This window comes from Solanum stenotomum, chromosome 10, assembly GCF_019186545.1.
Source record: "Solanum stenotomum isolate F172 chromosome 10, ASM1918654v1, whole genome shotgun sequence".
NCBI lineage: Eukaryota > Viridiplantae > Streptophyta > Magnoliopsida > Solanales > Solanaceae > Solanum > Solanum stenotomum.
Genome location: NC_064291.1, coordinates 20,909,894 through 20,981,982, shown reverse-complemented (window position 1 = coordinate 20,981,982; position 72,089 = coordinate 20,909,894). Strand labels below are relative to the sequence as shown.

Below are 72,089 nucleotides of genomic sequence, written 5' to 3'. Positions count from 1 at the left end.
ACCACTAAACGAAATCACAATTAAACTACGATTAAACTATCAGCAAGCAAGACCCAACAATTATCTTAACCCATATTCGCTAAATCACACCCCAAGAATTGGGGTTTTTAGCCACACATGTATAAGAGATAAAAATTTATACCAAATTGAGATTGTATTCAACTGGGTATGAAGATTTAAGTCTTGATACAGGCCAAAATCAAAGAATCCAAGAGACCCAAATCCAAATATTGAACTTGAAACGTTTTGGATCTTCAAGTTTTCAATACCCTCTCATGCTTAGAGCAAAAATATCAAAAACTACTATTCTATATGAAAATTATAATAATTATTCGACACTTAAAAACTACAACTCTAACTAGCATTTATAGTTTTCACGGATTTTTGTTGCAGCGGATCATTCGGCGTCGTTAGTCGGAATCGCCGATCAACTTGGCGATTCGCTCTTTGGTGTAGTTCATCGCCGTCTTGCACCAACCTTCAGCACCGTCATACTCTGGTTCATTGGGTGACATGGTACTGCTTCGCAGAACTTCTTGGCGATTCGTCGACTGCTCCCTTTTTCTGCCGACTTGATCGTTTCCTTCAGGGCTCAGCACAATGGAACAAAAGGCGAAGTAGGACCCTTCGGCGACTCGCCAAGGTATGGGGAGGCACATACCTATCCTTCTCCCCATCCTTCCAATTTGGATTACGGTCCGTCCATTCTCGATCACGATCCTTCCCACCTTCATCCTTATTCCAACCTTGGTTACCACCCTGCCTCGGGTAGTTTGAACGATAACCACCACATTGGTTGGCTAGGAAATTGACCTCTTCATTATACAAGGCCTCAAACTTGGACTCATCTGGATTAGCACACCCAACACCCATGGCATTGACACTGCAAGCACCAGCTCCTATGACATTTTTAGACAAAATGTCAAGTTGTGTCATGATCTTGGTCATGTTCTGGTCCCTTTCTTGGTCCTTCTCCATCTGTTCCTTAGTCAATTTGAACGTCAGAGGGGAGACCTGGTCTTCATGGGTATACCATGTCCTGTTTATTGTAGTCATGCCATCCAAGAGCTGAGTCGCTATCACATAAGGTTGCTGCATCAAACCTCTTGGAGAAAGTTGGCCAGCAACACCCTTGTTAACAAGTCAAGGCTCTGATAAAAATACTACAACAATACTTTATCAGGCAAGCCATGAGATGGGCATTGAAGCACTAACTTTTTGAATTGCAGCCAAGTTACATGGATTGGCTCGCCTTCTAGACACTTGAAGCTCTGAATGCTTTCCAAAAGAATCATCATCTTTGAGGGAGGGAAAAATTGCGCTTGAAATGCAGTGACCAACTCCTTCCATGAAGTGATTGATTGGTAATTTAGCCAACCACTTACATGCCTCTCCCATCAAAGAGAATGGGAACAACCTCAATCGGACTGACTCTTGGGAGAAGTTCTTGAAGGAGAACGGTCCGCATGTCCATAAAGTTTCTAATATGCTCATGGGGATCCTCATGAGCCAAACTACTGAACAACCTCTTCAATTGAAAGAGTTGCAACATAGTACTTGTGATGTGGAACACCACATTCCCTTTGGCCAAAGGCAAGCGAATGGCACCAATACCACTAATACCACCCATAAGATGGGGTCATTAGCATTAGGTTCGCTGAGGTTTCCGATGTCATCTTGATGGCCTACTTGCCTGCCATTACTGCCGTTCACACTAATACTTTCTACTTCAACACACCAACAAGCAAAACAAAACTAAAATTAAGTAAGTACAATTATGACTAACAAGAACAAAATTCAACTTAACAAAAAATTCTCAAGTAACACCACTCCCTGGCAGCGGCGCCATTTTGATAGATAACGTTTCAAAGACACTTCATCCAATACTAAGCGTCAACGATCGTTAGTTAGTAATATAACCCAACTAAGTGAGTTGGGGTCGAGTCCCAAGGGAGTGGTATGTATTTAGGAATCAATAGGCAAGCAAGAATATGCTCTAGTCAATCATAGGTAAAAACATTTACGAATGAAAGTATGGTTCAAGTTTGGGGTGACACAAGTGTCAAATAAAATGGGGATTTTGATTGTAATTATCAAGTACAACAACAAATAACACGAAAATAACAAATATAGAGACGAGTTCTTGGAATGTGATTAGATTATGGGATAAGGTAGACAAATGGGTGATTGTAATCAATAGTGAATAGTTGTAAATCGGTGAATAAGCTAGACTTTAGTGGAGATAAATTTTATCTCGAACAATTTACCCCGAATCAAATTGGTTTCTCTCGAACACCAATAAGTAGAAATTAATTAAGAACAAGCTTCACTTTAGTCCATTTACTCTCTCGAACTGAATGTGTAGAAAAGGGTTTAGGATTCACTCTCTCGAGCTGAACTCATAACAACCCAACACCTACAGACCATCTAATCAATAATCTTGGTTTTAAAACCTCTCTCTCGAGCAAGCCAAAAACACGAAGGTAGAGTTGCATTTGCAACTATAACCCTTTAGATTAAGCCATAATTACTGAATGAAATCACATTTAAACAACATTTACACTATCAATTAAGAATACCCAACAACTAAATCAACCCATAATCACATAATCATAGCCCAAGAATTGGGGTTTTAGTTAGACATCATAAAAAGGTAGAAATCGTTACCAAATTATGTTTCCATCAGCTGGGTAAGATTAATATTGTCCTTACAAAGGTCTAAGATGAATAATCTTCAGCACCCACTTTCAATTTCTCAGAAATGGAAATCTTCAAATCTTCAAAGCTAAGGGAATATTGTCTCAAAACTCATTTTTAAGCTTTCTAACTTGAAAAATGGACAATAATTAAATTTAGACAATAATTTGATACTACACTAAAAATTCAAACATGTATTTATAGTCGCTAAAAATGTGTTGCGAAGGACCATTCGACGCAATAAGTCGGGATCACCGATTCACTCGATGGTCCACCCTTTGGTCAACTCCATCGCTTTTATGCTTTGTCTTTTAGGATCTTCAAGTTCTGTAACTTTGGGCGATATAGCACTGCATCTTGAGACTCTTCGGGGACTCGCCGACTGCTCATTTCTATCGTCGACTGCTCCTTTCTATCGTCGACTTGATTTTCTCCTTTAGGGCTTGGCACATGGGAACACTAGGCGAGACCCTGGTCATTCGACGACTCGCCCAATGGTTTAGGCGATCCTTAAACCTTATTTTCTTTGTTCTTTCAGCTGCCTTGTTCCTTTTTGCCCATTAGTGTCCCTGCTTTTTTCCTCAATCCAAATACCTGAAAATCAAGGATTTACATCGGTTATTGGCACCAAATATGCATTTGAGGACACTAAATCTATTAAAATAAAGCCCTAAATGAGTCCAAATCATGGAGTCATCAATATGCCNCCGGGAGTTCTATTCAGCCTACAGAGAGTTAATGCCAAAGGGGAAGAAGAATACAAGTGTGCCTAACCTCCTTGGCAAGTGAAGACAAATCCGCCGAACATGAGAGGTTCATCCCAGTGCCTAATTTCCATAGACAAATCAAACATACACAACAATATCAAGTTTTTCAGCATCATTACAATCCACCCATGTGCTTATCTACCTATAGGTACTTAGACTTCCCCTAATTATCACAAATTATTGCTCAAATTGATGATTTTACCTTAAGAAAGTTGTCACTCTGTTTATATTGGGATGAATCATGTTATTTGGTAAACACTCGGTTACTCAGACTTCACACACATAAATTAAACAAAGACCCACAAATTTTAAGGGTTCAATTTCAACAATCTAGTTAAACAATTTCTAGACAACACAAGCAATCAATTCATGTACACAATATAATACTATCAATTTATTACTACCAATTGAAATCAAATAATCACATGCATCACATGGCCTATAGGCCATATATAAAACAACATTTAAAGCTCAAAATTGAAAATGAGTTGGGCTCACCAATCACGTTGGGTGAGTGACAACGTACTGTTCAACTCGCCTTTCTTCTGCTCTAGGCTTCAGGTATTTCAACCTAAGTTGGCGAGATAATTAGATTTATCCTTTCATATTCATCGTATCACCAAATATAACCTCTGTTTTTTATTTAACTCTTCACTTTTTCTCCTTAGACTATCACCTTCAGCAATGGTCCACATAGTAGCCTTTCTCATTCTGGCCATCGTAGTTTCTATTTTTTTCCACCGACCTACCTTAATAAATTCAACTATTGTACACTGTCACACTCGGTGAGGTCAGTCCTTCCTACTAAGCAATCAACAAGATGGAATTTAGACTTATTTTCATTTTTTGGCCCTTCTTTCAAACATTTATCCTTGTCTTGTGTTTTAGCCTTCATAGCTGATAATAACCACAATATCATTAGAAAATGACATATTAATTAACCATTGATGACACTAATTGTTGAGCTATATACTCCTCAAATGAGTGTAAATCTACCACTCATCATTGTTCATCCAATGATTTGGGTTATTTAGTATGAATTTAATTTAAGGGTTAAGGTATTCAACTTAATTCTACTCTAGATCTTCAATTTGTGCTTGAAAAAGATTAATAGAAGTGGTTAAATTTCTCAAATTCTTGTAATTGAGGTCTGAATCTGGTTGAATAATCTTCTTGATGGAGAGATTGTAGCAAGGTTGTAGGTTGATTTGTTTAGTATGTAGATGAATCTGAACAAAGATTTGTTAGCTAATTCTATGAGATAAAAAAAGATTAGGGTTACTAGGTATTAACTAGCTTATTCATGGTTGTTGAGATTTATTGAGCAAGCAATTGTACCCATCATTGATATCACTAAAAAACTCCGCGCATCTAGATTCAATTTGTCTTGATTAAATCCATGTTATCTTTAGTTAATTTGTGATAATTGTTTTGATGTTTCTTTGTTAAATTTTGGTGGAATAATCCACCAACTTGGTCTAATCACTAAAATGAATTAGATGAATTTTAATTTCCTCATTAAATTCTTATCCTTATGTCACGCCTCGAGGCTACCCCCTTGACATAACACATGACCTAGAATCATGACTGACCCCAAGCTAACCATGTGTCTAGCTTATATCAAGCACACTAAGAATAAATGAATAAGACACATATTATGCGGAAACCAAAACAATGGATGACTAAAAGTGGGTGAAAAGCCAACTAGTGTGAATATATAAAACATACTAAGAGTTTAGCGATAACTGAAACAATCACTTAATAACTCAAGCTGAATCTACTACAATATCTGAAAGACGTCTCACTGAGTTGAGTTACTAGGACATGCCCCCTTGCTAACTGTAACAAAAATAAAAACTGAAAGTAATTACTAAAATGAAAGCATGTCTATTGGCCTAGAAATATGAGGACTCGCCACTGAAGCTGCTAAATGCGGATCGAGAATCAATCTAACTGTGATCTGTATGCTGAGTCCCCGAACCTGCATCATGAAAGGACGTAGCACATAGTATGCATTAGTACTTGGAATGTATTGAGCATGCAGGATATAGATACTAAGCTGAAAATATATATATAAATTGAACAAAACATAACTGAGAAAGAATGTAAATACTGAAACACAGTTAAAAAGCAGCTGAAATCCCATTAAAACCCCACGATTTTTTAAACCCTAGGTATAAACAAGCTATATAGAATCAAGGAACTGACTGAATTCTAGGGACCTAGTGGATGAAAGGAACCTGCTAGTGAAATCCTACATACCTGGTGATGAAATCTATGGAGAAATCCTTTGGATTTCGGGGCTGAACTTTGAAGAACATTACTGCTTGTTCTTGGGAGGTTTGGTTGAGTTTTCCTCTTCTTTTTGCTCCAAGTTTGGATGATTTTTGGAGACTGAGGGTTCTGGGTAAGTCTGACTAAGTTATTATGCTTAGACTGAGTAAAACGACATAGTTAAAGGGCCTTAACACATAGGGAAAAGACCAAAATGACTCTACCTTAAAAGTTGACGAGGGCAATCAACCAAGGGACTGACAAACCGTCGTTTTGACTACAAACCGTTGCATGTGGTCATGGTTCATGGTCTGCCCAATAAGGCTTCACTAAAACGAGCATAGCTCTTTACTCCAAGCTTGAATCTTAGCAAACTCAGTGGCGTTGGAAAGATGATACAATTATCTTTAATTTGATAGGTTATGTGCCACCTAATTCATTTTATGCTAAAACATACGATTATTTTAAGTTGACCCAACAACCATTTCCCTCCAATTTGTTGCTGACCCTTACCTATGGTTAGACTTACGGTCCATAGGTCCAACCATGGATCGTACTGGTCAACCATGGGTGGGATCAAAGACCTTCAACATTTAAGCCTTAATGATGGAACCCCACCTAGGGTTTGTGGTTCTACCTACGGTTCCTGGGTGGCTATGTTGGTACTAGCACTAGTTTTTCTGAAAACTAAGATTTTCTTTATTTTGAGATTCGAGGTGTTACACCTTACATCAATCATTGTGTTATTCAACTTTGACTCTTAGTTGGGTAATTTTATTAACAATAACCACTTACTCTTCAATTGTTTTAGAGTAATTTTGAGTGTTATCAAGTAGATGTTGCTTTTGTCCTCATGCTACACAAAACATCAATTTCTTGATGCAGTTTCGAGAACCAGCTACCAGCATTGATCATTCGAGCATTAGAACCTGGAGTTCAGAGGCAATGGTGAGCACTTGGCATCCTGGACTTACTAGTCTCTATTTGTGTTTTTATTTCTAGTCTTCTTCTTTTTTAGAGAAGGTTGGTATGTTGGATCCATGTTTGGACATGTACTCATTTATTTATACAATCATATACTTGTGACTTCAAGGTTTTGGGAGAGATCTTTATATTTCTATATATCATATGAGTTTCTTGTTTCTATTATTCAGCTTCTGTTGTGGAATTACTGCTTGGACTATGTTTCACCCTTATATTTATAACTTATTATTCTTTGTTATGGATTGGCTTACCTACATAAGTGTTATAGTAGATATCATCATGACTAGAGAAATGTGGTCATGAAAAGTTGGTATCAGAACCCCAAGTTCATTGGTCTTACTTGTACAGAGCTAATACCTAGTAGAGTCGTACTGATCGATGTGGGGACATATGCATCTTATCTTTTCGAGGCTTCATGGAGTTATTATTATTGTTTTCTCTTTTTGTTTTCACATTCATACTATGTGTCTATTACCGGTTTGATGGAGTCTCACTTGTTTCGCTCTTTGGAAAAATAGCTCGTACGCACATAGCGACATTTAGGGTAGTAGTCAACATTATAAGTAGGATATGGTTGCAACACTAGTCCTAGAGAGATAGAGGGATCCAAAGTCTGTGGTGGACCCTTTACCACCACATGTTCTTTTTCAGTTGGTGGGGTAGGAACCAACGTAGTCACCACCTTGACCAGCTATGGATCTCAAGGTTCACACAACCATCACTTAGCTATTGATGGTACTTAGGGAGTATGCATTAGGCCTCAACTTGGTATTTCAAGCACAAGGTTTTGGAAAGGGTCCTAGGAAGTCTGTCAAGCCTCATTGAGTAGAGTCTTGTTTATAGGTGTGAAACGCGCCACATCTATGTATAAGAGGCTACAAAATATTGAGTAAACTTCACTTCTTTCACTACTCAAAAGTTTTTCTATAGAGTCTATCTATATTAAGATCATTCTCCTGAATCATGCTCGATGCTTTTAAAGATATGGCCCCTCGAAGAGATTATTTTAGAAGGAGTACGAGTGAGAATGTGGAGCCTTAGTTTCCGGAGGTTCTTGTCGATCCTTTGACCGAGAAAGTGACTAATACAAAATTTTGATCCACTCTTCATATGTTGGCTCAAGCTATGATGGCACTAGATTTTAGGGAGGCCATTGCTCCCGTGATCCCAAATATAGGTACGGTGGCAACACTGATATGGGACTTCACTAGCATGAATCCTTCGATGTTTCGCAGTTCAAAGGTTGATGAGGATCATCAAGAATTCATTGATTAGGTGTATAAGATAGTGGTAATTAGGGGATTTTCTATGTGGGAAGGCTGAGTTGGTCACTTATCTACTCAAGAATGTTATTGATGTTTGGTTCAACCAATTGGAAGAATAGAGGGTAATTGATGTGGGTCATTATGATTGAAAATTTCAAAGGATATTTTCTTGATCATTTCTTTCCTCTTGAATAAGAGAAGAAAAAGTTTTTGGGTTCATTAATCTTCGACAAGGGAATATGAGTGTGTAGGGGAATGCTTGGAAAGTTATTGAATTGGCTAAAAATTCATCAACTCTGATTGTCTACTTTAGGGGGACGAGTATGTTTGTTTTGTGTGTTTCCAATTTGGTGGTCAATGAATGTTGCACCACCATATTGATTAAGAAGATGGATATCTCCCATTTGATGAAACATGCCCAAAAAATTGAGGAAGAAAAGCTCAAGGAAAGTGCACGAGATTCAAAGAGAGCAACAAACGATGATGGTGACTTTTCTGATTCTAGATCTGGTGTACATGGGCGTCCTCAATTTTAGAAAAAAGTTATTTGATCGAGGTTCTTTTAATGCTTTGACCTCTAAGTTCAATAATGATAGGGTGTCTAACCCTAAGCCTCGAGAAGGAAATAGTGGTGGTTCTTTTGTATCTACATGCACTAGGTATGACATGAAGCATGATACCTAATTTTTGGCCTATACGGATACCTATTTATGCCCTATTCAAATGATATTTTGTTAATTTGCAGCTATGAAGGCTAAGGACAAGGCAAGGATTAATATTTGAAAGAATGGCCAAAAACATGAAAAGTAGTGTAAAATCTATATTGTTGATCGCCTAATTGAAAGGGTGAATCACCAAAATTGTTGCATTTCACCGAAGCCTAAAGCCACTAAATGGCGAGTTGAATAACAATAATAGTGATCCACCGAGTCAGTTAGGCGAGCCCAACTAATGTCGTCAACCGGGCCATGGAAGAATCTTTTTGTAGAGTAAAAATTGTTGAGGAGAGAGGGAAAGTGGGGAGATCTGATTTTTTAATGAATTTTTACAGTTAGAACTTTTAGAGAATGAAACTATTTAACATGACTCTTAATTTGGGATTTTAAACATCACACTTGTAATTGACAATTTGAGAGTGAAATCAAAGTGGTTATTGATTATAAATGCTTATAATCACTACACCCATGGCTGCTATCATAAGAGGTATAATTTCTGCACTTCTTGTGATGGGTTGCTAAGACCCCAATCTCTAATAGTGTGATAATGAGGTTGGGTGTTTATTTAATTTAGTGGGTATCTTGTATTGCTAATTTTTACTACTTTGTATGATGGATTTAAGCTATTACCATGTGATTAATGTAGGGATTAAGGTGGTCATCTTTATCTTAGCTTAGATCTCAAATTAGTGGTTGAAAAAGTCCAATATGAGTGGGTACTTAGTTCAATATTTGGAATCTAGCAAAATCTAGTTGTAGTATAAAGGTAATAGGTTGTATTTTAAATCACAAAAATGAGATCGAAGGGAGTCTTATCATTTAATGTCAGGGTCGAATCCCACCAGAAATGGTGTATCATAGAGGATTCCTTATCAAGAAATATGGATTGTAAAATAGCTCATTTTTAATTGTAAGAATCATTTGGTAGATGAAACCACCAACTTAATAGAAAGCTTTGGTTATCAATTATCGAAATTAAGCTAGAAATTAAACAAATTCAAAAGTTAATACGAAATCTAGGGTGCAAGGATTTGAAGTCAATCCTACATAGGGGTAATTGTGCTGCTCTATAGTGATATACATACATTAATAGAGAAAATCACTTCATTGACGCTATCATCGTTTGATCTAAAAGCATCTATGCATAGAATTTCCTTTCAGTCTCATTTATATGCCAGTCCAAAACAATGCAATAGCTTAATCTATCCTCTCTTTAAAGAATAGGGTAACAAGATTCCAACACATAACCTCTCTTTCGAGCAACCTACAAACATCAAACCTAACATGCTACTATAAAACTAATTACCCACCACAATTAATCTGTTTCAAGCATCAACCAGAAAGCAGAAGTAGGAATTAAGTTTGCAACCTTAACTCATTATTCAATCCACTTGTAGTTAGACCAAATTCATGAATGAACACCAAAAAAAGAGCATTTCACAATACCCACTACATTTAATCAACACAAAAAGTAAAGAAAGTGTACCTTTCATAAAATCAGCCATGGGTAACATGAAATCAAGCAATAAAGAGCAAACCCACTTTGGATTCAACTTCAAATTTTCAAATTCAAGTACAAAGTTGTAAAACTCCAAAATCTAGGGAAGTGTTTTTCAAATGTAAAGTATTCTCTTTACTGCTCACTAAAATTTTAGACTCTATCAATTTCTCAACTAATTTTTCAAACTCTCTTTTCAATTCTATCATTGGGATATTTATACTTTCCAAAAATATTTCCCAAAAATCAAATAAATGAAAAGTTTGGCGACATTAGTCGGGCTCGCCGAAATTTCTCGGCAGATCGCCCTTCGCTTCTCAGCTCGCCTTGTGATGCTCTAAGCTTCAGGTGTTTGAACCTAAGTTGGAAAACATAATTGAGTTATCCTTTCACATTTTTGGACTCGCCAAATACGATCTTAGTCTGCCGTTCGAGCTTTAAAACATTGCCTTACACACTATAAATTTTGGCGATGACTGTCAAGTCTGCTGTTCTCACTAGGTGCATCACCTTTTCTACTGCAGTTCTCCGACCTTCCTTGGTAGCAACAAGTGCCTTTCACAATAAGATTGGGCGAGGTCATGCTCAGTAGGTGATTCACCCTTCATGATAGGTGATCAACAATGTTAAGTTTGCACATCTTTTTTGTATTTTTGGTCGTTCTTTCAAACATTATTCATTGCCTTGTCCAATTGCCTTCATAATTGCAATTCATTAGTATTATATTAAATAAGGACAAAGTTAGGCAATTAGGACACAAAATATTGAGCTAAATGGACCTTAAATAAGTGTAAATCTGCCACTCATCAACACCCCAAACATAAACTTTTGTTTGTCCTCAAGTATATCAAGAATACAATAAGCTCAAAAAGGGTGTCTACAACAGTACCGAATGAGAGATAGCATATAATTTCGATATAAAGATTACTCTCAATAGTATGTTACCCTAAATCGTGATAAAAAAGCTTCAAATGATGACTAGCTAGTCTCAACACAAGCTCAAGCTCATTTTAGCTTCTTTTCTAATGCTAGAACATGTTCAAAAAAATGCATTCAAGTGCCATCACATCAAGAATGATTACATGTTCTGACAGAAATTTAAATAAAGGTATAAGGATCAATGCAATTCTCACTTTCCTAAAAGAGAAATACATGGAAGCTTTTTCCGATAGGTTTGCCCAAATTTTCCAGTCATTATACATGCTAGATCTCAAGGGTGTTTTAGTCTTGTAGTGGGGCTAGGCTTAAGGCAAGGTCGATTTGGATCGGTGACTTTACCTTTTCAAAGCATTGTTGCAATAATCATCACCTCTTCTCAAGTTTTTTTTTCTTTTTTTTTTTTTACAATTGAGAACACAACCATTAATTCGTCACTCATTTTATTTGGGATCCTCATATATTTCATGGGATCTCTTTTTCATTTTCACTTTTCTCTCATTCTTTTAGCTTTTTATAAGGACAGGTTCCTTGATTTTTGTAATACGTTCAAGGTTGATCCTTTACGTGGATTTCCTTCATCTAAGTTGGCTATTTAAATATCACAATGCTTCAAAAAGGATTTAAGGTTAGAAGGTAGGGACAATTTGGTTAAAGAGGCATTCTTTTAGTTGACAACAAATGGATTAGGCTCAAATGTTGCAAAAATTGTTCCAGGCCCTCACAAGGTAGTCATAAATAGTTTATGAACAATTTGGTTCCATTATTGAATTTTTTCCCCAATATAATATCTCACATTAACCAAGATTTATACAATTGGACTAACAAGGCAAATTCTATGACTCCACATGCATTCTTACAAGTAAAAACTCACCACACATGGCATTTTGAAAAATACTCATTTAGCGAATCACAAAAGATCAAAAGCATACATGTGATGTTCATTGCAAGGCTCACATCAAAACACAACTAGTCAAGAAAAGATTCTGGCAACACCAACACTATACATTAATTTTATTCTGGCATCACCAACACTACACATCAAGCTCATCGTGAGTAATTACAACATAAATATTCAAAAAAATTATTTCTTAAATTATATCGATGAAAACCTCAAGCATTTCAGAATTTAAAAGTTCATGAAGGTCACTGATGAGTGTGAGATTTTGACTCATTTTAGGCTTTCTTTTCAGAGTTAAAGTCTCCTCAATGCCTAATTTATGCTCAAAATTGATGTTAAAGTGTTGATATGCAGAAATGAAGGCTAAGAGAAAGGCAAGGACACTACTGGGCAAAAAAGAGCAAAAAAAGCTAAAGAAGTTGAAGGAAGGCAATCTCGGTAATCGCCAAGACCACTCAATGACCCGCGGAGTTTCTCAATAGCTCACCTAAAGTTCCAGTATGATAACTCTGGGAAGAACCTACTTCGCAAAGGAAATGAATGACTTGGTGAGTTGACCTCGATCGCCTAAAGTCACGGAACCCTGAGGATTAGGTGCCAAGGTAGATCAACAATGTAGTAGGATTATTGGCATGTTGCCAACACTTGACTTATCTCGCCTAATGACCCTGTAGGACAAAATTTGAGAAACTATAAATTAATGTTCAGAAAGAAAGAAAGAAGTTCTTCACTCTTGGAAAGAAATCTTTTTAGCTTTAGAGTTCTCCTGAGTTCTCTATCATACACTTTAAATCTTTTGAGACTTGATTTTGAGGAACTTCAATTGGGTTTTTGAATTAGTTTGATTTGAAGAATTGTAGAGACTTGGAAACTATTACCCAGCTCATGGGTAACATAGTTGGTAATTGTTTTTTCCTTTTTATGATATGTTACTAAAAACCCAATTCATGGGGTGTGATCATGTGATTATTGGCTTAATTAGCTTATGAGTATTATTGTTCATTGATTTAAATGCTTAATTGAACTGGATTTAATTGATAGTTGTGTATTAATCAATGAATTGTAGTTTCAAATACAATTCTAACTTAGTGTTGTGGGCTTGCTTGAGAAAGAGGTTTTAGAACCAAGGTTTTTGGTTAATGATTGTAGTTATTGGGTTGATGTGGGTTCAGCTCGAGAAAATGAATCCTAAACTTGATTCTATGTATCTAAGTCGAGAGAGTAGATAAATTAAGATTTTGGGCTATTTTTATTATTAAATTTATCGATGTTCGAGAGAACTCACTTGAATCATGATATTTCTTTGAGAGAAAGCTATTGTATCTATAGTCTAGCATACCCACTAAGATTTATCAATTGTTAGTAAATTTCAATTACACATATAGAGAAATTAGCCTATAATCGATTACATCCCCAAGAATTTCTCTTTACCTATTGTTTCCCTTTTTTTTTTATAATTGTTTTAGTTGTTAACTGAACAACCAAATCCCCCATCTAGCATTCGTGTCACCTCTCTTGATTTATTCAGTTGTTTTCATTAATTTCTAATCCTATAACTGAGTAGATTGCACTCATAACTTCGTAACTAAATTCGAACTTATACCACTCCTTGTTTGTTCGACCCCAACTCAATTGTTGGGTTTTATAATAGATTATGATTGCCTATACCTAATATCAGATGAGGTGTAGTTGAGCGCTAAACCAATATGATGCCGCTACTGTGGAGTGGTGCTTAGAATTCTCTTGTTGAAGTTTGAATTGTGATCCTCTTGTGTTGTAGTTTAGTCGATTTTCTTTGTTTCATGTTTGTGTTGGCTGTGTTTGAACTGAAGACGAGATGAGCATAAACGGGAGTAATGGTAGCCAAATTGGCCAACAAGATGATATCAGAACTTTGAACAATGTTAATGACCCAATTCAATTGGGTGGTGTGGGTGCAATACCTCTACCTCCTATTGAGGGGAATGTTGTCTTCCATATCACGAGCACAATGTTGCAACTCTTGCAAATGAAAGGATTATATGGAGGGCTGGCTCATGAGGATCCCCATGAGCATATTCAAAATTTTGTAGATGTATGTGGTCCATTCTCATTCAAGAATATCTCTCAAGAATCTATCCATCTTCAGTTGTTCCCTTTTTCTTTTATGGGAGAAGATACCAAGTTGTTAGCGGATCTATCGAAGAAATCCATTACTACTTGGGATGAACTTACCGTGGCATTCATGGTAAGGTTCTTTCCTCCTTCAAGAATGATGATATTAAGAGATAATATTCAGAGCTTCAAACGTTCGGAGGGTGAACCAATCCATGAGATGCGGTTGAGATTTCAGAAGTTGCAACTTTAATGTTCGAATCACGAGCTTCTGAACAACATATTATTACAACACTTCTATAGAAGTCATGACTCAGTGAACAAAGGTGTTGCTGACCATCTTGTCCCTGGGGCATAATGCAACAACCTTTTGAAATTGCATCTAATCTCCTCGATGGGATAACCAAAATAAATAGAGCATGGTACACTCGAGAGGATCAACTTTCGCCCTTGACATTTAGGTTGACGAAAGAACAGATGAAAAAAGATCAAGAGAGGGACCAAAATATGGCCAAAATGATGACACAACTAGATTTTTTTTCAAAGAATATGATGAGTAGTGGTACTAGAGCAATGAATGTTGTTTGTGTTAGCGGGGTTAATCTTGATGAGGCATATTTTGATGCTCGATATAATAAGAAAGTAAATTTTCTTGCTAATCAAGTAGGTGGGTTCCGTCCGCACTATCCAAGGTCGGGTGGGAATCAAAGTTGGAATAGAGAAAAAGATGATGGATGGAGAGATCGTGATGGAGAGTGGTATTATTGTGGGGTTAATTGGAAGGAAAGGGATGGTTATAAGGAAAGATACGTTCCACCCCATGAACGTCAAAAGCCAAAGGAACAAAGGGCTGACTTGGAGAACTTTTGCATGGAAGACATGTTTGCACACATTCTCAATAAAGTGGATGGGTCAGACAAAGTTTTGAAAGAAATGAAAGAGGACCTCTCCACAGTTAATCAGACGGTAACCTCTCATTCAGTGTCCATCAAACAGTTGGAAATGCAAATGGGTCAAAATTCATCTTATTTGAACCCAAGGCCCAAAAGGGGTCTACCAAGTGATACCTTGGCTAACCCAAAAAATAAACTTTGAGAACGTATCCACGTCATGCCACAAAATTAAATAAGGCGCTTCTTGGGAGGAAACCCAAGTCTTAATGCTTTTATTATTACTTTTGAATAACGGGTGTTCATTTTGAAGGTTGAAAAGTTGAAGTTTTAGAAAAATGGTTGTCGGGCAAGCCAAAAGTCCAATGGGTGACTCACAGAACCGGTTGGCAAGCCCATTTTGATTATAGTATGTTGGTGTGGTTGCCCATTTTTAACTGGAATCGTAATTATTTGGCCTAATTGGTAGTTTGTCGTGTCGTTTATTGCTAAAATTGTTGGGTTGCATTGATTAAGTTATGGGTCTATCAGTGTGAAGTCTGAATAACCCTAAATTTTGCAAATTGTCAAATTTTCCCAATGATAGAGGAATTGACGTCATTCTTAAGGGTAAAATACGTCAATTGGCCAACTTTGGCCAAATCGGGAGAAGTTTAAGTACCCTGATGGCATGTGTCTTGTGGGTCTTGAGTTAATTGCATAATGTGTGTGTTTAATTTTGTTTTCGAGCTCACCGAGTGGTTCGGTGGTTCTCTTAACGTCCCATAGATCACCCTTTAATGCTTTAAATTTTGAGTTTGAGTTCTATAATTTCGTCTATATGCTTGTGCTCGCCAAAAGTACTTCATAATTGCCCTTTTGCACCCAAAATTTGTGATATTGTTCTGTAACTTTCAGCGAGCTACTTCTAGTTCGTCGAAAGGTGTTGGCGATCCGCCGAATGGCCCTTGACATGGTCAACCTGCTTTTATTTTTGAGTGTTTTTGTTCTGGAACTTTTGGCGAGCATGACCTGGCTCGCCAAAGTGGTTCGGTGACTCACGGAACGGTTCGGCGAGTCTTCCTGCGACTATTTACTTGAAATTTTTATTAAGTTCGTCTAACATTTGCCACATTATTTTGCAATTATGGCTATTCCAATTGTTGCTGGTAGGGAACAACCACCGAGAAAGCGGGCACTTGGTATTATGATAAATGGGAAAGCAGCTGGTTCCCGGGTCCTGAGTACCAAACTTCCTCCGATAGGGGGAAAGGGCAAGGGAAAAGGCCCAGTGCAACCAACACCAGCGGAACAGAGCTCCAATAGTGAGGGAATCTATTCCACGTAGCGCACTCCCTCTTACAATAAGGGTGATTTGGCAGAGAGTTCTCCAGCCTCCATCTCCAAGCCGGAAGATGATCAATTATTACAGTCGAGAAGAGTAAAGCTTCTCTCCAAATCTATGCATGATCCATCTATGATCCCGGAGCCTCCTATGCCAACTCTTCCAGCTCCAGCTCCAACTCTGACAGTTGTCCCTACACTACCAGTTCAGGGTCCTCTTCCCTAGTCACTTCGTAGACTAAAGGCAGACGGTTTGGGGACAATATTAAAGGAAAAGTGGTTGTCCACTGATAGTGTGGTGGACATATATTCAGAAATGTATGACACTTTGAAGTTCAACAAGTTTGAGGTGTTCACAAAACCCCGAGGCCTCTACATTCCTACTTGGTTTCGGGAGTTCTATTCAGCCTACAGAGAGTTAGTGCCAAAGGGGAAGAAGAAGACAAGTGCCGTCAAGATGGTTGACTTTGTGTTGGTTTGGGGAAAGAAAGTTAAATGCAACAGCTCAGACATAAATGTAGTTCTTGGGTGTTCTTGGGATTTCATGCATAATTACTCTGATTTGTTCAACAAAATGACCTTGGTGGACCTTAAGGGATGGCTGGCACCCTTCTTCTTTGATGCGACCCCGAGGTGGATTGACGTTGGTGCCTAGATCGAGAAAAAAAACCTCAATATAGCTGCTACGTATTAGTTCAGGTTCATCAGCAGCACTATCATGCCTTCCCAAAATGAATCCATTCTCTACATTCCGAAGGCACCTGGTTTAGGGTCAGTCATAGACAATCTATGGCTAAATTTGGGACTGCTAATTGAGCAGGAGATGGTCGTGAGGGCCAAGTAGAGCCAAATCTTGCTCCCATTTCTGGTGGTGTTAACTGAGTTGTGCAAATGGGCCCGTGTTCGAAGGGACGAGAAGGTGGATGTCGAGGTTACAACCTCCTCTTCTACTGACATCTGACTTACTGAGGTTGAGCACATGAGAGATGAGGCCTATAGCAGGAGGGCTGCATTGGCTGATACGTTCCCAGTTGTTGATGATGATATGTTGCGACCGAGATAGTCAAGCCCCCTCAGACCACTAGGCCTACAAGTACTTATGGACGTTCAACTTCTGAAATTCCCAATTCTTCTGTAGCACCCTCTCCCACTACTTCTGCTGCTTCTTTTGCTTCCTGACCACCTATCAACTAGTCAATGCTATACAAGATGGGACCTCTGGCCCAATCTGCTAATGTACGTGCCTACTGGGTAGAGGCCATCGTGCCTGGGTTGATAGAGAGGGCGATTGCTACTGCCTTGGCCCTGATATATGCTGAGATAAGGGAACACAGATAGATGATTGAGGGTCACAAGTTGGCTTTGGGTGCTGTTGATGTGATGGCTTTGAAGGCCGATGTTGCTGAGCTAAGGAGAGATGTGGATGAGCTAAAGTTCACTGACATGTCGATGTTGTTCAGTACGGTAGACATTCCCTAGGTCTCGAGCGCAGATGTTCAAACTACTTTTGAGATTCCTCTGGCTATTATCGGAGATGAGATTAGAGTTGATGATGCTGATGATGAGTCTGAGGCTAACACAGATGAGGAGTAGCTCGGTGTTCAAGAGGAGACCGTATATGAGGACTAGGCAGATTTTGAGGGTGCCATGTTTGAGACGGCTAGGCAAGCATCGCTCCACGACACTTTTATGGTGGGCTCCATAGGAGTCACGGATACTAAGGAGCCTGGGGATGATACCCAGACAGAGGGAGTAGCTGACATGCAGACTTCTCCCAAGCATAGACTGGCAGGATGTCTCTTTTGCCTCCCTTTCTATTATTTTGAGAATGATTTTTTTTATTTGCATTTGAGGAAAACTGTTTATTTTTGTTGGCGGGATGAGGTATTTCCATACCCATCTCTATTAGACTATTTTTGTGAACATTTTTTTGTTATTGGTTTTCATATTATGAATATTGGAGATTTTTTATGTTTATATATATCTTGGTTGTTGATTCATGTTGGGCCATTGTTTTTATTGTGCAAATGGTTTTTAACCAATTTTAAAAAATTTTGCCAACTTTTTTGTAATTGATTGTGGCGGTTCTCTTGCATTTTCGAGTGTCAGTTTTGTCAATACGGATGACTTGAGTAGTCCTCTAAATCGAACGATATCAGTATGTGGCTATAATGAGGAAAACTGAGTTACATAGGTCATATGTGAACTTTAAGCATCTCGTTGTGACTTGCCGGTTGTCGATTAAGTCTCTTGTGATGATCATTGCACGCTAGCTAGAAAATGTGGAGTCTGGCTTGATAATTGTATCAAATACCTTGTGTGGTGAGGTAGTCGTAAGTATTGTGTTTTATGACACCTAGAATTTTCCCTGTTAGTCCGATTAATTGAGTAAAGCAAGCAATAGAAATGATCTTAGGCAAAAGTTTTGAAGAATGAACCAAATTGATATCATACATCTTTGTGGCTACTTTGTGAGAAGTGTGAACCTTGATTGGATCCTTTCGAGCCTATACTTTTCTTTGGAAGAAACATGAGAAACTTTGATCTTTTTACCCTATCACCTATAACCTTCATGAAGTCTTGGTTTGTTGAATAGCCAACTTGGGCCAAAAGCCTAAGTTGGGGGGGCGGGTGGTTAAAAAGGAGGAAAGTCAAGAAGTGTGAAAAAGATTCCCCGTGTTGATGGATTGTTCTGAAAAAGATGAAACCCCTCTATGGAAAAAAGGAAGAAGAAGAAAGAAAAGGAAAAGTTAAACATTGAAAAAGACTGAACAAGAGAAAAAGTTGTTAAATAAAGTGTGTTAGAGGAGTAAAAGAAATGGTGTATCCAATGATTTTTGCTTAAATGAAATAAGAGGGGGGGGGGGGACTGTGAACATGTTTGAATGTGGAAGAGAAGGAGAAAAAGTAATGTTCAGGCCATAGTTAATGAAGGCAGAAGCCACTAAGCCAAAATGACCATACCTTCGCACTCAACCCCGTTACAAGCCTTGAAAAGACCTTTGTGATCTTGAGTGCGCTGAAACAAATGTTGATTGGAAAATAGGGGCAAACCTATGAGTGGAATCATGCATGTATTCATATTTGTGAGTGTGAGACTTGTATTTGATTCCGGTATCTTACATTGTCGAGAAATCATGTGTGAGCATGGAATCATCTTTGTTGTAAGGGCATTTGAATGCTTTTTTTGAGGTTGAACTTGCATTTGAAGCTAGCATTGTGAGCTTGAGTATACTCTATAATGGTGAGTCACAATTTAAAACTTAGAGTGCAAAATTCAGCATTGTATGTGTAGTTTGAACCTCTTGTGTGCATTTGTGTTTATTCTTGAGTAGCACTAGATGCAGACATCCTTATTCAGCTAATTGATCTTGAGTTTTACTTGGGACAAGCAAAAGTTTAAGTCGTGGGTGTTGTTGAGTCTTAGATTTTGACTCATTTAGGGCTTAGGTTTTATAGTTTAAGTGTCCTCAAATGCCTAATTTATGCTCTAAACTGATGTTAAAGTGTTGATATGCTTCAATGAAGGTTAAGGAGCAAGGCAAGGACATTACTAGGCAAAAAGGAGCGAAAAAAGCTGAAGAAGTTGAAGGAAGGAAAACCTGGTTATCGCCAAGACCACTCAGCCAACCGCCGAGTTGCTCTTTGGCTCGCCTAAACTTCTACCATGACAGCCCCAGGGGAAGAACCTACTGGGCGAAGGAAATGGACAGTCGGCGGACCACCGAATAACTCAACTATATTTACCTTGATCGTCTAAAGACAGAGAACCCTAAGGATTAAAATCTAGGGAAGACTGGCGATGGACTAGGACAATGGGTGTGTCCCCGACTTGGTCGACGCCCCTACAACTCATCTCACCTAATGACCCTACATAACAAAATTTGGGAAACTATAAATTAAAGTTCAAAAAGAAAGAAAGGAGTTATACACTTGTGGAAAGAAATCTTTTTAGATTAAGAGTTCTCCTGAGCTCTCTATTGCAGACTTTAAAGCTTTTGAGACTTGATTTTGAGGAACTTCAATAGGGTTTTTGAATTTGTTTGATTTGAAGAATTGTGGAGACTTTGAAACCATTACCCAACTTATGGCAAACATAGTTGGTAATTGTTTTTCACTTTTTATGATGTGTAGCTAAAACCCCAATTCTTGGGGGTATGATCATGTGATTATTGGCTTAATTAGCTTATGGGTATTGTTGTTCACTGATATAAATACTTAATTGAACTGGATTTAATTGATAGTTGTGGATTAATCTATGAATTGTAGTTGCAAATGCAATTCTAACTTAGAGTTCTGGGCTTGCTTGAGAAAGATGTTTTAAAACCAAGGTTTTCGTTTAATGATTGTAGTTATTGGGTTGATGTGGGTTCAACTCGAGTTAGTAAATCATAAACTTGACTCTAGCTATCTAGATCAAGAGAGTAGATAAATTAATGTCTTGGGTTGTTTTTATTGTTAAGCTTGACGAGCTTCAATAGAACTCACTTGAATTGTGATAGTTGTTCGAGAGAAAACTATTGTATCTGCAGTCTAGCCTACCTACTAAGATTTAGCAATTGTTAGTAAATTTCAATTACCCACATAGCAAAATTAGCCTATGATTGATCACTTCCCGAAAAAGTCCTCTTTACCGATTGTTTCCCTTTTTTTAATAGTTGTTTTAGTTGTTTATTGACCAACCAAATCCTGCATTTGACATTCATGTCACCCCTTATGATTTATTCAAATGTTTTCGTTAATTTCTAATCCTATAACTGAGTAGATCGCACTCATAACTTCGTAACTAAATTCGGACATGTATCGCTCCCTCTGGGTTCGACCCCAACTTAGTTATTGGGTTTTATACTAGATTATCATTGCCTACAGCTAGTATTGTATGAGGTGTAGGTGGGCGTTAAATCAGTCGCATTTATGAAGAGAAAACGAAAGTTTAAGTAAAGAGACAATTTTCCCAAAAAAAAAAATTGACATAAATAAAACATTAATTACAAAAGTTCAAAAGAAAAAATTAACAAAATACAAACAAAAGGAGAATATTGGCACTAATTAACGTTTCAAGGACCATTCATCTAATTCTAAGAGTCAACGATCGTTAGTCAGTTTTATAACCCAACTAAATGAGTTGCGGTCGGTCCCACAGAGAGTAGCTTTCTTTGAATTCAAATACGAAAGTATGACGATGACATTTGCAACTGGGAAGCACGCACTTCAATGTATTAACAAGAACCAATAAGATAATTTGAACACACTTGGGGGATTGACTAACCAACTATTGAATTCAAATTAATGGGTGTGCATCATTACCGATAATGCTAATTCGTCGCGGGTAGAATGGACTATAAGTAAAGTAACTTTCTCTCGAACAATTGTTTTATTTCCGTTTAGTTCTCTCGAACCTGAATACTATCCATAAGCTAACCAACTCATATTCTCATCAAAATCCACTCTTTCGAGCTAGATACAAAGGCTGAGTCTTGGGTTTCACTTTCTCAAGCTGAAACCGTCAAGATCCACTACTGAGAATGCTAAATTACTTCCTTGGTTATGTAATTCTCTCTTGAGCAAGCACAAAACTCTAAAATTTATCACACAAAGATGCAATAATGAAGTTAAGCCACCATAATAATTTAGACCCTCTTCAAATTAACACCAACATTCGCTAATCGATAACACCCATTTAGTAGAATGCAACAATTGGTCACATTGTCAAACCCCCAAGGATATGATTTTAGCCAATCATGGAGAAAAGATAAAAATCAACACCTGCCACGGTTTCCATAGCTAGGTAAATGAAATTCGAAAGTCACAATCAACTAAAATCTTCTCTATTACAAAATCCCAATGAAAAACCTTGCTAAAATCACTTGAAATGCACAATGGTAGTATTTTGCTCTCAATTTTTTTCCTTACATTTCTGAATACCTTCTCTTTGGCAAAAATCAATTTATGCAAGTTTAACGTGTGGTTGTTTAGGACCAATCGGCGAGGTAAGTCAGTCTTCGCGACCGTTTGGCGACTCACCAATTTTCGTTCATCTCCCCTTCATTTTTCACCTCTTCTTAGTCCAGCCACTGTAATTTTAGGTGAGCCAGATCAGGATCGCCGAGTGATTCCGCAATGCCCCCTTTTTCCTTTCATCTCGCCCATCAAAACTTAGCTGGATCTCCAACAGTACTTTTGGTGACCTGGTCACCCATGGCCGAAGCGATCGGTGACACGCAAAATAGAACTGTTGCTCACCGAAACTACCCCTAATTCAGCCTCATCGTTCTGTAACTTTAGGTGGTAGAGTGGCTACTCAGTGAGTCACCAAGTGACATCGGTGATCATCCAGCTTGTTTTTCCCTTCTGTTTTTCGTTCATTTTGTCTCTATTGCTCATTTTTGTCCTAGCTTTGTTCCTCAATCCATGCATCTAAAGATCAATGGTTTTACATCAGTTGTTGGCACAAAAAAAGCATTTGAGGACACTAAATCTATATAAATAAAGCCCTAAATGAGTCCAAATGTCGAACTCATCAACACCCCCAACTTAAACTTTTGCTTGTCTTAAAGTAAAACTCAAGTTCGGCAGTTCAAAAAGGATGTCTCAACTAGTGCTACACAAGACTTAATCATAAATGCACACAAAAAGACTCAACTTAGTCATGCAAGGATCAGTTGTGCACTAAATGACTTAAGTTGTGACTCACTATTATCAAAGAATCTGAAGCTCGCAATACTTGTTTTAGATGCAAGTTCAAGTTCAACAAAGGTACTAAAATAGCCTCACACAAAGAATGATTCCACATTCACACACAGTTGTTCAACAATTTATAGCTCTTGAATCAAAAACAATTCTCACACTCACAAAGATGAACACATATAGGTTTTCCCTTATTTTCCAATCAGCCCTTGTTTCAACTCACTCAAGATCACAAAGGTCTTTTCAGGCTTGTAACAGGGCTGAGTGTAAATGTATGGTCATTTAGGCTCAATGGCTGCTTATCCTCATTAAATGTGTTATGAACAACACTCTCTTTTTCTTCATAATTCTCATTCATGCTCAAGACTCACCCCACTATTCAATTTCCATGGAGTACTGCACACCCCATTTTTTTGCACTTGCACAACTTTATTTCAAACTTTTTCACTCTTCCTTTCTTTTTCTCTCTTGTTTTTTTATACGGAGGGGTTCGATCTTTCTTAAAGCCATGGGTCAAGGTGGGACTTCTTTGCACTTCTTGATTCACCTTCTTCTTTCACCACACCCCCAACTTAGGCTTTTGGCCTAAGTTGGCTATTCAAACTAACCACATTCCATGAGGATTATGGGTGAAGGGATAAAGAAAGGTTTCATTTGCTCAAGTTTCTTCCAAGAAAAGGGTAAGGCTTAAAGGGGATTCAAGAAAAGTTCACACACTCACAAGGTATGCCACATATGAGGTATAATGTCAAATTGTTTCACTCTTTAAAATTGTTGCCTAAGAACATTTGAAGAGCTTGCATCATTTAGTCAACCAAACCAACGGGGCAAATTCTAGGTGTCATGTTGTATAATGTTGTCCCAAGCTTAGGTTGAGGGGTTTAGGGGTTAAATGTAAAGGTATGACTCCCCAAGGACCACCCAAGGGGTCCTTGAGGAGGACCCTAAAGCCTAACCCCCAAGACCCCAAGAAAGCAAAAATCTTCCAAATTGGTGTGACTTACGGATGAGGACCTACGCCTCGTAGGTCCATCCGTTCCGCATGGATGGCCTCCATAGGTCATGGCCCCAAATGACAAGCCACATCCCCAAACCAAGGACCAGCAGAATGGGGCGTCACCCCACCTACGGTCCGTAGATTACGGAGAGTAAGTCATGCCTGTAAAAGCGGTTAAGGCTCGGCCAATGTGGGGGTGTTTTAGTAAATTCCTTTTTGAGTTAGTTTAGTTAAGGGACGGTTATTATTGAGTTACTAAAGTAGTTTAAGATTTTTTAAAGTTTTAAACTTCTTTTTAGACTTCATTATTTCAAAACACCCCAAAGTTAGAACCCGCCTCTCCAAAAGTTTTTTCTCTAGAAACTCCATTGAAGAGCAAGTTCAAAATCAAGTCTAGGGGTCAAGGAGCAGATTTGTTCTTCAATTTCGTGTGGAATTATTCCCTAAAATGTATGGTTGTCTTCATCCTTGTCTAAATTTAATTCAACGAGCCCTATCAAAGATGATTTCAAGTCTCCAATTTTCCCCAAAAACCCTAGTTTTCAATCTATGGATGGATTCAATTCCAAAATGTTTTCAAAAGGTTATATATGATGAATTATGAATGGATTATTTAATTATTGATGAATTATGGTCAATTTCTTTTACAAACCCATGTTTCCCCCAAATTTTTAACTTGTGAATTGTGATTAGGAATTGATTGATCATAAAAGTATGTTGAATTGTTTAGTTTTATATTGAATTAGTTATTGAATCATGTTAATTACATTATCTATTGTAGTGGCTTGGATTTATGGGTTGATATTGATTCATACCCTTGGAAGGAAAATTCATGAAGAATATATGTATGATTATGATGTGAAGTATATGCGTGTTATCTCAATGAATGTATTATGATCATGTTTAGAATGAAATTGTGTCAGTATTGAAAGCTTATGAATAATGATGATATATGTGAAAGGTTACTCTTACATACACACATTTGAATGAAAAATGAATGTAGTTTCTATGATTATGTTAATGTGATTGGTTCATTGAAAGACTATTCTCAATTGTACTCTAATGACTGATAATGACATGTTGTGAAAGGAATTTCTCATAATATAGGATTCTTAGTTGAAAGGCTATTCTCATCTTTGAATCTATGAGCTATCCAATGAAAGAATGTTGGGTTTGAGATGGATACTCATCCATGAGTTGAGGTGGGGTATCTAGTAACAATCTCTTATCCCATAATAATGAACCAAAGTAACAAATTTTAAGTACTTTGTGGGGAATAATGCTATGCACCAAGTGTATATGAATTGAGATGGATCCTCCTCCGTGAGTTGAGGTGGGGTATCTAGTAGCAATCTCTAGGGATGGATGCTCATCCATGAGTTAAGGCGGGGTGTCTAGTAACAATCTCCTTATCCCATAACTATGTTCCCACATAGGTCTAGCTAGTGGTTCAACCTAAGCTAAAAGTAATGGTCCTACCTTAGGCAAGTAGGAATCCCTTATGCGGTGAGGGTGACACCGGGATTCCATGAATTGCTCACATGGTCTAGGTCAGTTAAGGCTTACCCCCACAAAGAATGTTAATGAACTATGGCCTCTCTAGAATACAGTACTTAGTGTGGGTAGTAGTATGGGATGCCATCCATGCATTGCACAAGTAGGCTTTGAGAATAGACATGGTGTGTTCCTTTATGATATAATTTTAAATGAATGAATGTGCTCTTATGGTGATGCTAATGAGGATGTTCATTTAATGTCTACTGAATGAAGGTGCTTTTAATGAAGCTAATGAAGAATGATGACTTATATGCTTAATGGGATGATGTATGCTTTACTTGGATTGTATTATGAGTTACTTCCTTGTCATGGCTTATTGAGTATGAATGTGCCTTGTCTATGGTGGCTTCAAAGGAGTACTTAGTGTGAGTGGTAGTATGGGATGCTATTCATACATTGCACAAGCATGACTTAGTTGATGTGACTTATAAAATGTTTATGTCTCTTATGTATGAGTATTGTGTAAAGATGGAACGGATGAATGGTAAATTCACTTTTGGTGGCCTTAATGTGGTACTTAGTGTGGATGGTGGTATGGGACAATATTCATACATTGCACGAAGTATAGCTTGAGGGTTACTTGAGGTGAAAGCTTAATGTAAAAGATTGGTTTATATGTTTATTATGTTCTAATGTGATGAAATGACTTGTATGTTGGTTATGTTTGTATATTATTCCTCTTATACCTATGTTTATAAAGTTTTACCAAAATTGGCATATGCATGACTTTCAAATAAAATGTCCTTTTTAAGCATGGTTTTTGCATGACTATCATACTTAGTACTTAATTATGCTAACCCATATTCTTCAGTTTTTACTACAAGTGTACATTCAGGCATTTGAGTTGATTCTCTCTAGTTGAAGCTTGGATTGAGTTCTTCCAAGACTATTGGTATGTCCTCATGGATTCAAGGACAAGTGCTTGATGTTTCATCTCTTTCTTTGTAATAGACTATTTNGTTTTTGCATGACTATCATACTTAGTACTTAATTATGCGAACCCATATTCTTCAGTTTTTACTACAAGTGTACATTCATGCATTTGAGTTGATTCTCTCTAGTTGAAGCTTGGATTGAGTTCTTCCAAGACTATTGGTATGTCCTCATGGATTCAAGGACAAGTGCTTCATGTTTCATCTCTTTCTTTGTAATAGACTATTTCTAGACTTTCTATTGTAAAGAGTCTTGACCCTATTTTTGTTTCAAGATCTTGTGTTAGATGGCCATGTGAGACAATAGACTTCCGCTATTTTTGAATGTTTTAAATGAAGTTTTGATTGTATAGATTTAATTTTTTTTTAATTCCGTACCATTTTCCTTATATCGAATGTTATGAATGCTATGAGACTTGTATTAGACTTTTCGGAGTCTTATAAGTTGTGTCGCTTCTGGGGTGTATGCTCGGGTCGTGACACATACTGAGCAAGGTGATGAGGAATCTTCACTAAGCACCAGTTGGCGAGAAAATTAACCAGTCGTCGAATGCTTTGGCAGTGCGCCCAATGATCTAAATGTCGCCATTAGTTCCAATGGGCGACACACTCAGAAAGGGCAAATTAGTGGACATGCAGGAAATCACCGAACAGGTTGGTGATTCGCATAATGGACTTGGAACATCACCAAAAAATCATTGAGTTATGTTGTTAGCGCTGATGTAAATGGGCACGAAAAATCGGGTCGCCTAAGCACATCGGTGATTCACCGATTGATGAAGGTCTCCCGTCGAATGTTCCAGAATCTCAGCCCCATTTTTGAAGTCCATAGGGAGCACTATCTTGTGCTCGCCGAACGGGTTCGGTGATTTGCCAATAGAATCTTTTTCTCGCATAATATCCTTCACTTGTAAAATCAACACACATTTTTTAAAACACTAACACTTGGTTTGCCTCCCAAGAAGCGCCTTATTTAACGTCATGACAGGACGTGAAAATGCTCTCAAGCATCTTCCAGGTACACCACCTCAATTTGAGAAATCTTTTGGCATTCGTCAAAGTATAAATTCAAGCGTCACCCATTAACCATAAATGCAGGTCCTTTTTGACCTTCAACTTTAGTGGCACCATTTGTGAACATTCGTGTAACTCTAAACGGCCCTAACCATTTGGACTTGAGCTTTCTTGGAAATAGTCTAAGCCTAGAGTTGTACAGTAACACCTAGTCTCCCACCCTGACTACTAGCTCTTAAGGATTTTGGAATTATGCCATTTCTTCATCTTTTCCTTGTAAAGGGCTGAACTTTCGTAAGCCTTAAACCTGAATTCGTCTAACTCATGTAACTGCTCTACTCTATCTTTCGAAGTTTTGGCCCAGTCCAGATTTAGAGCTTTCAATGACCATAATGCTTTGTGTTCTAATTCAACTAGTAGAAGGGAAGATCGACCGAAAACTAGCTAATACGGAGACATATCTATTGGTGTTTTGTATGCGGTACGATACACCCATAGCGCGTCATCAAGCTTTCGAGACCAATTAGTCTTGTTAGTATTCACTGTCTTGGCCAAGATTCTTTTGATCTCCCGGTTCGATACTTCAACTTGGCCGCTTGTTTGGGGATGATACAAAGTTGCTACTTTGTGTTTCACTCCATACTTACTTAATGCGGTCGAGAACCACTCATTGCAAAAGTGGGATCCCCCTATCACTAATAATAGCCCGAGGAGTACCAAATCTAGCAAAGATGTAGCATTTCATGAATTGAACAACACTTTTCCATTCATTGTTTGGAAACGCAACAACTTCCACCCATTTAGAAATATAATCTATGGCCACCAAGATATATTTATTACCAAATGAAATAAAAAATGGGCCCATGAAATCTATTCCACAAATATCAAATAACTCAACTTCTAAAATGGGTGTAAGAGGTACCTCGTGTCTTTTGGACACTCCACCTTGTTTTTGACATTTAGTGCATTTCTGAACAAACTAATGAGCATCATTTTAGAGGGACGACCATTAGTAGCTACTTTGGAGAACTTTAGCAGGTGTACGCACACCACCATGATGACCCACAACCGGTGAAGCATGACAAGCATGGAGAATTTCTATGGCTTCTTCTTCCGGAACACATCTCCTAATGATATGTTCTGCACACTCTTAGAATAAATATTGTTCATCCCAAAAGTACTTCTTAACATCAAACATGAACCTCTTTTGTTGGTAGAAGTTCAGTTCATCCGACATTAATCCACACACTACGTAATTGGCAAAATCAGCATACCAAGGAGGTTGTTTGAGAGTTACCGTGAATACTTGCTCATCGGGGAAAGAATCATTTATGTCGATCTCCAGCTCATCATTTTCCTTGCCTTCCAATCTTGATAAGTGGTCAGCCACCTAATTTTCACAACCTCTCCTATCTTTGACCTCAAAGTTGAATTCTTGCAATAGTAGCACCCATCTTATCAATATTGGCTTGGCATCCTTCTTTGCCATTAGTTAACGCAGTGCAGCATGATCAGTGTGAATAACCACTTTAGTACCTAGAAAGTATGCCCGAAACTTCTCAAACGCATAAAATAACGCAAGCAACTCTTGTTCAGTAATGGTATAGTTTGAGCACTATTTTGTGTCTTGCTTGCATAGTAAATGGGGTGAAATAGTTTGTTGCATTTTTTCCACAGTACAACACCCAATGACGTGCCGCTTACATCAAACATTACTTCGAAGGCTTCTGACTAATCGAGACTAATGATGACAGGGGTGGAGACCAATTTTTCTTTCAAGCACTTGAAAGCCACCATGCAAGAATCATCAAAATGAAATTTCACCTCTTTCTCTAAGAATTTTCATAGAGGATGTGCAATCTTTGAGAAGTCCTTTATGAACCTCCGGTAAAAATTGACATTTCCCAAAAAGCTACGAACACCCTTCACGGAAATTTGTGGTGGTAATTTCTCAATCACTTCAATCTTTGATTTATCAACCTCCAACCCCTTTCGCAACACTTTGTGACAAAGAACTATACCCTCCTTAACCATGAAGTGGCATTTTTCCCAATTTTGGACTATGTTTATCTCCACACATCTTCGGAGAACTTTTGCTAAGTGTGCTAAACATGCTTCAAAAGTGTCAGCCACAACCGAGAAGTCATCCATAAATACCTCCATTGAATCCTCTACCATGTCCGCAAAAATAGATAACATGCAACGTTGAAATGTTGCTGGAGCATTACATAACCCGAACAACATCCTTTTAAAGGAAAAAGTTCCATAGGGCAGGTGAAGGTGGTTTTCTCTTGATTTTCCGGAGCAAAGGATATTTTGTTGTAACCAGAATACCCATCCAAAAAGCAATACCAACTTTTCTTTGAGAGTCGATCAAACATTTGATCCATGAAAGGCATGGGAAAGTGATCCTTTTTAATCCACAAATTTAACTTTCGGTAATCCATGCATAATCTTCATTCGATCACCAGCCTCATAGATACAAGCTCCCCCTTTTCATTTGGGACTACTGTGATACCTCCCTTTTTCGGTACTCATTGTACCGGGCTTACCCATTTGCTATCCGCAATAGGATAGATCATACATGTATCTAACCACTTTATTAGCTCTTTTTTCACCACCTCTTGCATCGGTGGGTTCAATCTCCGTTGATGTTCAACACTCGGCTTATAATCACTATCAAGCTAAATCGTGTGAGTGCAAATACCGGGAGGAATGGCCAGTATGTCAGTGACAGTCCAACCTATAGCTTTGATATGCCATCTCATTACCTCATGGAGCAATTTTACCTGCTATTCAAGCAAGTCAGCTACAATGATCACCAGTAAGGTGTTATTTGCACCCAAGAAAGCACATCGGAGATGTGAGGGAAGTACTTTCAACTCCAGATTTGGTGCTTATTCTGTTGATCACTTTGCGGGAGGACTCTCTCAGCTTTTTAGATCAATGTCCAACTTCAATGGAGCCTTTGAATACCCCCCCCCCCCAAGCCTGAAAGCACAGCTACTACCTCTTTATAGGCTTGAATTTCGAATTCAATATAGTTAGCAAGCACGACTTCAAGTGGTTCACTCATACACATCAAATGGCTCACACTAGCCATCGCCTCTTCAATACCATCAACAATCGAGACCATATGAATATCACTTGGGTGTTGCATTGACTTACAAACATTAAATGCTACTTCATCTTCGTTCACCAGAAATTTCAATTCTCCACTTTCAACATCCACCAATCCTCTCCCTGTTTCCAAGAATGATCTTCCCAAAATGATGGGAATTTCAGCATCTATTTCACAATCGACAATGGCAAAATCAGCCGAGAAAATGAATCAGTCAACCTTTACCAAGATGTCATATAGTATCCCTACAGGATATTTAATTGATCGATCTTCCATCAAGAGTCTCATTGTTGTGGCTTTCGGTTCCCCCAACCCAAGTTGTTTATAGATCTCATATGGCATTAGGTTGATGCTTGCTCCCAAATCGCATAGGGCTTTAGCAAATTGGAGCATGTCGATGGTATAAGGGATGGTGAACGCTCCAGGATCTTCTCTCTTTTTTATCAGCTCCTTAGTCATAATTGCACTACAACTATGGGAAACTTCGATTGTCTCAAAATCGATGATCTTTTTCTTTGTGACTAACTCCTTCATAAACTTGGCATAACCCGACATTTCCAACAATGCTTCCACAAGAGGGAGATTAATTGATAATGTCTTGAACACTGATAAAAACTTCTTGAACTTCTCATCGTCATTCTTCTTCTTTAGATGTTGGGGAAATGGAGGAGTTATTTTGGGTAAAGGATGCATAACTTTTGGGATTGGATTGTGTTTCTCTATTTCTTTTTGTGGTCCTTTGGCAATCTCTTGTTCCTCCATGCCTTTGTCTTCTTCATGTGTTTGAGTTTCTTTATTTTCCATCGCATCACCTATTGCTACCTTTCCACTACGAGTAACCACAGCCAACCCTCCATCATCATCTTCCATTGTCAATTTTGGTTTCAATTGTGTTGAAAGTAAGCTCAACTGAACTTCAAGTATCTTGATTGCATCTGCGTGAGAGTTCAATTTTTTATTGAATGATGAAAAGTCAGCTTTCATCCCCTTCAACAAATCATCTGAACCTTCAACTTTGTCAAGGATGTGTAACAACAAATCATTCACCCAGGGACTACTTGCATTCCCTTTTGATTTTGGGCTCTCACTCAAGTGAGCGTGGTCCTCTTCATGGTCATCCTCTCTTCTACAATAATCACTTTGCTTAGCCCAATCTTGATAGTATCTCCTTTGCTCTTCCCCCTTGTGATAGTTTCAACCTTGATTTCCACCTCGCTATAAATAGCATGAGTGGAAACCCTCCCCATATCTCTTGGAGTTCCAACCTTGATTCTTCCCCAGATTTGAATAACCTAAGGAAGAACCCTCCCCAATTCTAAACACTCCACTTGTCCCCTTGGGTTTTCCCGTATTCTCCATTATATGCTCTTGTAATAGCTCCATTTGGGTCAACATTTTCTTAATGTTTGCATCCCTTTTTCTTTCCTTATCAAGTTATTCTTGTGTCATTCTAAAACAAAAATGAGAGACTTGATCCTCTTGAGTGTACCAAGCTTGATTTATTTTTGTCATGTCATCAATAAGAAATGAAGCCACTTCAAATGATTGCAACATTATTACCCCTCGTACCAATTGATCAGCCACTCCTTTATTAATCGAATCAAGACTCTGGTAAAAATATTGGAGTAGCATATCATTTGGTAGCCTGTGAGTTAGGCATTTAAGTAAGAGTTTCTTAAACCTCTCCCACGTTTCATGGATGGGTTCGTCCTCCCATCGCATGAAACCTTGAATGTCGTCTCTAAGTTTCTTCATCTTTGATGGGAGAAAGAATCTTGCACTGAATGCTATAATCAGCTCCTCCTATGATGTGATCGAATTGTTCGGTAACTTGTCCAACCAATTGCTAGCCTCCCCCGTTAAAGATAGTGGAAATAACCGAAGCAAGATTGACTCTTGTGACACATTCTTGAAAGAAAATGGACTACACACTTCTGTAAAATTTCTTACATGCTCATGTGGGTCTTCGTGTTCTAGCCCTCCATAGAGTCCCCTCATTAGGAGGAAATGAAGAGTTGTGCTAGTGACCTCAATTATTTCATTCCCATGAGCTCGTGGTATGCAAATTACACCTATTTCACCTGATTGAGCCTGGTTGTCAACACTATTGATAACATCGATACCATCCCGATGACTTATGTAACGACCTGAGAGCACCCCCTAGTCCTTACCGGCGTATTCGACCTCTTGGAGGTCTTATACAAGCCCTTAGCATTCGTCATAGCATTTATCATAGAAAAATAACGGAAAATTTAAAACATTTTCATAATATAACACAAGACATAAAAATTCACCTCATTTAAACCTTTAATACACAATTGGAGTACTACGTCTCAAGGTAGCCATCTTAAAACACGACTACAATACAAGATGGACACAACCCTTACAATACAAAAGAAACTACTATCTAGTACATTGAACTTCAGGAAACTCTTTAACATAAAGGTCCTTGAATCTTTAAGGACACACCCGAACTTGGAAATAGTAAGCAAAGCTCATCACTTCTAGGAAAGGCCCTTTAGCCACCACCACCTACACTTGGTGTAAAAAGATGAAGAAGAATGGTGTTAGTACAATAATGCACTAAGTAAGATAACCAAGCAAAAACATGCTTTTAAAAGGGACATTTAGTTGGAAACCATGCACCATGCCTTTTTAGAGAAACTTCAAGAACATTTAGTACAATAGGAACAATATAGACCACATACATCATCATACACATGGAAACCATTCATAATAGTACATAGAGCCACTTATAACATTTTAGGCACATTTAATGCATACAATACATTACCTTCCTCTTTATCTTAACTCCTTTCCTCAAGCAACCCTTAGGGAATATTTGGTTCAATGTATCACCTTAAGGTTACCAAAGGTGAACTTACATATAGCCTTCATCAATCCAACCACATATATTCATAGAGTCATTAGCACATCATAAGACACAGTCTTCAAATAGGAACCATCACATAAGACAACCCCCAAGTCACACTAGTGCAATGTGCAAGTAGCATCCCATAATACTACTCACACCAAGTGTTCCTAGGAAGCCACCATAGACTAGGCATATCATATTTAACAAGTCATAACATCTTCATTTAACATTAGACATAAGTCCAACATACTTTATAACATCATATAAGGACTCATTCATTTACTACATCATTAGTCATAACCCATTTAGTTCATATAATAGGTAAACCACCCTCACAACCCCTTCACAAGCTCACTTGTGCAATGTACACATGGAGTCCCATATCCCCACATATACTAAGCAAACCCATTAAGAAGTCATAAGTGTAATTCACATGCATAATCATACTTCCTGTCTTGACATAAGTAAAGTCAACCTTAACATGCCTTCATATAAACATAAATAGATCATAGTCTTTATTACATAAAGATCCTAATCATAACCTCCCTTAGAGTCCACTTGTGCAATGCATAAGTAGGGTCCATAGTCCTTCCTACACTAAGTAACTTTTCAAGAAATCATGACTAGAGTTCACATTCTTATCTTAGTTCATTTCATAACTTTCGGTAGACATTGCCATAACCGACATAGACCATGTGAGCTACATGGAATCCGGTGTTCTACTCCCACACCAAAAAGAGATGGTACTACTTGCCAAGGTAGGACCTACATACATAATAGCTATTTAGTGGATCCACTAATCTAAGACCTACGGGGGCACGTAGTTATGGAACAAGGAGATTGTTACTAGAAACCTTGATTTAATAGGCGTGGAGGTTTCCATCTCATGAGACAACATCTATGTTGGGAACTTGGACTTGCTAAACGTGAAGGTTCTCTTGTGGGAGCTAGACTTGCTAAACGTGAAGCCCCCACTCTCATTTTTCATGTTCACTCGGTGCTAAGCTCCAACTCCCTTTTTAAACGTCTTTAAGCCTTTATTTAACATTAGCTCATAAAATAGGCTTTAGGGACTTAATCCGTCATATCATATAGCTCAAAGGTTTCTAAGATGAGAATGACCTTTCATCATAGAACCTACATTATGTGAGAATGCCCTTTGACATAGTCATACCATATTCATAACATAGTCCAGTCAAGAGTACAATTATGGAAAACTTTCAAGAGACTCAGTTTCACTATATTATCATAAACCTTATTCATTCATTTGTGTGTGTACATATGTGAGAAATCCTTTCACATAAACATCTTTATGCAACACGTATTCATACCTTGCTAATCATACACTTTGCATGTATAATAAGATGTAAGGGTGCATATAAGAGTTAACCTTTGAATAAACACCATAACACATCATATTCATCGCTACACATGTAAAGTGTGTGTGTGCATTTTGGTTCTCGTAGTGACATAATAGCAACAACATTGATATTGAGTGCACTTCCCTTTAAGGGATTACAACAAATTCACAATGTCCCCAACTCATGAGCAATTCACATATAAAGCCTTCAGGGATTCTAGACAACACACCCACACTTCATCATAGGAGACAAGGTCACATTCAACATTGGATAGGTACTTCTAACATGTTTATGATCACACATTCATATAGGTGTCATATAGGTAGGGGTCATTCCACAATAGTACTTAACATAATCAATCATGTAGACCACACCTTATCCCTAACATTATCATTCACATTATACTCCTCATCATCAACACACTTTAAACATCATGCTAGCATTGAGAATTTCATACGTAACCTTCATAGCACAACTTCATAAACATATGCATCATAATTATCAATTCACTTCACATCTATTGCCTTCGAGGCCATGATCTCAACATGCATAGATAGACAAAAAGTAAACACCGCCAACATAAGTGGCCAAACCACACAAAATCAATTCTCATACTATAGACTAGAAGTTAGGTCAACTTACCAATTCTCCAAGCCATAATCACCATGAATCAATCCTCAACAATTCATAATCAATTGGCATAGCTAGCAATAGGAATCAACTATGTAATTCAATAACATAAACATAATCTAAATACAATTCTATAAACGAAGGGATCAACCTATAACTTTGCCCATAAGGCCATAATTCTCAACTCATCAATATACCAAAAATTCAACATGAATAAGTATAGATAATCATAGGAAACATCAATACAATTTAATCTGAACATAATTTCACCAATAGGGATCATATTCACAAAGAACCACATCATAGGCCAATTTTCTATAATTTGGGGATCATGGGTTCTTTAAGAATTCCTTTGAAAATTATNTATTTGTCCAACTTCATAAATATTGATTGACATGATACCAAAATATACATATTAATTGATATTTAGTGTTAGAGTTTGTGAAATGATTTGGAGGTAACTAATATTAAGGGTGAAATTTGCTCGCCCCTTCAGAAATAATGATTGACATTAATATTTTACCACAATATCAATATTAATTGATATTTAGTCTTAGGTCGTGGGAAATGATTTGAAGAATAAGTAATTGATGTTAAAAAAAACATGCAAGAAATATGTTTTTCTCTTGATAGGCTAAAATTAACAAGTAAAAGAGAATATTTTTTGTATAGCGCATAAGTAAAAGTGAACAAAGAGAGTACATAAGGGGAATAAAACTTAATACAAGTTTTTTTTTTAATCAACAAGAAATTTTGAAGAGTTGACTAAAATCATCGTTTATAGATGACCAATCATTGAAGAAACTAAACTTAAGACCTCAAAACACTTTTATGGTTGTTTTTGGGGGTAAAAATATTTATTGTATCCGTTGTTTACAACAAATTAATGAATGTACAATATGTGTCCTTTTACACCATAATTTATAACTAAGCGAGGCATATTAATGAATGTACAAATTAATATTTATTGTAACAAGATCTTGCTTAGACTTCACATCCATCACAAAGGATGATTCAGAACCATTATGGACCATGATGCCACCCTTGGTGGAATTCACTAGTTGAGAGGGAAGGGTCAATTTGAAGAATGAGGTCTAATTCTAGGTTTTGAGGTTTTAACCAACTTAAAATACCATAAAATAGGTAGAATAACCGTTTATAATAATTCCCCAAAGTACCCAAACCACCCCTCACTTAGTTGGACCTTTTAAAGTGTTCCCAAAAGTTTCTGGAAATTAAATTTCGAGACAGAAGAGTCCATGACGCGGACCAAAACTTTTGGCCTATGGTGGAGCTAGTCCGCGATGAGAACATGCTCCCTCCATGTGCATTTTCAAGTTGCCTTGGCAGCTTGTTTGGCCAAGGGTTGGGGTCCTCCCCAGGAACCCTTAGGGTGGTCCCGAGGAGTCGTACCCGAACGTTTTGACCCTAAAAATATTTATTAAGACACTAGGGTCACCTCCACTGATTTTAGACTCCAAACAACACATAAACACATGAACAACATACTAGAACACACCAACACGTAAAAGAAAAGTTTCTGAATGCCTTGGTCGTCCCTTGACGTTTGACTTCCAAACTCTTTAAAACTGACTAAAAAGGCTATTCTTCATTATTTTAACAAGTTATTAATGCATAAAACCCATGTGACGCTCTACATTATCCTACTTCATTTTGAGGGTTGTTACAATATCCCCCACTTAGGAACATTCGTCCTCGAATGACACTTAAATCACTTCCGAGGACTCAAAGACCCAACTAGCAGCTCACAATACACAACATACAACATCAACATAACAGCACACATGAAGGAGGAACATCGGCTCCACATTAAAGGCTCAAAACAACTTTGTGCAATTGAAGAAAGCAGCAACACATCTACCAGCTCCTTATGCATCAACTTTATCATTTCCCATTTCATTGGAGGAACAACCTTCTCCAAATCATCATTCTCATTTCAAACTCCAAAGAAACAAAGCATGCAACTATCTCATTAAAGCACATTATGCAACTTTATCATAAGAAATCATTTAAGCATGCACTTCAAACCAACTCATACAGCATCAACCACATAGGCCTTCTCATGTTCATAGGAGGACTACCTTCTCCTAATCATGACATGATATTTACCCCTTTTATATCATCATAGGGTCCAATATGCAATGGCTTTCAAATGCACACATAGACATGATCAACATTTCCACTCATGAGGCAATTAAGAAATTCATACTAGTTGCACCCTAACATGAGAATTATAGATCATCTACAAGTCATATCATTTAATCAGCATATTATCAAGAACATACATGGAATTACCATGTTTAGTTATGTTCAAGGAGGGACTACCTTCTCCTAGTCACAACATATACATATGGCATCATAAACTCTTAAGCAAGCATTACACAAAGGTTAATTTATTTAAGGAAAAATTTTCAACTTCTAACCTAATAATGCTCATACTCTCTTCCTCATGAAGTCAAGAGTGCATTCACCATATAAAGATGCATATTGACATGAGAAACATGAATTTTATTACTAAAATTCCATTTTTATGTAATAAGAATCCTTCAATACATGCATAACATAGTGTCTTCTAGGACATGCATAAAATACAGAGATCATGCAACTCATAATCATCTGCAAGACTCCAAAACATGAACAAGCTACAAGGAACTCTTTGGTCTCAAGCTTGAATAAAAATAGAAGGAAAAAAAAATAAGGATATCAACAACCTTCCTACTCACTCAACATCCCCCACTTAGGGTATACCCATCTAAGAGCACATTAAAGTAGCCAAGAGAACTATCACTTACCAATTAAGCACCATGTCCCCCTCTTGGGATCAAGTTATGCAAACTCCTTTAATCATTAGCTCCTTCATCTTTAAGGTAGGAACCATTCTCCACTAAATCTTCACTATACTCCCTTAGGTGAGGATTTCAAGAATCCGAAAAAATGAGTATCTATACCACTCCACTTCATATCTATCACCCAAAGTTGTTCTCAACATGGAGAACTCAAGGAAGTTCAATGTAGAAATATTAGGGGCACTCAAAACCTTACCATATAGGCACATTATACCCCACTTGGGGTGAGCTTAATAAACTATTTATTACATCATACCCTTATTATCACCTTCGGTGTAACTCTCCGCTCAACCATGCGTAGGTATTATCTAAACACCCTCTTTGAATGACCATACTTAAGATCAACCTTACAAGACAACTATCCTCTTTAAAGTTGGTCAACATCTATTCTCTTGTCCTTCCCATGAACTAAAGGGTACATGCAACTCTCCAAGTTAACCTTAGAGCAAAACACTATTCCAACTCATGGAACAAAGCCCTTTTTTCCGCTCTTAGGGCAAGCCTACACAAGAACTCCGATTCACACAAGGACAACCATGAAGCATCACTCGTAAAACAAAGGGCAACTTTCAACTCACACTAGTTACCACATTCCTTAAAAACTCCTCAATTCTACACCATGACTTTCTACTATCATTACCCATCACCATAATGCAACTCATCATCCAAAAAAGAAGATTTTATTCTCACTATAACGACTCTTATCATACGAGAACTACACCACCATACAACATTTTCAATGTAATGCTTCCAACCTCATATGTCACACATAGCCATGATTGGCATCACAATACGATTTCCAAATCTACCTTCATATATACTCATATAGTCACTATATCATAATAAGCATTAAAACTCACCTTTTCTTCCCCCGATCCTTGCAACATCACCCCTTCCAAATAATCACATCAAGAAGACCACCGGACAAGGGAAAGTAAGAGAGAGATCTCATATGGAGTAAAGCTCTACAGCACGACACAAGAGTAATGAAGAAAGTGTAACTTCTATCGTCATATAGCCTCTCGCTCATAGATGTGTCGCGACTCACACCAATGAACAAGACTTTACTAGACGTGACTTATGAGACGTTGAATCCTAAGACCATTTTTATAACGTTATGCTCTGATACCAAATTTGTAACGACCCGAGAGCAACCCCTAGTCATTACTGGCGTATTCGACCTCTCGGAGGTCTTATACAAGCCCTTAGCATTCGTCATAGCATTTATCATAGAAAAATAGCGAAAAATTTAAAATTTTTTCATAATATAACATAAGACTTAAAAAGTCATCTCATTAAAACCTTTAATACACAATTGGACTACTACGTCTTAGGGTAGCCATCTTAAAACACAACTACAACACAAGAGGGACACAACCCTTACAATACAAAAGAAACTACTATCTAATACATCGAACTTAAGGAAACTCTTCAAAATAAAGGTCCTTGAATCTATAAGGACACACCCCAACTTGGGAATAGTAAGCCAAGCTCAACACTTCAAGGAAAGGACATTTAGCCACTACCACCTACACTTGGTGTAAAAAGATGAAAAAGATTGGTGTTAGTACAAGAATGCACTAAGTGTGATAACCATGCAAAAACCATGCTTTTAAAAGGGACATTTAGTTGGAAACCATGCATCATGCCTTTTTAGAGAACTTCAAGAGCATTTCGTACAATAGGAACAATATAAACCACATACATCATCATACACATGGAAATCATCCATAATAACACATAAAGCCACTTATAACATTTTAGGCACATTCAATGCATACAATACATTACCTTTTTCTTTATCTTAACTCCTTTCCTCAAGCAATCCTTAGGGAATGCTTGGTGCAATGTATCACCTTAAGGTTACTAAAGGTGATTTTACATATAACCTTCATCAATCCAACCACATATATTCATAGAGTCATAAGCACACCATAAGACATAGTCTTCACATAGGCACCATCACCTAAGACAACCCCCAAGTCAAACTAGTGCAATGTGCAAGTAGCATTCCATAATACTACTCACACCAAGTGTTCCTAGGAAGCCATCATAGACTAGGCACATCATATTCAACAAGCCATAACATCTTTATTTAACATTAGACATAATACGAACATACTTTATAACATCATATAAGGACTCATTCATTTACTACATCATTAGTCATAACCCATTTAGTTCATATCATAGGTAAACCACCCTCACAACCCCTTCACAAGCTCACTTGTGCAATGTACACATGGAGTACCATACCCCCACATATACTAAGCAAACCCATTAAGAAGTCATAAGTATAATTCACATGCATAATCATGCTTCATGTCTTGACATAAGTAAAGTCAACCTTAACATGCTTTCATATTAACATACATAGACCATAGTCTTCATTACATAAAGAGTCTAATCATAACCTCCCTTAGATTCCACTTGTACAATGCATAAGTAGGGTCCATAGTCCTACCTACACTAAATAACTCTTCAAGAAATCATGACTAGAGTTCATATTCTTATCTTAGTTCATTTCTTAACTTTCGGGAGACATTGCCATAACCGACATAGACTATGTGAGCTACATGAAATCCGGTGTTCTACTCCCACACTGAAAAGAGAGGGTTCTACTTGCCAAGGTAGAACCTACATACCTAATATCTATCTAGTGGATCCACTAAGCTAAGACCTACAGGGGCACGTAGTTATGGAACAAGGAGATTGCTACTAGAAACCTTGACTTGCTAGGCGTGGAGGTTTCCATTTCATGAGACAAAATCTATGTTGGGAACCCGAACTTGCTAAACGTGAAGCCCCACTCTCATTTTTCATGTTCACTCGGTGCTAAGCTCCAACTCCCTTTTTAAACATCTTTAAGCCTTTATTTAACATTAGTTCATTAAATAGGCTTTAGGGACTTAATCCCTCATATCATATAGCTCAAAGGTTTCTAAGATTAGAATGAACTTTCATTATAGAACCTACATTATGTGAGAATGACCTTACACATAGTCATACCATATTCATAACATAGTCTAGTTTAGAGTACAATTGAGGAAACCTTTCAAGAGACTCACTTTCACTAGATTATCTTAAACCTTATTCATTCATTCATGTGTGTGTACATATGTGAGAAAGCCTTTCACATAAACACATTTATGAAACACATATTCATACCTTGCTAATCATACACTTTGCATGCATAATAAAATGTAAGGGTGCATATAAAAGTTAACATTTCAATAGACACCATATCACATCATATTCATAACTATACATGTCGAGTGTATGTGTGTGCATTTTGGTCCTCATAGTGACATAATAGCAACAACATTGATATTGAGTGCACTTCCCTTCAAGAGGTCACAACACATTCACAATGTCCCTAACTCATGAGCAATTCACATATAAAGCCTTTAGGGATTCTAGACCACACACCCACACTTCATCATAGGAGACAAGGACACATTCAACATTGAATAGGTACTCCTAACATGTATATGATCACACATTCATATAGGGGTCATATAGGTAGGGGTCATTCCACAATAGTACTTAACATAATCAATTATGTAGACCACACCTTATCCCTAACATTATCATTCACATTATACTCCTCATCATCAACACACATTAAACATAATGCTAGCATTGAGGATTTCTTACATAACTTTCATAGCACAACTTCATAAACATATGCATCATAATCATCAATTCACTTCACATCTATTGCCTTCAATGCCATGATCTCAACATGCATAGATAGACAAGAAGTAAACACCGCCACCATAAGTGGACCAAACCACACAACATCAATTCTCATTCTATAGACTAGAAGTTAGGTCAACTTACCAATTCTCCAAGCCATGATCTCCATTGATCAATCCTCAACAATTCATAATCAATTGACATAGATAACAATAGGAATCAACAATGTAATCCAATAACATAAACATAATCTAAGTACAACTCAATAAACAAAGGGATCAACCTATAACTTTGCCCATAAGGCCATAATTCTCAACTCTTCAATATACCAACAATTCAACATGAATAAGTATAGAAAATCATAGGAAACACCAATACAATCTAAGCTAAACATAATTTCACCAATAGGGATCATATTCACAAAGACCCACATCATAGGCAAATTTTTGAGAATTTGGGGATCATGGGTTCTTCAAGAATTCCTTTGAAAATTGTATTAAAAACCTTAATTCCACATTAATTCATCAATAGAATAATTTAGAAAATCGTTTTACAAGGTACCTATGTTTAGATTGAAAATTAGGAATTTTGGTCTTTGAATCACTTTTGAAAATCTTTGATGGAACTTCTTGAATGAGAGGTTATTCTAGAATCAAGAGTTACCATACCTTAATTATTGAAGATCCGTGAAATTGAAGAAGAAATCAGTTGAAAACCCATTGTCTAGCTTGAGCTTCATCAAGGTCTTCAATGGAGTTTTTGAGAGAATCTATATTTGAGACGGAAAGGTCAATTTGAAGAATGAGGTCTAATTCTAGGTTTTGGGGTTTTAACCAACTTAAAATACCCTAAGATAGGTGGAATAACCATTTATAATAATTCCCCAAAGTATCCAAACCACCCGTCACTTAGTTGGACCTTTTAAACAAGTCAAACTTGAGTTTTTTTTTTGCAGATTTCGACGGGAAACAAGTCCGTGACGCGGGGTTGTTCCCACAAGTTTCTGGAAATTAAATTTTGAGAAAGAAGAGTCTGTGATGCTGACCAAAACTTTTGGCCTATGGTGGAGCTAGTCCGTGACGCAGACATGCTCCATCTATGTGCATTTTCAAGTTACCTTGGCAGCTTCTTTGTCCAAGGGTTAAGGTTCTCCTCGAGAACCCTTAGGGTGGTCCCGAGGAGTCGTACCCGAATGTTTTGACCCTAAAAATATTTATTAAGACACTAGGGTCACCTCCACTAATTTTAGACTCCAAACAACACATAAACACATGAACAACATACTAGAACACACCAACACGTAAAAGACTAGTTTCTGAACGCCTTGGTTGTCCCTTGACGTTTGACTTCCAAACTCTTTAAAACTGACTAAAAAGGCAAAAAGGCTATTCTTCATTATTATAACAAGTTATTAATGCATAAAACCCATGTGATGCTCTACTTTATCCTACTTCATTTTGAGGATTGTTCCATGAAGCCCCACTTAGGAACATTCGTCCTCGAATGACACTTAAAACACTTCTGAGGACTCAATGACCTAACTAGCAGCTCACAACACACTTCATACAGCATCAACATAAGAGCACATATCAAGGAGGAACATCGGTTCCACATAAAAGTCTAAAAACAACTTTGTGCAATTCAAGAAATTAGCAACACATCAACCAACTCCTTATGCATCAACTTTATCATTTCCCATTTCATTGGAGGAACTTCCTTCTCCAAATCATCATTCTCATTTCAAACACCAAAGAAACAAAATATGCACTTCAAATCAACTAATAATGCATCAACCACATAGACCTTTCTCATGTTCATAGGAGGAACTACCTTCTCCTTATAATGACATGATATTTACCCCTTTTATATTATCATAGGGTCCAATATGCAATGGCTTTCAAATGAATACATAGACATGATCAACAATTCCACTCATGAAGCAATTAAGCAATTCATACTAGTTGCTCCCTAAAATGAGGATTATAGATCATCTACTAGTCTTATCATTTAATCATCATACTATCAAGAACATACATAGTATTACCATGTTTATTTATGTTCAAGGAGGGACTACCTTCTCCTAGTCACAATATACACAGATTACATCATAAACTCAGAAGCAAGCATTACACAAAGGTCAATTCATTTAAGGAGAAATTCTCAACTTCTAACCTAAGCGTGCTCATACTCTCTTCCTCATGAAGTCAACAGTGCATTCGCCATATAAAGATGCATATTGACATGATAAACATGAATTTTATTACTAAAATTCCATTTTTATGTAATAAGAATCCTTCAAAACATGCATAGCATAGTGTCTTCTAGGACATGCATAACATACGGAGATCATGCAACTCATAATCATATGCAAGACATCAAAACATGAATAAGCTACTAGGAACTCTTTGGTCTCAGGCTTGAATAAGAATGGAAAGAAAAAAAATAAGGATATCAACAACCTTCCTACTCAGGCATCATACCCCACTTAGGGTAAACCCATCTAAGAGCACATTAAAGTAACCAAGAGATCTATCACTTACAAATTAAGCACCATGTCCCCCTCTTGCGATCAAGTTATGCGAACTCCTTTAATCATTACCTCCTTCATCTTTAAGGTACGAACCATTCTCCACTAAATCTTCACTATACTCCCTTAGGTGAGGATTTCAAGAATCCAAAAAAATGAGTATCTATACCACTCCACTTCATATCTATCACCCAAAGTTGTTCTCAACATACAGAACTCAAGGAAGTTCAATGTAAAAATATTAGGGGCACTCAAAACCTTACCATATAGGCACATTATCCCCCACTTGGGGTGAGCTTAATCTACTCTTTATCACATCATATCATCACCTTTGGTATAACTTTCTGCTTAACCATGCCTAGGTATTATCTAAACACCCTCTTTGAATGACCATACTTAAGATCAACCTTACAAGATAACTATCCTCTTTAGAGTTGGACAACATCTATTCTATTGTCCTTCCCATGAACTAAGGGTTACATGCAACTCTCCAAGTTAACCTTAGAGCAAAACACTATCCCAACTCATGGAACAAAGCCCCTTTTTCTTCCCTTAGGTCAAGCCTACACAAGAACTTCGATTCACACAAGGACAACCATGAAGCATCACTCATCAAACAAATGGAAACTTTCAACTCACACTAGTTACCACATTACTTCAAAACTCCTCAATTCTACACCATGACTTTATACTGTCATTACCCATCACCATAAATCAACACATCATCCAAAAAAGAAGATTTCATTCTCACAATAACGACTCTTATCATACAAGAACTACACCACCATACAACTTTTTCAATGTAATGCTTCCAACCTCATAGGTCACACATAGCCATGATTGGTATCACAGTACGATTTCCAAATCTACCTTCATATATACTCATATAGTCACTGCATCATAATAAGAATTAAAAGTAACCTTTTCTTCCCTCGATCCTTGCAACATCACCCCTTCCTGGTAATCACATCTAGAAGACAACAGGACAAAGGAAAATAAGGCAAAGATATCATATGGAGTTAAGCTCTACGACATGACACAAGAGTAATGAAGAAAGTAAAACTTTTATCATCCTATAGCCTCTCGCTAATAGATGTATCGTGACTCACACCGATAAACAAGACTCTACTAGACGTGACTCATGAGACGTTGAATCCTAAGACCATTTTCATAACCTTATGCTTCGATACCAAGTTTGTAACGATTCGAGTGCACCCGCTAGCTGTTACTGGCATATTCGACCTCTCGGAGGTCTTATACAAGCCCTTAGCATTCATCATAGCATTTATCATAGAAAAATAGCGGAAAATTTAAAACTTTTCCATAATATAACATAAGACTTGAAAAGTCATCTCATTAAAACCTTTGATACACAATCGGACTACTACGTCTCAAGGTAGCCATCTTAAAACACGACAACAACACAAGAGGGACACAACCCTTACAATACAAAAGAAACTACTATCTATTACATTGAACTTAAGGAAACTCTTTAACATAAAGGTCCTTAAATCTTTAAGGAGACACCCCAACTTGGGAATAGTAAGCCAAGCTCATCACTTCTAAGAAAGGCCATTTAGCCACTACCACCTACACTTGGTGTAAAATGATGATGAAGAATGGTGTTAGTACACGAATGCACTAAGTACGATAACCCTGCAAAAACCATGCTTTTAAAAGGGACATTTCGTTGGAAACCATGCATCATGCCTTTTTAGAGAACTTCAAGAACATTTCGTACAATAGGAACAATATAAACCACATACATCATCAAACACATGGAAACCATTCATAATAGCACATAGAGTCACTTATAACATTTTAGGAACATTCAATGCATACAATACATTACCTTTCTCTTTATCTTAACTCCTTTTCTCAAGAAATCCTTAGGGAATGCTTGGTGCAATGTATCACCTTAAGGATACCAAAGGTGAACTTACATATAACCTTCATTAATCCAACCACATATATTCATAGAGTCATAAGCACACCACAAGATATAGTCTTCACATATACACCATCACCTAAGACAACCCCCAAGTCACACTAGTGCAATGTGCAAGTAGCATCCCATAATACTACTCACACCAAGTGTTCCTAGGAAGCCACCATAGACTAGGCATATCATATTTAACAAGTCATAACATCTTCAATTAACATTAGACATAAGTCCAACATACTTTATAACATCATATAAGGACTCATTCATTTACTACATCATTAGTCATAACCCATTTAGTTCATATAATAGGTAAACCACCCTCACAACCCCTTCACAAGCTCACTTGTGCAATGTACACATGGAGTCCCATATCCCCACATATACTAAGCAAACCCATTAAGAAGTCATAAGTGTAATTCACATGCATAATCATACTTCCTGTCTTGACATAAGTAAAGTCAACCTTAACATGCCTTCATATAAACATAAATAGATCAGTCTTTATTACATAAAGATCCTAATCATAACCTCCCTTAGAGTCCACTTGTGCAATGCATAAGTAGGGTCCATAGTCCTTCCTACACTAAGTAACTTTTCAAGAAATCATGACTAGAGTTCACATTCTTATCTTAGTTCATTTCATAACTTTCGGTAGACATTGCCATAACCGACATAGACCATGTGAGCTACATGGAATCCGGTGTTCTACTCCCACACCAAAAAGAGCTGGTACTACTTGCCAAGGTAGGACCTACATACATAATAGCTATTTAGTGGATCCACTAAGCTAAGACCTACGGGGGCACGTAGTTATGGAACAAGGAGATTGCTACTAGAAACCTTGACTTACTAGGCGTGGAGGTTTCCATCTCATGAGACAACATCTATGTTGGGAACTTGGACTTGCTAAACGTGAAGGTTCTCTTGTGGGAGCTAGACTTGCTAAACGTGAAGCCCCCACTCTCATTTTTCATGTTCACTCGGTGCTAAGCTCCAACTCCCTTTTTAAACGTCTTTAAGCCTTTATTTAACATTAGCTCATAAAATAGGCTTTAGGGACTTAATCCGTCATATCATATAGCTCAAAGGTTTCTAAGATGAGAATGACCTTTCATCATAGAACCTACATTATGTGAGAATGCCCTTTGACATAGTCATACCATATTCATAACATAGTCCAGTCAAGAGTACAATTATGGAAAACTTTCAAGAGACTCACTTTCACTAGATTATCATAAACCTTATTCATTCATTTGTGTGTGTACATATGTGAGAAATCCTTTCACATAAACATCTTTATGCAACACGTATTCATACCTTGCTAATCATACACTTTGCATGCATAATAAGATGTAAGGGTGCATATAAGAGTTAACCTTTGAATAAACACCATAACACATCATATTCATCGCTACACATGTAAAGTGTGTGTGTGCATTTTGGTTCTCGTAGTGACATAATAGCAACAACATTGATATTGAGTGCACTTCCCTTTAAGGGATCACAACAAATTCACAATGTCCCCAACTCATGAGCAATTCACATATAAAGCCTTCAGGGATTCTAGACAACACACCCACACTTCATCATAGGAGACAAGGTCACATTCAACATTGGATAGGTACTTCTAACATGTTTATGATCACACATTCATATAGGTGTCATATAGGTAGGGGTCATTCCACAATAGTACTTAACATAATCAATCATGTAGACCACACCTTATCCCTAACATTATCATTCACATTATACTCCTCATCATCAACACACTTTAAACATCATGCTAGCATTGAGAATTTCATACGTAACCTTCATAGCACAACTTCATAAACATATGCATCATAATTATCAATTCACTTCACATCTATTGCCTTCGAGGCCATGATCTCAACATGCATAGATAGACAAAAAGTAAACACCGCCAACATAAGTGGCCAAACCACACAAAATCAATTCTCATACTATAGACTAGAAGTTAGGTCAACTTACCAATTCTCCAAGCCATAATCACCATGAATCAATCCTCAACAATTCATAATCAATTGGCATAGCTAGCAATAGGAATCAACTATGTAATTCAATAACATAAACATAATCTAAATACAATTCTATAAACGAAGGGATCAACCTATAACTTTGCCCATAAGGCCATAATTCTCAACTCATCAATATACCAAAAATTCAACATGAATAAGTATAGATAATCATAGGAAACATCAATACAATTTAATCTGAACATAATTTCACCAATAGGGATCATATTCACAAAGAACCACATCATAGGCCAATTTTCTATAATTTGGGGATCATGGGTTCTTTAAGAATTCCTTTGAAAATTATCTTAAAAAGCTTAATTCCACATTAATTCATCAATAGAATGATTTAGAAAATCGTTTGACAAGGCACCCATGTTTAGATTGAAAATTGAGAATTTTGGTCTTTGAATCACTTTTGAAAATCTTTGATAGAACTCCTTGAATGGGAGGTTATTCAATAATCAAGATTTACCATACCTTAATTATTGAAGACCCGTGAAATTGAAGAAGAAATTAGTTGATCTTCATAAAGTTCTTCAATGGAGTTTTTGAGAGAATCTATTTTTTTAGGGAAAGGGTCAATTTGAAGAATGGGGTCTAATTCTAGGTTTTGGGGTTTTAACCATCTTAAAATACCCTAAAATAGGTAGAATAACCATTTATAATAATTCCCCAAAGTACTCAAACCACCCCTCACTTAGTTGGACCTTTTAAACAAGTCAAACTTGAGTATTATTTTTGCAAACTTCGTCGTGAAACAAGTCCGTGACGCGGGGGTTTTCCCACAAGTTTCTGGAAATTAAATTTCTAGGCAAATTAGTCTGTGACACGTCTGCGATGTGGACAAAAAATTTGTCCTATGGTGGAGCTAGTCTGTGACGCGGACATGCTCCCTCCATGAGCTAGTCCTCCTCGGGAACCCTTATGGTGGTCCCGGGGAGTCGTATCCGAACATTTTGACCCTAAAAACATTTATTAGGACACTAGGGTCACCTCCACTGATTTTAGATTCCAAACAACGCATAAAGACATGAACAACACACTAGAACACACCAAGTAAAATACTAGTTTCCGAACGTCTTGGTCGTCCCTTGACGTTTGACTTCCAAACTCTTTAAAACTGACTAAAAAGGATATTCTTCATTATTTTAACAAGTTATTAATGCATAAAACCAATGTGAGGCTCTAGTTTATCCTACTTCATTTTGAGGGTTGTTACAATATCCCCCACTTAGGAATATTCGTCCTCGAATGACACTTAAAACACTTCCAAGGACTCAATGACCCAACTAGCAGCTCACAATATACAACATACAACATCAACATAAGAGCACAAATTAAGGAGGAACATTAACTCCACATAAAAGGCTCAAAACAACTTTGTGCAATTCAAGAAAGTAGCAACACATCTACCAACTCCTTATGCATCAACTTTATTATTTCCTATTTTATTAGAGGAAGTTCCTTCTCCAAATCATCATTCTAATTTCAAACACCAAAGAAACACAACATGCAACTATCTCATTAAAGCACATTATGCAACCTTATCATAAGAAATCATTTAAGCATGCACTTCAAATCAACTCATGCAACACAAGTAATTATAAACTTTATGCACCGACTCATAATGCATCAACCACATAGGCCTTTCTCATGTTGATAGGAGAAACTACCTTCTCCTAATCATGACATGATATTTACCACTGTTATATCATCATAGGATCCAATATGCAGTGGTTTTCAAATGCACACATAGACATGATCAACATTTGCATTCATGAGGTAATTAAGCAATTCATACTAGTTGCACCCTCACATTAGGATTATAGATCATCTACTAGTCTTATCATTAAATCAACATACTATCAAGAACATACATGGCATTACCATGTTTAGTTATGTTCAAGGAGGGACTACCTTCTCCTAGTCACAACATACACACATGGCATCAAAAACTCATAAGCCAGCATTACACAACGGTTAATTCATTTAAGGAGAAATTCTCAACTTCTAACCTAAGCATGCTCATACTCTCTTCCTCGTGAAGTCAAGAGTGCATTCACCGTATAAAGATGCATATTGACATGAGAAACATGAATTTTATTACTAAAATTCCATTTTTATGTAATAACAATCCTTCAAAACATACAGAACATAGTATCTTCTAGGACATGCATAACATACGGAGATCATGCAACTCATAATCATATGCAAGACTCCAAAACATGAACAAGTTACTAGGAACTCTTTGGTCTCAAGCTTGAATAAGAATAGAAGGAAAACATAAGGATATCAACAACCTTACTAAACACTCATCATCCCCCACTTAGGGTGAGCTTAATCAGCTCTTTATCACATCATACCCTTATCATCACCTTTGGTTTGACTTTCTGCTCAACTATGCCTAGGTATTATCTAAACACCCTCTTTGAATGACCATACTTAAGATCAACCTTACAAGACAACTATCCTCTTTAGAGTTGGTCAACATCTATTCTCTTGTCCTTCCCATGAACTAAGGGGTACATGCAACTCTCCAAGTTAACCTTAGAGCAAAACAGTATCCCAACTCATAGAACAAAGCCCCTTTTTTCGCTCTTAGGGCAAGTCTACATAATATTTCCGATTCACACAAGGATAACCATGAAGCATCACTCATAAAAAAGAAAAAAAAACAACTTTCAACTCACACTAGTTACCACATTCCTTCAAAACTCCTCAATTCTACACCATGACTTTCTACTATCATAACCAATCACCATAAAGCAACTCATCATCCTAAAAAGGATTGCATTCTCACCATAACGACTCTTATCATACAAGAACTACACCACCATACAACATTTTCAATGTAATGCTTCTAACCTCATAGGTCACACATAGGCATGATTGGCATCACAATACTATTTCCAAATCTACCTTCATATATACTCATATAGTCACCACATCATAATAAGCATTAAAACTCACCTTTTCTTCCCTCGATCTTTGCAACATCACCCCTTCCAAGTAATCACATCTAGAAGACCACCGGACAAGGGAAAATATAAGAGAGAGATCATATAAAGTTAAGCTCTACGGCACGACACAAGATTAATGAAAAAAGTGAAACTTCTATCATCCTATAGCCTCTCGCTCATAGATGTGTAGCGACTCACACCGATGAACAAGACTCTAATAGACGTGACTCATGAGACGTTGAATCCTAAGATCATTTTCATAACCTTATGCTCTGATACCAATTTTTTAACGACCCGAGAGCACCCCCTAGTCGTTACCAGCGTATTCAACCTCTCGGAGGTCTTATGCAAGCCCTTAACATTCTTCATAGCATTCATCATAGAAAATTAGCGGAAAATTTAAACCTTTTTAATAATGTAACACAAGACATAAAAAGTCACCTTATTTAAACCTTTAATATGCAATCAGAGAACTACATCTCAAGGTAGCCATCTTAAAACAGGACTACAACACAAGAGGGACACAACCCTTAAAATACAAAAGAAACTACTATCTAGTACATTGAACTTAAGGAAACACTTTAACATGAAGGTCCTTGGATCTTTAAGGACACACTCGAACTTGGGAAAAGTAAGCCAAGCTCATCACTTCTAGGAAAGGCCCTTTAACCACCACTACCTACACTTGGTGTAAAAAGATTAAGAAGAAGGGTGTTAGTACAAGAATGCACTAAGTATGATAACCATGCAAAAACATGCTTTTAAAAGGGACATTTAGTTGGAAACCAAGCATCATGCCTTTTTAGAGAAACTTCAAGAACATTTAGTACAATAGGAACAATATAGACCACATACATAATCATACACGTGGAAGCCATTCATAATAGTACATAGAGCCACTTATAACATTTAGGCACAATCAATGCATACAATAAATTACCTTCCTCTATATCTTAACTCCTTTCCCCAAGCAACCCTTAGGGAATACTTGGTTTAATGTATCACCATAAGGTTACCAAAGGTGAACTTACATATAGCCTTCATCAATCCAACCACATATATACATAGAGTCATAAGCACACCATAAGACATAGTCGTCACATTAGAACCATCACCTAAGATAACCCAAAGTCACACTAGTGCAATGTGCAAGTAGCATCTCATAATACTACTCACACCAACTGTTCCTAAGAAACCACCATAAACTAGGCACATCATATTCAACAAGTCATAACATCTTAATTTAACATTAGACATACGAACAACATACTTCAGAACATCAGATAAGGACTCATTCACTTATTACATCATTAGTCATAACCCATTTAGTTCATATCATAGGTAAACCACCCTCACAACCCCTTCACAAGCTCACTTGTGCAATGTACACATGGAGTCCTATAACCCCACATATACTAAGCAAACCCATTAAGAAGTTATAAGTGTAATTCACATGCATAATCATACTTCATGTCTTGACAAAAGTAAAGTTAACCTTAACATGCTTTCATAGTAACATACATAGACCATAGTCTTCATTACATGAAGATCCTAATCACAACCTCCCTTAGAGTGAACTTCTGCAATGCACATGTAGGGTCCTTAGTCCTACCTACACTAAGTAACTCTTTAAGAAATCATGACTATAGTTCACATTCTTATCTTAGTTCATTTCTTAACTTTCGAGAGACATTGCCATAACCGACATGGACCATGTGAGCTACATGGAATCCAGTGTTCTACTCCCATACCGAAAAGAGCGGGTACTACTTGCCAAGGTAGGACCTACATACATAATGGCTATCTAGAGGATCCACTAAGCTAAGACCTATGGAGGCATGTAGTTATGGAACACGAAGAGTGCTACTAGAAACCTTGACTTGGCAGGCGTGGAAGTTTCCATCTCATGAGACAACATCTTTGTTGGGAACCCGGACTTGCTAAACGTGAAGGTTCTCTTGTGGCAAGCCATACTAGCTAAACTTGAAGCCCCCACTCTCATTTTCATGTTCACTCGGTGCTAATTTCCAATTCCCTTTCCAAACATCTTTAAGCCTTTATTTAACATTAGCTCATAATATAGGCTTTAGGGACTTAATCCGTCATATCATATAGCTCAAAGGTTTCTAAGATGAGAATGACCTTCTGTCACGACCCAAGCCTAGGGCCTAGACGTGACATGGCGAATGAGGAACCCGAAGGAACCCCAAACAAGCCTCTCAAACTTGTCATCACACTTCATCGGTCGCGGAAGCACATTCAACATTAATTAACAGGAAATAGGGACTAAGGGCAAACCATTTCAAAATGACATCATAGAACAAGAGTCAAGCTCATTTACAAAAATCTTGTCCAACGCACACCTCTACATACATAGATAGGACGGGGGCCACGACATACTACCGGCTCCCCTCATAGTCAAAATACAATTGCAAGCTAAAGTCTCAAAACAGAGGAGTAGGAAACATTACATAGCCCTCGAATTATTGAGGACTCACCAACAAACTCGGATAAGCACCGTACTAGCCACGTGAATGGAGAGAAGGATTAAGAGTAGCTCCGGTCCCTACATGGTGACATCATGTGGGCAAAATATGTGTTAGTACTTGGAATGCACTAAGTATGTGGGGTGCAACACAACAATAGACAAGGACACAATCGAAATACAAGAAATAGTTTCATAGGCATTATGAATAACAATATGAGGATGCATGATCAAAGTGAAGTCAAAACATGTTTAAGTAAATCTATACTAATAGTAGATATCATATGTGTATGCATGATCCAACCAATCTATAACCCCAACTTAGGATGGGGGATGCCGTTCACACCCGGACACCCTGGTGGCAAGGTATAAACCCCTCACATGGTTGATGTTGGTCACACCCCAAGCATCCTAGGTGGTGAGATATAAACCTCTCACATGGTTGATGTTGGTCACACCCCAAGCATCCTAGGTGGTGAGATATAAACCTCTCACATGGTTGTCCGGTTCTTTTCCCCCGGACCGGGCATGGTCATGCAACACTTTATATAGGAAATTCCCATTAGGCTCTAATGCAATCTCACGTATGGAATGAACATATACACAAGCTTAGTTTGTCATCAACACATCTCTGGATTGCCATACATCTCATAACTCAAGCTTTAAAGCATCGATTCATCAATTCTCCATAGTTGGACATTTTGTCAAACACCTTGAAGGCATGTAATGGAATCAAAGAGCATGGAAAATAGGGTAGTAATTATGCAGCCAAACCAGTGAACAACCTACAACAACACCTTTTAACACCCACAATACCACATGAAAATCTCCACATCCATTCCAAATTTAGATTCAAGTTCTAGAGTCACAACATGCTCAAAACAATCACTTTTCATGTTTAAAATTCAATGTGCAGGAAATTATTACAAAGAACAAGACTAATTTATGAATCTTAACTTAAACCATGAATTAGTGAGTAGAATAGAGTCTAGGCACTATGGGTGGAAGGACCCATGAGTTCAACACCACATACCTTGAGTTCTTATGAAGGTCTTGAGAGTGTCTTCAATGGAAGCTTGGAACTTGGAGCAAGAGTCTCTTCAATCTTGAGGAAGGTTTTGGATTAGGGTTCTTGAGAGAATCTTGAGAGAAAATGTGTCTAAATATGGGAGAGGGGTTTTGGAAATGTTTTAGAGATGAGAATTGAACTAATGGTACATAGGAAATAACATATGCCCTTTGGAAAAAATGGTCCAACACTTAGAAAAAAAATGAGGCGGGTGAACAGTAAAAAGGGTCACTGGAAATTGCATTTCCTGCCGGACAGATTTTACGAAAATGGGCATAACTTCTTCGTCCAAACTCTGAATGAGGTGAAACGAAGTGCGTTAGGTAGCTAAATCAAAGGGCTTTCCATGGATATGTTATGGGCCACCCAATTATTTGTGTGCTAGGAGATATGACCCTCCAAAGTAGACCCTCAAAAAAGGATTCACTTGGAAATTTCGGATTTTGATACGGTTGCTCTAAAATTTTGGTTAGACCCATTTCCCACTCAATTTGACTCCCTAAACAAGAATCTGAAGTCGGATTTTTGAAAAACGAAACAGATTTTTTTATATAGCTAAACAAGTTTCCGGTAACTTCCGAAGCACATTTTTAAGAACTTTTTGGGTCATTTCACCTTCCATCATAGAACCTACATTATGTGAGAATGACCTTTCACGTAGTCATACCATATTCATAACATAGTCTAGTTTAGAGTACAATTGAGGAAACCTTTCAAGATACTCACTTTCACTAGATTATCATAAACATTATTCATTCATGTGTGTGTGTACATATGTGAGAAAGCCTTTCACATAAACACCTTTATGCAACACATATTCATACCTTGCTAATCATACACTTTGCATGCATAATAAGATGTAAGAGTGCATATAATAGTTATCCTTTCAATAAACACCATAACACATATTCATAGATACACATGTAGAGTGTGTGTGTGCATTATGGTCCTCATAGTGACATAATAGCAACAACATTGATATTGCGTGTACTTCCCTTCAAGGGATCAAAATACATTCACAATGTCCCCAACTCATGAGCAATTCACATATAAATACTTTAGGGATTCTAGACCACACACCCACACTTCCTCATAGGAGACAAGGACAAATTTAACATTGAATAGGTACTCCTAACATGTTTATGATCACACAGTCATATAGGTGTCATATAGGTAGGGTTCATTCCACAATAGTACTTCACATAATCAATCATGTAGACCACACCTTATCCCTAGCATTATCATTCACATTATACTCCTCATCATCAACACACTTTAAATATCATGCTAGTATTGAGGATTTCATACGTAACCTTCATAGCACAACTTCATAAACATATGCGTCATAATCATCAATTCACTTCACATCTATTGCCTTCGAGGCCATGATCTCAACATGCATAGATAGACAAGAAGTAAACACCGCCACCATATGTGTCCAAACCACACAACATCAATTCTCATACTATAGACTAGAATTTAGGTCAACTAACCAATTCTCCAAGCCATGATCACCATGAATCAATCCTCAACAATTCATAATCAATTGACATAGATAGCAATAGGAATCAACAATGTAATTCCATAACCTAAACATAATCTAAGTACAATTCTATAAACAATGGGATCAACCCATAACTTTGCCCATAAGGCCATAATTCTCAACTCATCAATATACCAACAGTTCAACATGAATAAGTATAGATAATCATAGGAAACATCAATACAATCTAATCTAAACATAATTTCACCAATAGGGATCATATTCACAAAGACCCACATCATAGGCCAATTTTTGAGAATTTGGGGATCATGGGTTCTTCAAGAATTCCTCTGAAAATTATCTTAAAAACCTTAATTCCACATTAATGCATCAATAGAATGATTTAGAAAATCGTTTGACAAGGCACCCATGTTTAGATTGAAAATTGGGAATTTTGGTCTTTGAATCACTTTTGAAAATCTTTGATAGAACTCCTTGAATGAGAGGTTATTCAAGAATAAAGTGTTACCATACCTTAATTATTGAAGACCCTTGAAATTGAAGAAGAAATCAGTTGAAAACCCATCTTCTAGCTTGAGCTTCATCAAGGTCTTCAATGGAGCTTTTGAGAGAATCTATTTTTTTTAGAGGGAAGGGTCAATTTGAATAATGTGGTCTAATTCTAGGTTACGGGGTTTTAACCAACTTAAAATACCCTAAAATAGGTAGAATAACCATTTATAATAATTGCCTAAAGTACCCAANGAGAATCTATTTTTTTTAGAGGGAAGGGTCAATTTGAAGAATGTGGTCTAATTCTAGGTTATGGGGTTTTAACCAACTTAAAATACCCTAAAATAGGTAGAATAACCATTTATAATAATTGCCTAAAGTACCCAAACCACCCCTCACTTAGTTGGACCTTTTAAACAAGTCAAACTTGAGTTTTATTTTCACAGATATCGTCGGGAAACAAGTCCGCGACGCAGGGGTGTTCCCACAAGCTTCTAGATATTAAATTTCGAGACAGAAGAGTCTGCGACGCGGACCAAAATTTTTTTCTATGGTGGACCTAGTCGCGACACGGACATGCTCCCTCCATGAGCATTTTCAAGCTGCCTTGGCAGCTTGTTTGGCCAAGGGTTTGGGTCCTCCTCGGGAACCCTTAGGGTGGTCCCAGGGAGTCGTACCCGAACGTTTTGACCCTAAAATCATTTATTAAGACACTAGGGTTACCTCCACTGATTTTAGACTCCAAACAACACATAAAGACATGAACAAAAGGCTATTCTTGGTCGTCCCTTGACGTTTGACTTCCAAACTCTTTAAAACTGACTAAAAAGGCTATTCTTCATTATTTTAACAAGTTATTAATGCATAAAACCTATGTGAGGCTCTACTTTATTCTACTTCATTTTGAGGGTTGTTACAACCTACTTGGCTACCATTCACCTCTTGCTCACTCATTTTTACTTCTATGTAGTCCAACCAACACTACACAATGCATCCTAAGCCAATTCAACTACAGCCAACAAAATCAAAAGTCAAATCTTTGATCAAAGAACTCTAAGTAACGCTACTCCTCGGCAACAGTGCCATTTTGATTAACGCTTCAAGGACACTTCTTACAATTCTAAGTTTCAACGATCGTTAGTTAGTATAATAACCCAACTAAATGAGTTGGGGTTGATCCCATAGTGAGTAGCTTTCTTTGAATTGAAATACGAAAGTATGAAGATGACCTTTGCAGCTGGGCAGCATACACTTGAGAGTTTAATAATCAAATTTTCAGGATTTCTTTAACAAAACACTTCAATGTATTAACAAGAAACAATCTGATAACTAGAACATACTTGGGGGATTGGCTAACCAACTATCGAATTCAGCTTAATGGGTGCGCATCATTACCGATAATGCTAATTTGTCACGGGTAGAATGGTCTATAAGTAAAACAACTTTCTCTCGAACAATTGCTTTATTTCTGTTGAGTTCTCTCGAACCTCAACTCTATCCATAAGCTAACTAGCCCACATTATCATCAAATCCACACTTTCGAGCTAGATACAAAGGCTGGGTCTTGGGTTTCACTTTCTCAAGCTGTAACCGTCAAGACCCCCTACTAAGAATGCCAAAATACTACGTTGGTTTTGTACTTCTCTCTCGAGCAAACATAAAACTCTAAAATTTATCATACCAAAGATGCAATAGTGAAGTTAAACCACCATAATAATTTAGACCCTCTTCAAATTAACACCAACAATCGCTAATTGATAACACCCATTTAGTAGAATGCAACAATTGGTCACATTGTCAAACCCCCAAGGTTAGATTTTTAGCCAATCATGGAGAAAAGATGAAAATCAACACCTGCCACATTTTCCATAGCTGGGTGAATGAAATTCGAAAGTTAAATTCAACTAAAATCTTCTCTATTACAAAATCTCAATGAATACCTTCTCTCTCTTGCAAAAATTAATTTATGCAAGTTTGATGTGTGGCTGTTTAGGACTAGTCGGTGAGGTAAGTGGGCTTCGCCGACCGTTCAGTGACTTGCCCATTTTCCTTCATCTCGCCTTTATTTTGCACGTCTTCTTAGTCCAGCCACTGTAAATTTAGGTGAGCCAGATCAGGATCACCTAGTGATTCCGCGATACACCCTTTTTCCTTTCATCTCGCCCATCAGCACCTATCTGGATCTCCATCAGTACTTTTGGCGACCTGGTCATCCATTGGGGAAGCCATCGGTGACACGGCGAAGAAAACTGCTTCTCACCGAAGCTACCCCTAATTAAGCCTCAGTGTTCTGTAACTTTAGGCGGTAGAGTGACAACTTGGCGAGTCGCCGAGTTACATTGGTGACCATCAAACTTGTTTTTCCTTTCTCTTTTTCGCTCATGTTGTCTCTATTGTCCATTTCTGTCCTAGCGTTGTTCTTCAATCCATGTACCTGAAGATCAATAGTTTTACATCAGTTGTTGGCACAAATAAGCATTTGAGGACACTAAATCTATTTTTAAAAAGGCCTAAATGAGTCCAAATCTTGAACTTATTAGGCACGAAGGCCCTCACCCTAACAAAAAATGAAAAGTAGTGTCCTCGTTGCTAGATAAGAATTATTGGGAGGCTAAGATTTAGGATCCCCCATACAGGCTATGCTTTTAGAGTTCTCTAATCCCGAGTCTCTGATGGAAAAGCCTCAAGTGGGGCATCAGTGCTCAGTAATAGGAACACGAGAGGTGACAAAAAATGCTCGGCTTAGGCATTAGTGCCTATCTAAGCGATGGGAAGTATGGTGGAGTCTCTAGTGACTTCATTTGAACCGACCTTTGTAGTGATCTCTCCTGGGTAGCCCGAAGGATGGTCTCCTCATTCTCTTGCATGTTTATCAGGGTCTCAGCAATCTCTTGCTTATCCTATCTCAACCCTCATCATCAGTCTCCTCATCCTCAACATCCACATCTAAAGCAACCTCAAGCACATAAGAGGAAGGTGCAACACTAGGTATCTCAGGTGACGGGACATCAACATCTGAAAGGGGAACATCACCCCAAAGTGTCGAGATGTCCATGGATTGAATCTGGACCACTTCAGCCCTTAATGTGGCAGCTGATAACACTCAAATACACTTCATCCAATTCTATGTGTAGGCGGACTCTAACAAGTATAAATCCAACTAAGAGCTGGGGTTGATCACATAGTGAGTGATATGGTAAAATTCAATAAAGAAGTCGAAATGTGTCCTAATCGTTTGTAGAACTGAAGGTTTCACAACATTTAAAACAAATCACAAAGTTTCAACGATTAATATCAAATTGGGGGATTTGGTAACCAACTTAAGACAGAGATTACTTAGCACAAGAAGAAAAGATCTAGAGATTCGACTTTAGGTATGTGCTAGGTCGAATGTTAATGTCGCGTAATAGGTGATTACTATTTGGTTAAAGTTGTTAAATTTCAATGGGTAGGCTAGGTTTTGAATACAATTGCCATTTCTCAATCAACTATTGTGCTTCAAGTGTGTACTTTCGAACCTCAACAAGCATAATACAACCAAACAACCAAATTTCTTAATTAACCCACTCTTTCAAGCTGGGTTTCTAAAGACTTAATCACACCCACTTTCTCACGCTAGATTTTACTGACACATTCTATACAACTATCAATCCATCATTCTACTCTATTACTACTTTCTCAAGGAAGCATAGAGAACTAAGCTAGAATTGCATTTGCAGCTACAATTCCTCAATTAAAACATGAACTATTAATTAAACTCACTTCGAAACAACATTAAAAGAAACAACTAACAACACCCATTAGCTAATTAGTGGAATCGACTACATAATACACCCCTAAGGTAAGGGATTTTAACTAAGGATAATGTAAAGCAAGAAATCGTTACCAACAACGTTTTCCATCTGATTTGCTAACGATGTACAATTCCCAAATATATTTAAATCGAAGCTAAAATCTTACAAGTCTCTCAATCTTTGCTAAAAATGTAGAGACAATGTTCTAGAAAGTAAAAAATCTAAAAAAGTCAGAAGTAAACAATGAGGGAACCACTTTTCTACTTTCAAAATTTTTATTTAAACATTTTCAAAATATCAGCACGGAGTCAACTCGGTGAAATAAGTCGGGATCATAGACCAGTTTGGTGATCCGCCAAGTTGCACCTCTTCTCGCCTTTTGGCTTATCTCCTCCATCAAATTATTCTGGAACTTTTGGCGATCTTAATCATTAACTTCAATCCATTCGGCATGTCCCCGAATTTCCTATTTGCTCGCCAAGTTCATTTTGTTCATAGGCAATTTTTCTAGAACTCTACGCGAGTTAGGGGCCCACTCGGCGAGTCGCCAATTGGATTCTATGAGCTCCAGCTTCTCTTTTCTCTAACTTTTTCAACTTTTTCGTTCCTTTTTGCATCATAAAGTCCTTGCCTCACTCTAATGCCTTCATTGCTTCATATCAACATATTAACACAGTTATGAGGGTAAAACAGGCACTAAGGGCACTAAATCTTTGAATAATAAGACCTGAATGATTATAAATCCCCGACTCATCAACACCCCTAATTTAAATTTTGCTTTCCCTCAAGTAGAATACAAGATCAATCAGGCAACCAGAGATGTCTACAAATTGTGCTACCTGAGACTCAACATGAATGCACACAAGGTTTAATCTACACATGCAATGTTTGATTGCACACTTAAAGTTTCAATCTATGTCTAGCCATCATCAAATAGAGTTCAAGCTCGCAACGCTTACTTCTAATGAAAATTTATGCTCAATAAGAGTATTCAAATGCCCTCACACCTAGAATTATTACATGCTCTCACAAAGCCAATCAAATATTACAATTTAAAGAAATAATAATCAACTCTCACGCTCTCCATGATAAATGAATGCATGATTTTACCCATAGGTTTTCCCGTATTTTCTGATGAACACATCATATGGCTTAACTAAGATCACAAAGGTCATGCAACACTTGTAACTTGACTGAGGGTAAAGGTATAATCATTTTATCTTAGTGACTTCCACCTTAATGAAGCATGGCTCAAATTTCACTTCTTTCCCTTTTCTTTCGTTCTTTACATCTTCACAGCCCATCCTTTGCATATTCAAGCACACAAAATATTTGGTATAGATCATCGGACACACTTTTTCTTTCAACAATGCACAATAAATACCAAATTTATCTTACTTTTCTTTTGTTGCTTTTCTTTCTTTTTTTTATACGGAGGGGTTCCATCTTTATTTTTCAACACAAGTTTCCAAGGATTCATTTCAAGAACTTCTTGCTTAATTTCTTCCCACATTCTTTAGCACATCCTCACTTAGGCTTTTTCCTAAGTTGACTATTCAAATAGACCTAACCTCATAAAGGTTTTAGGTAGGGAGGACAAGGCCATTTGATTTCATGTTTCATCTGAAGAAAGTGGTAGGCTCAAATGGATCCAAGCTAGGTTCACACACTCACAAGGTGGTCACACAAAAGATATAACAATTTGATTCACTCTCTAATATTTATGCCTAAGATCATTTTCATCAATCACCAAAAATAGTCAATTGGACCAACGGGACAAGTTCTAGATATCACCATACGGATATTTCAAGTAAACCTTACCACCAAAGGCATTCAACACAATCATCGATCACGACTCTACAAGTTAAGCTCGCGTGCTACAACCATTGCAAAAACTCACCTCGACAAATCGGCTAGTTACAAGGAGATGCTAACAGTTCACACAAGACTTATGCAACTCAAATTTCCTCATTAGACCAGCACAACATATTGTTCATCAGAAGCACTATTCAAGTCATCGGTGTTGGTCACAATCGACACTCAAATGTATAATGGAACATCCACAACATTCAAAAATTAAGTAAATAGGAGATGGATCAATGAGACTAAAACAAACCAAGAGGACCTTCACCCCATCACAAAGAACGAAATATTGTCTTCAATATATACATAAAATAGTTAGAAAATAAAGAGGTCACTTAGTGCAAGGATTGGAGTAAAAATGGTCCTTCTATTCACACTCAAGGAGGAGAATAGCACTGATGCCGCCTAACAACTCGGGGAATCATCGAATAGATTGTAGCTCACCGAAATTTACAGAAAGCCAACCCTTCAGTTGAGGCAAAAGGGAAAAAATTGTTGGCCTCACCTTTCCAACTAGGTGAATCCCTGAATTTGCTGAAGTCTTGCAAAATATTACAAAGAGCCTGCCTGCATTTGAAGTGACAGGGCAAGATTGGGTGACTTTGCCTATCAATCTTGGAGAACTGCCGAATTGGTTGCCGCCTTGCCAAATATTCAAGAACTGTTCTCAATCTTGGCTGTACAAAGCGTGAAGCATTTGGGCGATCATTTTATCCAGTTCGGGATTCGTCGAGAAGGCCTCTCCCTCGCCTAATTTCCTTTCTTCCAAAATGATGTCTCCAGCCTACACATGCAACAAATGTTATTAAAAATGACAAAAAAGTTAAAACTTGGGTTTCCTTCAAAAAGAACTTTAGTTAACATCGTGGCACGGCATGGAAATACATTTAAGCATATTCCAAATAGAGCACTGCAATCATGGACAAGTTTAGGCATTCTCCAAAGTAAAGCTTCAATCGTTTCCCATTCACCTTGAACATCGATCCTCCTTGATTTCAACTTCTATTGTCCCATTAGTGAACACGCAGATCACTATGACAATTTTGACTTGTGTTTACTCGAAAAAAGTCTAGCGGGAGTTATAAAGCAAGACAAGATCACCGTCTTTAAGTTCCCTTTGAAGGATTTTGGCATCATGCCACTCCTTCATTTTTTCCTTATAGAGGACTGAACTCTCATAACCTCACAGCTGGAACTCATCCATTGCATGGAGTTTGTCTACTTTATCTTTGAAGCAACTCCCCAATTTAAGTTCATGACTTTTAGGGCTCGTAACGCCTTATGCCCAAGCTCAACCGATAGATGATATGATTTGCAAAACACCAGTTGATATGGAGACATACTAATCGAGGTCTTAAATGCAGTTCTATATTCCCAAAGAGCGTCATTTGGTTTTCAGGACCAGTCAATTTGATTTGCGTTAACTACTTTGGCCAATATGCTTTTTATCTCCCAGTTTGACACCTCAACTTGCCCACTTTTTTGCAGATGATAAGGAGTGGAAAACATATGTTTAACTCCAAATTTTCCCAACAACGTTGCAAACATTCAGTTACAAAAATGAGAAGTCCCATCACTAATGATCGCTCGTGGAGTGCCAAATCTTGTTAAAATGTACAAACATAAGGAATTGAAAACCACTTCTCCCCTTATTGTTGGCTAAGGCCACCGCCTCAACCCATTTAGAGACATAGTCAATACCTACTAACATGTATTACAAAAGGGCCATGAAATCAACGCCCCAACCATCAAATAGTTCGACCTCTAGAACAGGTTTGAGAGGTAATTCGTGCCTTCGTGATACTCCTTATTTCTTTTGGATCTGAGAATATTTTTTAACAAAAGAGTTCACATCTTGATATAAAGTTGACCAATAGTAACCACTTTGAAGTTGTAACATCCCGTAGACGAAAATGGGAAATGAAATAAATTTTTGGAAGTTACAGGTGCCAACCTTGGCCTGACCTACAAATCGTAGGTCAAACGATGGTCCGTGGTCAGGGTCAGGGTCAGGGTTCACGGCCTGGGAACCAATTTTTGATGGCCAACAATGGTCCACAAGGATGGGTCGTGGGTCATACCACGAACCATCAACTGGGGCCCATTTGTGGTCGACTATCAGTTATTTTAAAGGGCAGTTCGATCTTTTCCGATTTTAACTAAATCAAAGTGAGGTCATTTTACCTAAGTCTAGGACCCTTATATTAGTTCTTTAAACCCATAAATTCACTCATTAAAAATAATTCTCTCAACCTCACCAAAAGAATTAGATTCCTCTCCAAAATAATTCTCTCTCTAGTAAGTTGAAGAAGAAGGAAGAGTTGAAGCTAGGGTCAAGTCCAACTCTTCATTTGCCAAGAAATTTTTGGTTTTGTAATCAAGGAATGATAACTTTTCATCCATGGAATCCTTTCTTCCATGGAGTCCCTAAGATTCCCCAATTTATATGATGAAATTCCTCAATTTGAGTTAGGGTTTCTTGGAATGTTGTGGTTATTGATGAATGTTGATCCAATTGAGTGGATTGTGATCGTTTATGATTGAATTGATAGGAATACATGTTTTTAGGATAAAATTACATGTACCCATGCCAATCCCATGTCTAGAAAGATGAAATTGATGTAAATAAGTTTTATTCCATGAAAGGAGAATTTGTGGGTTTAGATGAATCCAATCTAGGATTGAGGAGTTACATTAGAATTTATGCTTATATGATGAATCATGATTAGATTTCTTTGAGATTGAAGCTATTGAGATGATTATGATATTTAATTGCTTGAGATTGAGCTTATAGAATGACTATGATAAATATGGCTTTAGGAGTAAAACTTATGTTGTCAATTGTTGACTATTGATGTAATTGAAGCGGAAGGAATAGTTCCAACATAGATTGCTTATGTTATGACTGCGAAAGATTTACTCACATTGAATGATTCTAGGTTGAAAGGATTGCTCACCTAAAATGAATTTAATGCTAATGAATATGAAATTGAAGAGTCTACAGATGATTACCCATGAACTCCAACTGAGATGGATATGAGGCAATTATCCGTATTCCACGAAGTAGGATAAAGAGCGGATTAACCTTATTCCTTAATAATGAACAAGAGGCGATTCAACATGTTCTTAAGCTATGAATAGACAAGAGGCGAGTACCCATGATCCTTATAGAGTGACAAGATGGGAATATCCATGTCTCATGATGTAGGACAAGAGGCGAGTACCCATGATCCATATGTTTAGTTATACTAGAGGTGAGTACCCATGATCCATAGGTTAAGAAGGACTAGAGGCGAATACCCATGTTCCTTTAAACTAAGGAAAAAGGTGATTCCCCGTGTTTATATAAGATAAGCTAGACTATGTTATGATGTATGATGAGCTTGGATTGTTCCTTGAGTTGCCTTCCATGATATGCTTGACTAGAGCTGCATGACCCAAGTCTTGACTAAGGCTAAGTTGAGGTTACTTCAAGAAGTATTCCTTCTATGTAGATATGAAGTATGATATGCACTGATTATGCTTTATGGCTTATGTTGTTATCTCTTATGCTTATTTTGATGTCTATATTAGTTATCATATTTAGTACATTTTTGTACTAACGCATACTATTTCCTACATTTATTATCCAAATGTAGGGTCCAAGGATATCGATTATCATCCCCGTGGCTAGGATCATAATAAAGCAAGATTTAAAGATTGGTGAGTCCTCCTAGCATTCGAGGATTTGTCCATCATTATTCTTATAATATTTCATTTCATGTTTTGAAAACTATTGTACGTTCTGTCTCCCAAGATATTCATGTTTTAGATGGTTTGAGACAAAGCGTAGTAGACTTCCACTCTTGATATAAAACTTTGATGTTGTTGAAAATGTTTAAATTTCCGCTTATCTCTATTATCTTATGTTATGGAAGCTAAGTTGCTTATATGAGGCCTCTCGGGGTCTTGTATGCCATGTTACATCTAGGGTGTACCCTTGGGTTGTGACAAACTTGGTAATTAGAGCACATGGCTTAGAATTGTTCTAGGATGTCTCAAACCGCGTTGTGTAGAGTCTTGTTCATAAGTGTAAAGCACGCCCACATTTATGAATGATAAGCAATTAGATGCTTAGGAAACTTCACTTCTTCATTTGCCTAAGTCGTGCGATAGAGTTTAACTCTATATGGTCTTTTCTCATAATCCTTACCCTATGGTCTACAAGATATGAGTACTAGAAGAGCTTTTGCTAAAAGGACCGAGGGAGAAGAGATTAAGCAAGGAGCACCTCCTCAAGCTCCAATTGACCCTTTGGCTGACCAAGTGACTAATGCGGAGTTTAAGAGGTCTTTTCAAGTGTTCGCTCAAGATGTGACGGCATAAGCCAATAGGGAGGTTGTGAACCCCGTTAACCAAAATGTGGGTACGGTAGCATCAAGAGTGAGAGACTTTACAAGGATGAATCCTCTGGAATTTTATGGTTCTAGGGTTGAGGAAGATCCTCAATATTTCGTTGATGAGGTCTATAAGGTGTTACCTATCATGGGAGTGACTCCGGTGGAGAAGGTGAAATTGGACACTTATCAACTGAATAGGGTTGCTCAAATTTGGTTCAACCAATTGAATGAAACAAGACCTGTAAATGTTGGTCCTATAGAATGGAAAAGGTTCAATCCCATTTTTCTTGATAGGTTCTTTCCTCTTGAGATGAGGGAAGGGAAAGTGCTTGATTTTATCAATTTCTGACTAGGAGGGATGAGTGTGAAATAATATTCCTTGATGTTGACTTAATTGTCTATGTATGCCCTTATATTTTTGCGAACTCTAGGGCAAGGATGAGCAAGTTCATTTCCGCTATGTACGAATTGGTTGTAAGGGAGTGTCGTACGACTATTCTTGTCCATGACCAGGATATTTCTAGTCTCATGGTCAATGCCCAACAAATTTAAGAGGAAAGGCTAAAAGAGAGGTCTAGAGAAACAAAGAGGGCAAGAACGGATGTTGGTAGCTATTCATACTCTAAGTTCGGTGCACGTGGTCGTTCAAGGTTTCGACAAAGGTTTTATGAGCAAGGTTCTTCTAAGGCTCCACCAAGTTAAACAATGAAATGGTGTCTAACCCTAAGCCTCAAGGAGGTGATAATAGGTCTTCTTTGACTAATTGTGCTAAGTGTGGGAGAAAACCTAAAGGTAAATGCCTAGCGGGTTCCAATGCTTGCTTTGGTGGCGGTAAGATGGATCACAAGATAAGAGATTTTCCTTTGGGTGTTAAGAATGAGGGAGATAATCGTCGTAGGGCTCAACCCTATCCTTCATCCGGTCCAAGTAGTTCGTGTGCTAGTGCTTGTAACACCCGGTAAAACTAGTAAGACTAAGCTAGAGCCTATCGTAAAACTAGTAGCCTATTTGGGGTTTAATGTAATGATTAATGTCATAAAATAACTTCTGGTACTAAGAATAAATGTTTTTGATTGTAAATGTCAAGGTACGACCCCCCAAGGACCAACCAAGGGTCCTTGGGGAGGACCAAGAGGTTGCCCCAAAAGCAGTCAAAAAATAGCTTGACCTACGGATGGGCCCCCAGGATCCGTGGGTGGATGCACGCCCCGTAGGTGGGGGCCGTGGGTCGAGGCTTGGCCTCCCCTATTTCACCTTGTTCCAGTGGTGATCCATGAACCAACCAGCACGGTCCTTCACCCCCCCCCCCATGGTCCGTGGGTGGGGGTTTCGTGAGTGAGGATTGTAATGGTCCTTTAGGTTGTAAGTTGGGGATTAAGGAAGGGGCTTAGGGTTAATCACTTAATTATGTAGGGGAATTTTATACTGATTTAATAAACCTGTATAAAGAATTTTATGTCACTAAACACCTCATTAATTCAATATAACCCAAGACCTTAAATAAAATCCCAAAGACTGTCCTTTCCATATATTCTCTCTCTAATACTCCATTGAAGACAAAGGAAAGAGATCAAGGCTTGAAGAAGAGGACTTTTTCATAAGAAATTGGCTGGATTCTACACCTAAGGTATGGTAGTATTCATCCTTGGGTAGCTACCACCCAAGGAGTCCCTTCAAAATCCTTTATCTCAAATCTAGAAAATCCCAAAAACTGTGGTTTCAACTCAAACCCATGGATTCCTTTCAAAGTTGCTTTTAAAGGTTGAATCATGCTTGTTTATGGATGTATTACTGATTTTATATGATTTTAACTCGAATTCCTCAAGAATCCATGAGTTCCCCAATCCTAGTATATGGTCCCTCTTTACATTATGAATGTTGTTACAAGATTGGTCCAATTGATTGGATGTGAGTAGACTATGATGTGATTGCATTAATTTAGGATTATTCTACATGTATTATTGATTAAACTAAGGTTCTAAGGTGGAATAGATGTGGCCTAGGGCTATGTCATGAAAGAGGCAAATTGAGGGTTTAGATGTGACCTTCTAAGATTGATGAACTTCTTAATGAATTGCCTTAGATTAGATCACATAGACATGAGTTGCTTGTAGATATGAACTAACTTGATTAGGGCTTACATGATGGGTCATAGTTGAGTAGTTTTGAGATTGACTCTATATGATGCTAAAAGACTTTAATTGATCAAGAATGAAACATGTGGTTAGTGTACCTTGAGAATTAGGTTTACATGATAACCATGTGAGGTAATGCTTGAGAGTAAAGCTTGTAATATGAAAATGATTTCTAGGGCCTTAAGGGTAATAACTAATATGAATGAGCTACAATGGTGAGGCTTTTAAGAAGGAAGTTATTATGCATGTTGAATTGTAAATGGTATTATTGTGGGAGGACTTTACCTACATGACCTATAGGATGAATACATGAGCTTATACATGCAATGAGTAAACTACTTGAAATACGATTATAGCCATGTCTACTATAAGGAAGGTTAGATGTGTTGATTTTCATGGTCTATGATTCTTGAATGCAATTGTGATATTATGTACATGTTTATGAACACTTTGAGAGGGAAGTGTCTATGATGATAATGTTGTTGTTGTGTCATTGCAAGGACAATTACACACACACTGTATGCATAAACATGATTATGATGTATCAATGGTGTTAATTGAAAGTATAGTTCTCATATGCACCTTTACACATTAATATGCATGAAATGTGCATGACCATGATGATCCTATTATGTTGATTGAAAGTCCATTCTCATGAGAACACATGATCTTGATGTGAAAGTTGTTCTCACATACTAATGATGATTCTAAGGTTGAAAGTCCATTCTCACCTAATTGAATCTATGAGCTATTTTATGAGTTGGGTTGAACGAAGGGTAAAATACTCCTTCAAACATGTAAATCACATTGAAGACTAAACAAGTAATTTTGGGGAATAATGCTTTAGCACCGAGTGGATATGGAAAGTGAGGTAGAGGCCCTCCCGTCAATACAAGAGGCCGGGTTCTCTAAATTATTCTCATGAGATGGAAGCTCCTCCGCCAATACAATAGGTCGGGTTTCTAGAAGCGATCTCCCTATCCCATAACTATGTTCCCACATAGATCTTTAGCTAGTGTACCCACCTAAAAGCTATTACATTTAGTTCTACCTTAGGCAAGTAGGACACCTTCTTTCAGTGTGGGGTTACACGACACCGGATTCCATTTAGCTCATATAGTCTATGATGGTTAAGGCTATTTTCCCTCTAATGAACAAGAAAGTGAGTTATGTTCTATGGTTCCTCAAAAGGACCTACTTAGTATGAGTGGTATTATGGGATCCCATTCATACATGGCACAAGTAGACCTTGAGAGTAGCCATGGTGTGTTTCTCTTATGTAAATAAACTATGAACATGAAGCATGAACTATGACTAATGACTCCTCAGGAAGATCTACTTAGTGTCAGTGAGGGTATGGGACTTCACTCATACATGGCACAAATAGACTTTGAGAGTAGCCATGGTGTGGTTCCATTCCATTATGATTATTTATGAAGTAATGCATGCTCTATTTGGATTGTTATTATGATTGACTTCCCTTGACATCAACTAATTTATATGAATGTTCCTTTGTCTATGAGTATTAAATATGTATGAGACTAATGAATGACAATTATGAGCATGGTGATCTAAAAGTGGTACTTAGTGTAGATAGGGCTATGAGATCTTATCTATGCATGACACAAGTATAACTTAGAGTTATTTAGGTGATGATTCTATTATGATGAGATGATCTTGGTATTTGACCATGAATGTGCATTATGTCTTTTGATGATTGATATTTGCACTATGTCTATTATTGGAGACTATGCTTATGTTTATGTTGTTACCCTTTATGCTATGATGAACTATATGTGAGTTACTTTATGAGTACATTCTCCAACTATTTCAAAGATGATGTTCAAATTGGTATATAGCATCGTTTCAACTAAAATGTCCCTTTTTAGCACGTTTCAATGATTTTTATGCTAACCCATATTTCTACATTTTCTATAAGTTTAGGGTTTGGTTCTTGAAGGTGGTCTTCTATTGATTCAAGCTTGGGATAGATAATCCCCCTTGCTAGTTTGTGAGTCCTCAAGGTTCAAGGACCAGTATCCTTACTTAGTAGTTTCTTTTAGTATGTATTTTGAGAACTATTGTAAGGGCAGTGTCCTTACTCATTATTCGATTGTATTTAGATTGCTAAATGAGACAAATGTCTACACTCCCATTTTCTTTTATGAAAGACTTTGATCGTAAAAAAAAATTTAATTCTGCATTATTCTATGAGTTTTATGTTTATGATATGCTAAGGGCTTGTATGCGACCCTTTCAGGGTCAAGTACACCGTGTTACGTCTAGGGGGGAACCCCTTGGGTCGTGACAGTGCTCCTAAGCAAAGCATGTTTTATGCACATCAGACTCTTGGTGAGCAAGAGGCTTCTCCGGATGTGGTCACCGGTATGTTAAAAGTCTTCTACCTCAAAGATTTTGCATTGCTAGATCCAGGTGCAACTGTCTTTTGTGACACCATATGTGGCTATGAGGCAGAACCTTTTTCTATCTCTACCCTTGTTGATGATTATGTGATGGCTGAGAGGGTTTATAGAAAGTTTCATGTCTCCTTATCCCATAGAGTTACTCTTGTTGATTAGGTAACACTTTATATGCTAGATTTTGAAGTCTTCCTTGGGATAGATTTGTTGCACTCTTGTTATGCTTCTATTGATTGTAGAATTTGTGTGGTCAAGTTTCCATTCACGAATAAGTGCGTCCTAGAGTGGAAGAGGGGAAATTCTATGCCAAATGGTCAGTTTATTTCTTATCTTAAAGATAGAAAGATGATCTCTAAGGTTTGTATGTACCACCTAGTTAGGGTGAGTGTTATGGA

At 37.5% G+C, this 72,089-nt stretch overlaps 1 protein-coding gene across 1 annotated transcript; it reads right to left on the bottom strand.

Moving 5' to 3' along the window:
* Positions 1–30,863: 30,863 nt before the first annotated feature.
* On the bottom strand, positions 30,864–59,332 carry LOC125842812 (uncharacterized). The gene is made up of 2 exons (XM_049522114.1): positions 59,277–59,332; positions 30,864–31,779 (listed from the first exon to the last, which is right to left on the bottom strand). The coding sequence occupies exons 1-2, from the start codon at positions 59,330–59,332 to the stop codon at positions 30,864–30,866; spliced, it is 972 nt and encodes a 323-aa protein (XP_049378071.1).
* Between the last annotated feature and the right edge of the window lie 12,757 nt (positions 59,333–72,089).

What these genes read in the sequence shown, in the direction of transcription:
- LOC125842812 (XM_049522114.1), bottom strand. Translation starts at nt 59,332, where the DNA reads ATGGCTTCCCCAATGGATGACCAGGTCGCCAAAAGTACTGATGGAGAT. An exon ending in ACTGATGGAGATCCAGATAG is followed by an intron (nt 31,780 to 59,276) that starts GTGCTGATGGGC and finishes TGATTATTGTAG; the next exon opens with AAGAGAGGATGACCATGAAG.